This window comes from Passer domesticus, chromosome Z, assembly GCF_036417665.1.
Source record: "Passer domesticus isolate bPasDom1 chromosome Z, bPasDom1.hap1, whole genome shotgun sequence".
In the NCBI taxonomy this organism is placed as follows: Eukaryota; Metazoa; Chordata; class Aves; order Passeriformes; family Passeridae; genus Passer; species Passer domesticus.
Window position 1 is genome coordinate 6,287,842 of NC_087512.1, and position 72,089 is coordinate 6,359,930.

At 37.4% G+C, this 72,089-nt stretch overlaps 2 long non-coding RNA genes across 4 annotated transcripts; one reads left to right on the forward strand and one right to left on the reverse strand.

Annotated features, from left to right (window-relative positions):
• Positions 1-10,412: 10,412 nt before the first annotated feature.
• LOC135290467 (uncharacterized) lies at positions 10,413-31,027 on the reverse strand. Its single transcript, XR_010353243.1, has 2 exons — positions 30,780-31,027; positions 10,413-13,207 (listed from the first exon to the last, which is right to left on the reverse strand). It is a non-coding gene; the product is annotated as an uncharacterized LOC135290467 (long non-coding RNA).
• LOC135290466 (uncharacterized) lies at positions 30,771-59,784 on the forward strand. Of its 3 annotated transcripts, XR_010353242.1 has the most exons (7): positions 30,771-31,431; positions 34,239-34,436; positions 38,402-38,479; positions 39,360-39,451; positions 45,567-45,625; positions 51,894-54,897; positions 57,679-59,784. It is a non-coding gene; the product is annotated as an uncharacterized LOC135290466 (long non-coding RNA). The 3 variants fall into 3 exon arrangements; XR_010353240.1 differs by lacking the exon at positions 34,239-34,436; XR_010353241.1 differs by lacking the exon at positions 34,239-34,436 and having other exon boundaries at positions 30,775-31,431; positions 54,710-54,897.
• The last annotated feature ends 12,305 nt before the right edge of the window (positions 59,785-72,089 follow it).

Consider the following 72,089-nt stretch of genomic DNA (forward strand, 5'->3'; position numbering starts at 1 on the left):
AGTTCTCCATTATTTTCCCAGAAACTGGAGGGTTTATGACTTTAAAATCTGTATTGTTGGAGGCTGAGAACTCCTTGCCTTTTACAGTATCTCTACAAAACATCTGTAAGACCTAAGCAACAAGCAGGAGTTGGTTCAAGAGGGAAATATAGATGAATCACTTAGTAATACTGTCTACAGTTTGACTTCCCAGGGGAGTGAAGAAAGAAATAAAAAACACAACATACCAACCAAACTACTGAAAATAACATTGTAAGTTTAAACTATTGAATGGAAAGTTAGGAGAAAAAGGAAAGAATACAGAAATCAGGGTCATGCTAGCTCTAGAAACTAGGAAATTGAATGCAAGATTTTTGAAGTCTCTCAGTAAACACAGATGCATAATTAGGATATTGTGCCTGCCTCCCATTTGAACTTTTGAAAACACCTTCCTGAAATCCTTTATCCCCTTTTCATGTAGATGTGTCATATCCACAGCAGTCATGGAAGGCCTGCACACCCTTTAACACTGAAGGAAGGAGGGAGGCAAAATGCAGATCACTATGTAGAAAACCAAATAAAGCAATGCTTCTCAAATGGAAATCTAAAAGATGAAGAGTCATGGCAAGGAGTCTGAATGCTTAGAGAAAACCTTGAGTAATTTCATGTGTGGCAGAAAAAGAGCGAGGAGAAGAGGAGACTGAGGGGAGACCTCATCACAGTCTACAACTTCCTTGTGAGGGCAGAAGGAAGGGCAGGCAATGATCTCTTCCCTCTGGGAAGCCCTGAGAGGACTGAAAGGGAATGCAGTTGTGCCAGGGGAGGCTGGGATTGGATATCAGGAAGAGTTTCTTCTCCCCAAGGGTGGTTGGTCACTGGAACAGACTCCCCAGAGCAGCAGTGGTCACAGCACCAAACCTGAGAGAGCTCCAGAAGCTTGTGAGCAACACTTTCAGGGTCAGGTTGTGACTCTTGGGAAAAGTCCTTTGCAGAGTCAAGAGTTGGACTTGATCCTTGCGGGTCCCTTCCAACTCAGGTTGTTCTGTGATTCTGTGATTTTGCTTCTGGCTTTTCTCACTGCTCTGTTAATGTTCAGAACACAAAGCCTCCACCCTGTGCTGGCAGTCTTGCTGCTGCCAAAGCATCCTGCTTCAGGGGGTCTGAGAAGAGCTCCCCAAGGAACATCTCCTGAGGCATCCATGTCTTCTGTCATTATTACTGTGAGGTGACTGCCTGGAAACTGAACAAACTGCTGCTTGAACAGTGGTTGTTCAATGATCACTGAATAAATGTTTAATAAACTTTGTAAGACCACAGACTTTAAATATACTTTTCCATCTTATAGGTGTTATTTTTCCATCAGAGGAGCCACCCACCCCACCCATTTCCCCCAGGCTGTTTTCTGATATCATCTAATTGGGTGGTAATTTATTGAGAATTTCTATTCTGTCATGTGTATGGACCATGGATTCTTTTGAAATATGTTGATGACTAGTCCTAAAGCAAAAGAATAAATTTCTTCCTTTTGCAAATCTCATCGATGTACAGCAGAACTTACCCATTCTTTTCCTATAAGGCTGGATATTTTCTCAAATCCCAGTGGAGTACTGTTTATGAGTGTGGTTTTTAATTGCAATCATGTTACTAGATTGAACTGAGCTCTTGGTCATCCTTGACTGATCCTTCCTTCATCATCCAGAAAATCCTTTTTCATCTTCCACCATAATTATAATATGGCAACCCTATCTAACTTAGTACATTTTATAATTAGCTGCTAATTATTGAATTCTCTCTGACACCAATCTTTACTGCTGCTCCATGCCTATATGTAAATTGTTTTATTATTTGCAGACTGACTGTAAAGTGCAACAGGGTGTTTTTCTTTAGATTTTTGAATGGAAGATAATTTATAAAAATGTTTTCTTTATAAATACTTAGATTCACATAAAAGTGTATAGCTGTTGTTTACATGCATGCATAGGTACATGCACTCCCATACACATGTAGGACAAAATGCTTTGTTTGCAGATTGTTGTTTGGTGTTCTTTAATTTGTTTTGTTCTGTTGCTGTTACATTTTTGCATATCATAATACCTTGGAGGGATTGGAAGGTAGGTGTTTGTTTTTTCCTCTCAAAATATTAAAGTTTCCACATGAAACTTTAATATTTTAGCTTAAATGAATGCATGTGTTGCAAACAGTCATTAATATAATGGCAATTTTTGCTAAAGTTTCAAGACTGCAGTAAGGGAGAGAGGTTAGGGCAGCCAGTTTCTAGATGCTCACAATGATACTTGCCCTGCTCTGGAACAGTCAGACCAGACACAGGAAAAGACAATATCATATCAAACTGCTCTAGGGGACTTCATTGTGTGAGAACTGGTGGCTGCCACCTCTGCATCAGAGTCAGGCAACACTTCCCTGTCACCTCACATTTCCATCTCCCTGTGCAAGTAGAGCAATGCGGGTCATGCTCCAGGTTTTTGTCTCTGATTTCTGGACTAGATGCAGTGCTCAACATCCTAAGTGAGACACAGGACACTCAGCTGCAATTATCAGTGACTCACCTTCCTTTGGCTCTGGCGACAGAGACTTGTAATTTTGGGGCTGGACACTCTGAGCTCTGTTTCTGCTGAGATATTAATGGCTGAGGATAGTACAAAGTGTATTGGCAGCTGCAGCATCGCTGAAGATCATCAGCTAGTTAATCACAGTGTATGCAGTGTAACAACTCCATCCTATTAGCAGCATGTTGTGGGATTTTTTTGCAAGAAGATTTAGAGTTTCTAAATGACATTTGGTCCCGCATGCCAAGTGCTGTATTTTCCCAAACCAATAGGCAATCCCTGCCCCAAAAAGCTTAGACCCTGATCCACAGAGGTAATTCAGCTCTTACTTTCTAGTCCATCAAGATAAATTACCTTGATTTACCTTTGTGAATCTGGGCCCCAGAGTTGAAAGAAACAAAGCATAATAGGAGAGAAAGTGTGACTGTCCCCATGTTGCACAAAAGCACAGAGAAATGGAATTGCCCAAGGTCACGTAGGGCACAACAGGAACAGAATTCAGGTCTCTGAGTCCCAATCTAACATATTAACTACAGATTCTACTTTCTTCCCCTCTGTGCTTTTATACTTTCATGCATGGTACAGAAAAGACCAAGTGCCATATATTATTGAACCAATCTCTCCTATTTTAAGCTCCTGACTTTCTGTTGCAAAGGTGCTTAGCAGGAAATTAATCAAGGGGAAAAAAAAAAAGAAAGAAAGAAAGAAATTAAAGGAATCTATAAATGTATTTCCAGCAATTTGCAACCAGAAAGTTAGATCAATAAAATATGAATCAGAAAATACAATAGGAAAACAAACAAAAAAGGCCTCTACATTAAAGAATGTCATACTTACATTCCCACTGTGTTAAGCCCCTTAGAAAAATCTACCTCATCTGTATTATTTTCTCTCTCACTTTAAGGACAAATCTCATAATTTCCACTTTTGCATAGAGCAACACCCAGACCAATTTCAATAAGGTTTCTTCTGCCTGGACCATGCCCTTGTAAGCCCCCCCTCACCTTTCAAAGCTGCTCTGGAATTTGTTTCTCATATTTTTTAAAATTTTTTCTTTAATTATTTTTATTTAAGGATCATAAAGTGTAAGTCAGGTTGCAGCATTTTCAGAGACAGATGAAGCAAAGTGCTCCACTGGGAGTATTCAGCCCCAGTGCCTTGCTGTATTACGGCATATGGAGTTGCGTCTCCAGGCGCTGACATTAGCAGTCCTGCTTCAGGTAACTCATTTAGCTTTGGTGTCATTTTACAATAAATATACCATCCACCGACACAAATTAGACAGCTATTGAGATTAATTTTGAGGGACTATCGGCAACATCTTAAATCAAAAATCATTCTTTATTAGCATGCTTGGCTGTACAGTGCTCTCTTTTCCCCTTCCCCCCTCCCTTTCCTGCCACAAGAATAAATGAGCCCCCATGGTTGACACAGCGCATCAAGTGTTTTATAATAGTCTAATTGTAGCTAATGGTTTGTGCAGCTAATTAAGGCCCTATGAATTACAGTAATCAGTCAGCCTCATCTTCTAAACCAGATAGTTCTATTCAAGCGTCCCTTTAGGAAGAAACAAAAAAAAAAAAGAAAAAAGAAAAAAAAAAGAGAATCAGGAGAAAAAGTCTGAAAAGAAAGAGAGAGAAAGGAAAGAAAGAGAAAAGAGAACATAATGATGTGGTATGTTCATTACGGTGCAAATAAATTAATATGACTTTTCTTTCCTCTCTTGTTAGTTATTACAGAAGTGCTTATGTAAAGCATTTATTTTGAGTCCTGGCTTATATTTTAATCCTGGCTATATTATTATTTGCAATAGGAGAAGAGGGAATTATGATGTTCTTATTTCTGATGCAGGATTTAGATTGCAATGATGGTACTTCATGGGCCAAGAATATCTTCAATTGGGCAAAATGCTCTGGCTGAATTGCGACCCATCATCATTTAAGATAAAAGGTTAAATACAGGAAAGGTATACGTAAGCACTAATTGCACTGTAAGCAGATGTTGTGGGTGAAACTGGAGGCTGTAAATGCAGAGTATGTCATTAAGTTATGGAGAGAGCTTTTTTAGTGCAAGATGGTGGGTGGCTCCTTTGAGAGAATATCTGTACTGCCCAGGACATTTACTCACCAGCTCATCCATGCTGTTGTGTGTTAAGCAGCTAAGTATTCCATAAAAAGTCCTTCACTGCTCCCTTCTCTCCACAGCAGAATGGAGGAAGAGGAATGAAAAAGTAAAAAAGCAAGGAAACACGTGTCAGGATAAAAAAAAAATAAGTGTAGGAGTGGAAGAGAGAGAAAACACACAAAAAAAAAATTTATGCAAAGACAGTAACTGACCATGTCCCATCCTCAGACCAAAACACAGACAGTACCCAACCACAATATGAACTGCTCAATCCCAGCTCTACTTTATTTTTAAGCATGACAATGTGCAGCATGGAATCTCTCACTGACAAGATTGGGTCCTCTGCCTGGTTATGGCTTCTCCCAGCATCTGTGCAACTTAAATGCAATTATTGTGATGTTATAAACAGAAAAGGCCTTGATGCTGTGTAAATACTGTTCAGCAGTAGCTAAAATAGCCTGTTATCAGTGTAATTTTGGCCACTTTTCTCAAGCAGCACCAAACAAGCAGCTATGAATAACTTTAACTGCAACCCAGACAGACCCAATGCACAAATATTTTCCTGCCTGCAGGGTGGGTATCTGTCATTGAGATCCTGACCTTTATGTTTGCAAAGCACACTTGGCAGCAGACAATGCTGGGATTCATTTTGGAGAATTTTCCTGTTTGGGAGAAACTTCCAGAAGAATAAGAGAGATAAAGAGTTAAGCACACATCAAATTCCATTCACAAAACTTAATATTATGTATAAATTTACCACCTTAAGCCCTCACTTGAATTAGTAGTGAGTGGTGGTCAACTTTAGCACATAATACCTCTAGCTTGCTTTAGATGGCTAAACACCTACCTTTAGCCAGATGAAGTCAAGTGACAAAAATCTCCCAAGTAGTGTTCATACCCTGTCCACCTTGAGGACACACTGATATGCACTTGACTTGACAATAAAGGTGGTAAAGAATAGGTCTTCTTCTCCTAAAAGTCACTCCTCATTTTTCATGAGAGCTATGGCTCAACATGAGAAAAGTTTGGACTTTCATCATGAGGCATGTACTGAGATGGAGGACTGAAGCAACAAAGAACTAAAGCATTTTGTTTAAATTTTAACAATCCAGACCTCAAGGCTTCTATACACACTCACTTTGATTATATCTACACTAGTGAATTAAACTGATCCAGGGGATGTTCCCACATTTTTTAAAAATTTAATATTGTTTAAAAATACAAATTAAAAAAAAGGCTAATTCCATACCACTTATCTAGAAATAGAATAGATGATCCTTGATGGTGTAAAATCACTGCTGTTCTTGCCAAACTGTATAAGTTGTCTATGTTGTTCAGTTACAGGTTCATCATCAACAGCAGCACTGGTCAGAGGTAGCAGACATAGCTCCATATAACCCAGTGTGTTTAGACATCCCAGGTTTTCATTGCTCAGTTCTGTTACACAACTGTCCAACTCATGTCCATATTCATGGTCTGTATGCATTCAGAGCACAAGAGTTTCACTGTTTTTGTTACATGCAGAGCCTTGTCTTGCAGTAATTTTCAGAACCTACCTCCAGCCTGAGTTGGGGATGTCACTCTGCTCCTGTTTAGCAGGAGAAGGAGGCAAGCTGTGTCCTCATTGCAGAAGAGTACTTGTACAGTCAAGGTTCTCAGATGCCCATCCCAGCCATATAGAAGATGGTGTATTTCTTACTTTGGTGCCTAGAAAGAGATGGGAGATGATTCTCCCTGATTCATTCAGGGAGATGTATCTCCCTGATTCTTCAACTTGCATGAGCAGGGACCAGGTGCTCTGAACATGCTGCTGAGCCTGCTATCCCTGCAGTGTGGGCATAGGGACAGTTGTGAATGGTTTTGCCTTTGCAACTCAGTGTTCTCTACAGTCACTGAAAATGTAAGAAGCACAGATTCACTGATTATTTTGCATTAAAGTAGACAAAAACACCTCTCCTATGATGAAAGGCTGAGAGAACTGATATTATTCTCTGAAAAAAGAGGGCTTTGAGATGAACTTATTGGAACCTTCCAGTACCTGAAGGGACTCAACAAGAAATGCTTTTCAAGAGCGTGTAGTAACAGGACAAGGAGGAATGGCTTCAAACTCAAAGACAGTGTGTTTAAATTGGATATTTGGAAAAAAAAGCCTTGCTGTGCGGGTGCTCAGGTCCTGGCACAGGCTGTCCAGAGAAGCTCTGGCTGCTCCATCCCTGGAAGTGTTCAAGGTTAGGTTGGATGGGGCTCTGAGCAACCTGGCACAGTGCAGACTATACCTGCCCATGACAGTGGAGTTGGAATAGGATGATCTTTAAGGTGCCTTAAAGCCCAGGCTATTATATGATTCTATGTATAGTGTGTTGATCCCAAATTTAAACTGATAATACCTTTTACTGTTCCACCATTTGTTTGAGAACTTCTGAATGTCTTGATCTTGTGGTACTAGGCACCTAAACAAAATTATTTTTCTTATTGAATTTCCTTTCTAATTTCCTGAGTTGTTGTTTGGTTCTGTTGTTTTGGTTTTTTTTGTTTTAGTTTTCTGTCCTCCTACTTGTGTTATGGGAATTTCTTTGTTGTAGAATCATATTTTCTGAAAACTTCCAGTGCCAGACAGATTAGCAGACTGCACTGCCTGCCATGCTGCAATTTCCCCCCTTTTTACAAACATCCTATCACAGCCTCTCAATGTCAGCTGTTGCACATTTGCAGTCCACAGTCTGGCTTTGTACTTAAAAAGTTGCCGGTCCATTTTTGTGTAAGAACTAACCTCAGCTAATGTTTATGAATGGCTGATTCCCTGCTAGTAGGAGACTAGCATGAGAAGTCTGAACCATTTTAATGCATCTAAAGCTCTGCTTCAGGTAAGCACTGGCTGGGACTGGTCAAGTACTAAATGTTATGCACATGTTCAAGTGCTGAGCTGAATCAGGACATGATGGAGGTGCATTTTCATCAGTCCATTTAAATCAATCCTGATCTGTAACCCCTCTACTCACTGCTATGTTTGAATTATGTTTTTCATTTGCAGACTGTATTTGAGCACTGCTGTTACAATGGACAGAATAGGAAGAAGGTTGAAAGATTCATGAAATATGTTTGTGATCTATTCAATGTGAAACAGACCTTGCATCTCCAGAAGTGATAACCTAGTGCAATACCTAGGATTGCACTAAAATTTGGGTTGATAAAATTAGTCAAACTTCTCACCTTTTTTATAGGATCTTTCATTGGCTTTTCTAGATCTAGTCCCATAGACATGCTTTCTCTTTTTCTTTATATTTATTTTATATGTTAGGCTGCCATTTGCCTCAGTGCAAGGCAAATATGGCTTCAGATATGAAATATGCTATTCATGCTTAGGTCATGATTTTTATTCATTGTGGATACTTCCTTCTTGCATAAACACCCATAACAAAATGGGGATGAAGAATCACATCAAAAAAATGCCTGACATATAAAGCTAAAGGTGGGGTCATGCTGAAGCTTATGTTATATAGAACCAGAGCTGAAATTTAGAAGCATTTGAAATTCAGATACAGCTAAAACCCCTTAAGTGGTTGTGGCTCCTTCAGTAAACTGTATTCAAAGTGAAATTATCTCCTTTTCCCTGACCTGACTATTAAGCTATCATCTCAACACAGTCACTGTAGAATTTTCTAAAATTAATGGATTTATTAGTGATTCCTGAGTCTGTATGGTTGGTTTTAGCTGAAGGTACAATATTGTCTTTTATTCTCATTTTTCCTGCATTCCGACAGTTCTTTAACATTTACAGAAATGTTACATTAGCAAAAAAGAATAGCCCCCATCTCTGTCCCAGATTTATATAGTCTACACATGGTGTAATACCTCTCCAAAGTATTATTTCTTAACAATAATTAAAGTAATTAAGAAATTATCTAAATAAGCAGTGAGGAATATTGACAGGGAACAAGGCACTTGTGTTCTGGATGAACTATCAGATAAATATGAACTGGGAAACAGGATAACAAAAGGTGTTGTAATTTATTAGGGATTATGGAACAGGTTATAGTAGAGCCATAAATATAATCCAGATCTCCTAATTCCCATTCCAGTGTTCTGTCATTTACATCAAAAGTGTATCACACTGTAAACTGACTGCATGGGATTATTCTGCTCAAATAGTAATGGTGAGTATGGGTATTATTATTATTGTTATTGTTATTATTGTTATTGTTGTTGTTGTTGTTGTTAGAGTGTGTTGGAAAATTAAAAAAAATTACCCCTCTTTTCTAAGGAGGGGATCAGCTTTCAGTGAAGACTTGCAGACCTGTCTGCAAGTATACAGACCTGTCTGTATGTATCTGATCACTTTAAAATGCCTCATTCACAAAGGGTTCCATTCACAAAGGACTCAGTTTCCTTCTGGACAAGTATAGAGCTAAATGTCAGATGTCCTTGACCCATGTGGACAGTTGAATGAAGGCTTGTGTCTGTACACAGTGATATCAAGCATCACTAGAAAAGCAGAAACTCATAGTCAGTCATGTTGATGTGCTGCCCAAACTTCTTTGACTAAATCTGCAATAGGTATGGGGATCATTCAAACGCAAATGTCAAGAGGGTGAACAAACCATATCCTGTGAATTATCTTGGGACAGCTACATGGAGCTTTGGTTGTAGGGATCCTTTTGCTACCCACCTCTGACATGTAGCCAGTATTCCTGAGGGGTAAAAAACCCACCACAAGAAGTGAGACTTGTACTCTCACCTTTAATATTTTCTCATGTATGAGCAAATTCAAGATTTGCTAAAGACTGAGCAAGAGAGCATAGGAAAATGAGAATCGCTTTATCTTCTTTTCTATAAGTTCCTTATGTTTATGTTCCTTCATCCACAACTTAAAATTATTTTATCACTCCAAAGTGAAAATGAATCCTTAAAGAAACACAGGGCTATTTGTGGTATCCTGACTGTATATTCATGCTTTATGTTTATGCATATAGTAACATTTTTAAATTTCTACTCATATTCCCAACTTTACCAATGATATCGATACAGGTGAAATAGGAAGAAGTGGAAAAAAGTGTTGTCATAGTTATCTACAGTTCAAAAGTTGGATATTGTATGGATGCAAGAAAACTATCAGTTTGTACTTCTTCTAGGAGACTGCTTAATTCACAACAAATACTCCAATATTTGAGCTGTTGTATAAAACCTTTTTTGAATGAGTCCTTTCCAGAACCTTCTTCTAAAAGAGACTTCTAAGATACAGTCCTACATTAAGAAAGATGTGTAATGAGTAAGGTTCAAATCACAGTAAAAAATAAGATATGAGGAAGTCATTTAACAGGTTTCTTTTTTTGTGAATATCAAGCTGAGATGCACTTCTCTCAAGGCACTTCTTGGGAGCATAAACACCTGATTTATGATTGTGGATTCTATATCAGAAGTTATTAAAAAAAGTTCTGTACAGCTAGTCAGAACAGAGAGGTTACAAAGTCCTTTTCAGATCTCAATTTATAAATGTGTGAATAAAAGATGCCTTAGAAAATTAACTATTATTAATAGAAATTATTTTTAATTTTTATCTTATTTTTATCATATTTCATTTTATTTGTATGATTGTACTGTCTCCATTTCTTAGTCAAACTCTTGTGCTCAAACAATTATTCTGAAATTTATTTCCCCACTGTAACTTAGCTTACCTTTCAGCCTGTGTGATTTATGAGAGCCAAACTTAAGCTTTTAACTAAGATTTCCACTAAACTGAGACTCTTTACAGCAGGAAAAAAACCTTTTATTATCCATCCTACACTGTTCATAGATACAGGCACTTGTAAAGACTGATTTTACTAAAGTGCAATGAATATGTACATCCATTTTGTCTCTTAACAGTGGGAACAGAAAATGTTGACATTTACATGCAAAATCCTTCCCATAAAAGCAGTGGAATGCACTTTAAACTCTTCACTATTTCATCAAAGAAAAACACAGATTCATGGATTTTAAAGTCAAAAGAACTCACAGAAAAAATTAGGCTTGAAGCAATCTTTGAAGACCATCCAAATATATGCTGAACACAGAATGATGCAGATCTTAATCATTTTGCTCAGTTTGTTTTTTTTTTTTTTCAGCTAAGTTTTGAAGATGTCCAGACATTAAGACCTTTCTCATCTCTCTTAGCAACCTGTCTCAGCACTTAACAATTTTTATTGTTATGTTGTTTATTATTCCCTTTTGTGCAATGAAAATTTCTCTTGCCACATATTGAAACTATGACCTCCTGTCTCTCTGTGTGTATCCCTGAGAGCATTCAACTTCTATCAGCTCTAATATGGTGTAGATGGAAGCTGAAATAATATTTATCCTGGTCTTTTCCAGAATAATGTATATATGATATATTCCTGCATTCTTTCTTTGTCATCGCCTTCCAAACTCAATGTTTTTTCATTGCATGGTTTTTCATTGTGGGTTTTCTTGTACTTGAAGGCCAGAACTGAACACAAAACTATATGACCTCATATGACTCTGGCATATGAGTGTGCCAGATAGAGGGTCATTCTTAAAACATGCTGGTTACAGATTTGCTAATGAGGACCAGCGTTTGATTGTCCTGGGTTGGCAAGATGACACATGCCTGCCTTGTGTGAACAAGAGTCTTGCCCTTTTCTGCAGAGCTGCTACATTGCCACCCCCAGCCTGTACTGCTGCATGCAGTTATTTTGCTTTGGTGAGGGCTTGGTTCATCCTATAGTTCAGACTGCTGGCAAAGGTGTTAACTACTCGTACTGATCCCAAGGAAACTCCTCATTAACCATCTGTCTTTCTGACTTCACAGAATCATTACAATTGGAAGGGAGCTCTGCATATCTTGCTGTCCAACCACTATGCCGAGGCAGGGTCACCTGGAGCAGGTAACACAGGAACATATCCAGGTCATTTTGGATGTCTCCAGAGAGGAAGACTCCACACTCTCCATTGGGAACTGTTCCAGTGCTCTGCTACCTTCAACACAAAGTTCTTCCTCATGTTGAGGTGAATCTTCTTGTGCTTTAGTTTATGCTCCCTCTCCTGTCCCAGGGCACCACCAATAAGAGTCCAGCACCATCTTCTTGTCGTCCTCCATTAAGATATTTTTACATCTGGAACATATCCAGGTGGTTTTGGATGTCTCCAGAGAGGGAGATTCCCCACCCTGAATTGGAAACTGTTCCAGTGCTCTGCTACCTTCAACACAAAGTTGTTGTCACACATGTTGAGGTGAAACTTGTGTTTTAGTTTATAGTCAATGCTCCCTCTCCTGTCACATGGCACCACTGACAAGAGTCTGGCACCATCTTCTCCATTAAGATATGTTTACATATTAATGAGATTCCCTCTCAGATTTCTTCTATCAGAATAAATAGGCTAAACTTCCTGCAGTCTCTTGTAATAAAAGGGATGCCCAAGACCCCAAATCATCTTTGTGTCCTCCACTGGACCTATTCCAGGAACTCCATGTGTTTCTTGTTTTGAAGAACTCAGAACTGGACTCTGCACTCCACAGGTGCCTCACCAGGGTGGAGTAGAGGGAAGGATCACCTCCCTCAACCTGCTGGCCACACTCTTCCCGATGCACCCCAGGATACCACTGTCCCTCCTGGCTGCAAGGTCACATTGCAGGCTCATGGCCAGCTTGTCATCCAACAAAGCTCCCAGGCCCTTCTCTGCAGTGCTGCTCTCTGGTAGGTCAGCCCACATCCTCTGCTGGTGTTTGGGGTTCTCTCTCCCCAGGTGCAGGACCCTACAATTTCCCTTGTTAAACCTCATTAGGTTTCACTATGCCCAGCTCTCCAGCCTATGAAGTCATGGAAACCTGGAATTGCTCTTTGCCAATGGAAACTGAGGCAAACATTGAGCATCTGAACTTTTCCTAGAGTCTCTAGCACAACTCCTGTCCGTTCAGCAGCAATCCTGTGTTAACCTTGGTCTTCCTCTTGCTGAAAGTATTATTTTCTCTTACTAAGTGTTGCTCTTGACATTCCTTACCAGTTTTAACTCCAGCTGGGATATGGCCTTCTTACTTCAATCCTTGGATGCCTGGACAGTGTTTCAGTGCTATTACTCACAGTTCCATGTTGAGCTAACCTGGCCCCTGGCCATGCTGGCCTGTTTTGTGTAGATCAAGATGGATCATTCTGGTGCTTTGAGGAGGCTGCCCTTGAAGATTTTATCTTCCAGGGCAGACTTCAAGCTCCCACACATGCCAACTGCCAAAACCTGCTCTCCTGATACACAGAATCTTTATGCTGGTAATACCATCCTTTTCCCCCCTCAATAGTCAATGCTAACTGTGGCAAAGGGTCCAAGTCTCAGATTACTGTTCAGTTCTGCTTTATCTGAATAGTGAATCCCACACAACATCTCTTTTAGTTTGGACATTCACCTTCTTCAACAAAATATAATGACAGCAGTCCAGCTTAATCTTCTGTGTAATATGCAGTCACCGAATTTCTTGCTTGACTCCAGGGTTGAGCCTACTAACTTGTCTTTGGTTAGAACATTTTTCCAGAAAAGCAGTCAGTATTGATCTGAGGACAAAAAAGTGGTGAATAAGCCAGTTTTGTGCATAGTTTTCCTTCTTCATTAGAAATAGATACTTATTTTTATTTTAATTAATCTGATTTTACCTTTCAGATTTGGTTTGTTCAGCTTTTTCTGCTAAATGATCCTTTGGCCCTTTTTTGTCTTATGGACATACTAACATAGAAAAATCATGATAGTGTAGTAAAAATAGATGATCAAGTTTTCATACTGAGAGAACAGTTTTTAATATTTTCTGCTTTCTGGAACTTGGAAGTGTGAAAAGTTTCATTAAGGAGAAAGAGCAGTGACTTCTGATATATCTAAAACTTTGTCTAAAGGGTTGAGCTAGTCCATTCAGGCATTCACTGAGGCAATTCACTCATTCCTTGGTTCTATTGTATATGTAATAAGCATTACTGTGGGCCTCAGGTAAGTCTTGAGCTGGAAAGTAATAGTATAACCTTATCAGAAGCAAAGAGTGTAGCTTCTGAAACAATGACTTTTACATAGTGAGTATGATAAATGAAAGCATTTTCCTCTTGTTTAAGAAACTGGGTTTTTATGAGTTTATTGTAGGATATTTAAAAGGATGGAGAAATCCTTTATTTCAGTTTGTGAATTTTATTGGCACTAGTGTTTCCATCTTCCTTTTTATTTTTTTTTTATTTTTAATCCTGGGATTTATTGCTTTTTTTATTTCAAAGTAATAAGAACTTGGGGGAAAATTCTCAGCACAATGTGTCAGACTCTTCTGCTCAGGTATAGAAGGGTTTTTTAGTTTTCCACTTCTCCAGTTAGGCTGATATGTTAAAACTACCTCTTTATGTCTCTGTGCAAGTAGTCATTTAAACAAGGAATTTCAAACTTCAACATTTTGAAGGGGTTTTGGCAGGTTTGGTTGTGGTTGTTTTTTTTCATATAGAGATCTCTGTATATTCCTTTGATTTAGGGTTTATGAAATTAATTTAGCTACAGGCTTTTAAAAATTTCCATTCTTATTTCTTATTCAGTTTATTTTTCTGCAGTTCCATCCTGTATTTAAAAAGCCTCTTCAGTTTTTATGAACAAAAATGTTATTTTTTAAAGCAACATTCAGCTTTGGAGTTCAACATATTAAAACATTCTCAGAATGATGGATGGCAATTTTCTGAGTGCAATTAATCTGCAATTCCAACTGATTTCATGATGTTATTGTCACAATTTAAAGAGTCACAGAATAGTTCTAAAACTATCCATTTTTCTTTTACTTAATAATGGGAACATCAGCTATGAATTTCGAATGCTGGTTTTTTTCACTTATGCATATTAAAAGTAGAAAGGTCAGTTTAATTTCCTGAGCTTGTTTTCTTTAAATTTATCCATTAGTTTCTTGAGTGCAGAGCTTAGCATAGTAAAGTTTCCTGTGAAGGAAAAGCCAGATAAAACTGATGGAGCAGAATTGAAGAGTATGAGCTGATGCTGACCCTGAAGCCTGGTCTGGGGCTTTTTGCCATCAGTGGGCAGCTGTTTGGAAATCAATGGGTTGTCATTCAGTTAACGAAAGCAAGGATGGAATCCTCTACAAACAGCAGTGGGTGGGAGCATCACTTCTGGAGTGTGCTACCAGCATGCTTCTTAAGTGGAGACAGAGAAAAATTTTGCGTGCATTTCAGTTTCTGTCAGTAATTCATTTTGCTTTATTTTTTTTTTTTAATATAAAACAAAATTTTAGCTCAACTTTGATAAATTCACAGGACTAGGAGTCATTAATTACCTAAACCAAAACACATTCAATAACCATAAAAAGAACATAAGGGGGAAAGTGTTGTCATACAGGTGCATAAAATTAATTTACAAACTGAGGCTTTGTTCACAGGTACTAGCTTTCCAGGTAACTGTCCAGAATCTCTGTAGCATCATCAGTAAGAAAGTCATTCCTATAAGGTCACAAATTCATCTTCAAAGTGGCATGGCAAGTAGAGGGCAAAATTTTATATAAAAGCAATTTTCTTTTCTATATCTACAGATGGAAATAAAATTATGACATTCAAAGAGATGTAAAACAATTGTTATGTTATCCCCCATAACATTTTGTTTTGCTGTAATTTTTTAATGGACTGAAGGAATCCTTTTATTCCCATGGATCTAAAAAGATCATCAATTGTTGTGAGCAACAGAAAGCTTGAAAGAACTTTTCCCCATTTGACCCAGTCCACATCCCATGAAGCATTTATGAAAATACAGCTGTAACTTACTGAGATTTTTTTATCTTTGTCCTAGTGCATATCCTTTTATATAGCACCTGCAAATGGGTACTGATTATGTTGCATTGAAGGACAGGATATTCTCTCAAAAAGCAGCAATGAATTGGCCAACTGAATTTTCAACTGTCACAAACAAGTTTCTGCAGCTACCACAAAATAGTCCCTAGTTTTATTGCAGCTGTGAAAAGCATTATGTTGGCAAGACCTCTCTTCAAATGCTTAACTTTACTTTGTCACTAAAATTATCCATCAAAAGTCACATTTTCTAATGAGAGCCCTTTGCTGTCTTTTTCTTCTTAAACTTGAGTATTTCAGCATGTCAAGGTGACTTCAAGGAGGAAATGCACTTAAATTATTGTTCATTTGAAGGGCTTTTCTTGTGGACAGCATGATTATCTCATCTTGTCAGGGAGGTGGCCAGGGGTTAGCTTTTGTTCTATCTCTGTCCTTTTTTCTTCCATCTCCAGTTTCTTATTCTCTGCCAGAATAAAAATCAAGGCAACGATGTGTGTTGGATAAAATGTCCATCATCTTTCTGGTGTGCACCTCTATCAAGCTATAGTAAAGCAGAGCTGTTTGTAACATTGACACAAATGCAGTATTGGTGCAATCAACCTGTGGTAGTGAATAATGCAAGTGCATGAGTTTCTCAATTCCCACATTAAGGGTGTGAAAAAAATTGAACTGTTAGGTAACAGCTAAAAGCAAATGTTCCACAGTCCAGGCTTTCTAATCCAGTCACTGAGCTGCTTTATTTAGATACAGGTGTCAGTGGTAGAGTTAAGTGTCTTCGGATGCTCACCTAAGACCTCAAAAATGAGGATTTTACATTATTATTCATAGGTCTCTCATTTTATCTTGAGCAAGTCATTTAGGTCATCCTACTGACTTCAAGGAAATGTTACTCTCCCAGGAAATTCTGTATCTTACATATTTTTTATCTTATGACCCAGCTCTGTGAAACTGGTACTTCTACTCAACCACACATAAATTGATATTTGGACATTTTTTGATAAATACATAACAAAGGTAGGTAAGAAGACAAAACACTAAGCAAGTAAAATAAATTGCAATTCTGTATTCATTACCTTGAGGCAGGCACAGACTGAATTCCTGAATTCCGAAGCTACAGATCCCAATGTCAAGTCCCAAGCTAAGGATCCTTAATACCTTGCTGGCACCTCCAAGGTTTTACAAAATTGTATCCCTCTTAAATGGAAAGTGAACCAGTGGGCAATAGCTGAGTTTGTATGACTCTAGATTTGTTTTCCAAAGTCTGCTAGAGGTAAGGTTCTTTCCACCATTTTTATTACTACAGAATTAACAAAGAAAATACTCCTACTATAAAACACATTGAAACAAGAAAATAAAAGCCGTTCATAAGACAAAAGCAAGTTAGATAATTGAAGGAATATTCTGGAAAGCTATCATCTCAAGAAAAGGTCTGAAAGACTGAATTTCAGTTTGGGAAAGTTTACTGAGGCAATGAGTCTTCTTTTAGAAGAAAAGACTCTCTCATCCTACCACCCACCATTTTGATAGAAATTGTTTATCCACCTTTCAATTAAATGAGCAGATTCTGGTTGCAGGCTTGGAGTTAATATGATTGTCTGACTAAAAGAAACAAATTGACATCTGGAAAAGAAATAAGAAGAAAACTATCTTCTGAACTAAAAAAGCAATAAACTTTTTATTAAAAACTGAAACTTTATTTCAAATTCTAAGAGGATTGAGGGGCTTTATGTATATTTCTTTCTTTCTAACATGACTTTGAAGTTTAAAAAGTCATACTTATTTCACCTGCTCACTAATGGCTATGTGGCAGTAACTGTAATTGATTGTAAAGTTTTTTGTGTTTTTTTTTTTTTTTTAATTTTCTTTTGTTTTGTTTTTTTGAGGTTTTTTTGTTTTGGTTAGGTTTTTTTTTTGGTCATTCTTTATGGATTCAGATCCTGCAGATTAGAAGCTTCGGGGATTATCAGGCAGCCACAGTCGGAACTGAAGAATTATCAGAGGATAATCTTGTACTATTGCAAACTCCCTGCTATTAGGTATCATCCAATCATTCATTCAAGGAATGATTATATATTTGTTCAGCTGCTCTGCATTGTTAAAGTCTCCTTCATTCCCTTTCAAATTTACTCTCATGAACAGTATAAGCGTTATAGATGGTACCTAATGAGTCTCTGCTGTAAAGAAAGAGCTGATTCTTTTTAATTTGATTTTTATTTAAACCAAGGTCAAGGTTGAGGAATCGCACCCATGCAGAGAACTTAGGAAATAAAAATTTTATTTATAATTTTTCCTCTTAGTTTCCATGGACATGCTTCTCTTACTCTCTCTTTAACTTAACACTTTTGTAGAGAGAATCTCAGAGGCCTAATATAAGTGTATCAAGAGTTGTCCAAAATAAGGGCAAACAGATCTCAATCTCAGTAGCTGCTGCTTTTGCTATCTCAGGCTGACAACTTCTAGAAGAGGAGTACTGAGAAATCCTGAAAGAAGACATTTTACACCCTATAAACACAGAGGAAGAGGATACCAATCTCTCTATGTCATTGGCTACAACACCTCCTTATCTTTTTCTGTGATGCCACCGAAGAAACAGTAACAGAGAATTAGGCTCAAATGTCTTGGTGGCTGCACTGAGTTGTCCACTAAGAGATTGATGAATTTCCTTTCACATGGATGTCAGTGATGACACAAGTTGCAGGGCCAAGAGGAATAAGGCCTTGACATTCTAGAGATAACCCCAGGCAATGGTGGGAACAGGTTGAAAAATGACACTACTTGGGCTAATTTTTAGGTCATGAGTAAATGTGAAGGACTGGGCATTTTCTAAAAGGCTAGAAAGTAATGTCAGCAAGACCTGGTATTTCATGCATTCTCCTATGCGTGAAATTTCTCTTTCACAATGGAATAAGAAACTTCAGCCCTGCATGTTTTAAAAACTCATGAAAAAAGACAACTTCTCATCTCTCAAAAACAGCACCAATTAAGTATGTTAATATCTGGTAACTTCAGAAATTTTCTCCATTGACTCTGCCTCTCTAACTAACCATCTATGTTCTCAGAATGCTATTATTTCTAGGAAGAATATTTTGGCTAAAATAGGATTAAGCTCATATGTCATACAGGCCTAGAATACATATGTGGCCAGTTACAGAAGCTCCTTTAATGGGGTGGAATGATACTGACTCATTCATTCTGTGCACTCACTTGTGTGTATCCATCAAACCAAGGCTTTCTCATTTACTGAAAGCTGCTGTTGGACTCCTTTTGGAGTCTTGCCTGTACCAAGTGATATGCAAGAGTGATGTCTCCTTTACCCTGTTCATGATCTAATCCTCCTCCTTAAATATATTCAGGGGAGGAAATAGACAGCAGAAGCACTTTTTGGCTTGAAGAAATTTCATATCTACAAGTGAGACAAGATTCCAAGAAAAATATTTTCGTACCTGGATTTCTGGGCATCTAATAGGCTAGATGTGAGTTTGTCTGACTGTGAGTGCATGCTGCATCTCATGGTGTCATGGTTTTGGCTGGGATAGAGTTAATTTGTTTCTTAGGTGCTGGTACAGAGGTGCAATTTGCATTGAGTATGAGAATAATGTTCATAACAGAGTTATGGTTTAGTTGCTGCTCAGTAGAGCTCACCAAATCAAGGACTTCTCAGATTCCTGTGCTCTTACAATGAACAGATGCACAAGAAGCAAGGAGGCAGCATGACCAGGACAGCTATCCCAAACTGCCCAAAGGGATATTCCATACCACAGAACACCCCTGTGTACAAACTGGGCAGAGTTGGCTGGAAGTCACTGCTTGCTTCTGGAAAAGAGGCTGGGCATTGATCAGTGCCAAATCATGTGAGCAATCATGTTGTAAAACCTTTGTTTCTCTTCAGTTTTATTCCTCACCCTCCCTGTTTTTTGTTTGGATGATGATGTTGTTTGGGTTATTTCAGTTATTAAACTCTTTTTATTTCAAGCCAAAAGATATACCTTTTTTTGTCATTTTCCTCCCTGTTGGGTGCACAGTGGGGGCTGAGTGAGTGTCTGCATAGCCCAGAGCTGCCAGATAGGGTTAAACCATGGTACATGGGCATGTCAGCACATGCTTGCACAAGGAATTGGCGTAAACTACGAGTGTGTCTTATGAAAACACATTTTGTTTAATGATAACAAATGAGAAAAATATATGCTTCATACTGTCTCAATTTTCTCATAAACAGCGTTGCTCTGCGTGAGGGCTTCAATGCTGGAAAATCTAAGGGGAAAGAGAAAACTCCCACTATTTCTTTATCTATTTATTTAGTGGGCAACTCCCCGGTAATTAATTACATCAAATAAGCTGAACCCTTGAAACAAAGGAGACGGACAAAAGTGTGAGTCCTCTGAGGCCCTGAATATTTTTAGCTTGCCACATAACCCTCTTGATGAGATTTATAACTTTTCACATAAAAGTAGCAGTTTCCCTTCTGAAAGGAATTCTTGAATGGAAAATTGTTTACTTGAAACCAAGTCCACAGGGGGAGTTAGCTGTCTGGCCTCACTTGTGTGGCTGACAAGACTTAAATGCTAGCGATACTCCATGGGTCAGCTAGGAAATTCAGTTGTTCAGTGCTGACTGGTAGGACCCTGTATTGTACAGGTGATGCCAAAAAGAAGGGATGAGTCCCATATCACCCTGAAGAACTCTGGTCTTCCAAAAGCTTTAATCCCTTTAATGAATTTAGGCTTTTAGGCTATTCTTTTTTAAAGAGAGCACTACTTTTTCCAGAAGAGAGGTTCCTCCCACTGTAACAAACTGGCATCTGCAGGTCTTACCCGAAGTACAGAACTTACACAAGCAGGAAAATGCCTGAATGGACTGAAACTTCTTTTTTTTCTGGAAAATGACCAGCCACATGCTTGAGAATAAAGCTTGATAAATTAATGGCATGCACCTATTTCTAATCTGGGAAGAACAGTTTGTCTGTTTCCCACCGCTCTACATAGAATGCCAAGTAACTGTGTCTGCTTGCTCTCTGTTTATTTACCAAATAAAATAGCTTTAAACTGCTTTTTTATTTATCATGATAAGCCTACAAATATTATTATCCTGGATCCATCCCTCCTGTTCAATTTTTGTATTTCATATAAAATAAGCTCACATTAAGGGGGCTCACAGAAATGATCTGCAGCCCAATTTTTATGGTGTTCATATGGAAAGACATCCACAAGTTCTTTGGTTTTCAGAGGGATCATTTATCCATGGGAACCAGTGTACAGGTTTCTTTCCCTCTTGTCATAGAGCAGTTCAGAGCCATGTTGTACAGAAAAGAGTCCAATTGTCTGAAGGAGGGAGCAGAGTGCACCCTCAGCAAGTTTGCTGATGACATGAAAAAATGAGCTGGAACATCTCCCATAAGAGGAAAAGCTGGGAGAACTGGGTCTGTTAAGCCTCAAGTAGAGACAGCTCAGAAGGATCTTATCAATGGGTATAAATGCTTAAAGGAAAGGTGCAAAAAGGACAGATGCTTTTGTGGTCAGGACCAGAGGTAATGGGCAAAAGTGAAATGCGGGGTATTCATCCTGAATATCAGGAAATGCCATTTTGCTGTGAGGATGGCACAGGGCAACTGAGGTTGCCCAGGGATGTTGTGAGGAGCTCCATTTTTGGAGATACACAGAAGCCATCTTGACATCATTGGGCAGCTCACTATAGTTTTCCTTGCTTGAGCAGAGAAATTGGGTCAGATAACCTCCAGATACCCTTCTCACCTCAATCAATCCATTATTCTGTGATACTGTTTATCTGAATACACCTTTTTTAACTGCTGGTTTCCTACACCTTTGTGAAAAAATTTCGCCTCATTATAGTTTGTGCAGTAAGTCCAGGGAAAAGAGTCTTTTAAGTATGCAAACAATATTCAAAAAACTTTCTAGGCTCATATTCCTCCCCCCGCCCCCCCCCAGATAATGATTCTGGAGACCTAGACTCTACCCTGAATTTAGGTTCCCTTTCAAGATCAAACATTTGATGCATGTCTAGAGCAGAATTCTGCTCAGCATACAAGCCCAAAAGTTAGGCTGACAGGTAGACAGACGGACTGAGTGACTAGGTATTTAATTCTCTCTCATTCAGCTCCTGAGCTATCCAAACTCTCCCAGCTCTGCTTCAGCACATGCAAAATCCTGGCTCAGAAGCAAATGTTGCTTTTATTGTACACAGCTCAGAGATGGGTATCGCACAAATGCAAACAAATATGAATGATAGATACTGAATAATTGCTGTGTGTTCTTCTGACTCACACCTAATGTAAGAAAGATCACTTTGGTCCCTTGTTTCCTAGCTGTTGTTAGTTTTGGTTCATATTTATTTTGTTGCCTTAGCTGTTATTTTGTCAGCTTCAGGTGTTTCTTTTGATTAACACACAGCATGTTTTCCCCTAGTCTGTTTTATTTTTTTCCTACTAGCTCTGTCATAATCTGTCAGATACATTATCTTTTTATATGTAAGGGTTGTTACAGAAATATTTGATAAGCAGATTTTAAAGAGATCATATGTATATTTTTAATCTAAATACATGTTTTAGGGAAGGAATATGGATACATATGACACTCAGACAATTGTGATACACAGGGTTATGTATGCTCAATGCCTTTTATACTCATAGTAAATGGAAAGTGGTGTTCAAAGCACTGGAAACTCCTTCATCAATTGTTTAGTCACATTATGGAGAAGATTCTGCCTCATATCTTACTCCTTCTCTCTACTATCTCAAGTGTTGCCTATGTGCTGTTTTCTTGTTTTGTACCTGGAATGTTGGGCTCTCATTACAACAGGCAGAGTACAGAAGCAATGCCTCTGAACCATACAAAAAAAAACTGAGGTTTTTTTATATGGTTCATGGCAGGACAAGACCCTACCCTGAAAAAGAGATTTTACCAGCCTGATTCTGTGTCTTCAAAAACTCAGGTTTTTTAATAGTGCTATAGCAATCTCCATACTTGGAAGTTTGTGCAAGTCTGTCCAGTGGGAGATCTCTGCATGGTCTATGCAAGGTCTCTAGGACAAATTGCAGTTTGTGGCAGACTTTTCACATGGACACAGCTAGTTTCTTAATTTTCATTTGGGGGAAAGAAAAAAGGAAATAGAAATAGAGAAAAATAATTATTTGTGGAGAAAATACTGTTAATTTCCACAAATTTGATCACTAATATTAAAACTTTTGTTCTGTGGTGTAAATTACTTAGTCTTACAGCCTTTGAGTGGCCCTGGACACATTTAGAATGTTATCCCAATGAAAGAAAAGGTTGAACAATGAGTAAGCCCATAGCAGCTAGAACCAATAAACCTGACTTCCAGCTTTGAATTTACAACTGGCCTGGAGCAAGGAGGTGTGGTGTGTGCTAATGTTATTTATTTCATTTTTGTTTTTCTGATGAAGAAAAGTTTTCTTCTTTTCCCATTCAGGATGTGCCTTGAAATATCTGAATGCTGATAGAGATTAAGATCAGAGTGAAGCTCCACGGGTGGGTGAGCAGACACCTACATGCACACAGATCACTGCAGAAGTCAGAGAAAATTTTCTTAATCTCCTACGTCCACAAAAGTCTGGAGCCCTATTGAGAGTCTTGGAGAGAGCAGCAGAAACTCTTGTTTTGAAAAACCCAAGGAAAGAGTTAACAGAAATCTTGCCGCCGCTCTTCAGCAGCCTTGAGCAGTTGGTGCCTTTGCCATTAAATATTTTCACATGTAGGTTTTCTATTTGCCTTGAATTACTGAAATACACTAAGCACATCTCTCCAAGGACCCAAAGTGATGGTGTAATAGGTTCTTGCTAATAGCTTGAAACTATACAGCAATCTAGTTTTAAAATACAACACAAATCTTTATCTAAAAGCACTAACACCTCACTCCTGTGTTCGCTGAGTATGTTTTCACATTTCTTTTTGCAATGCCTAGCAGGGAGGGGGTGGGTGGTGGGGAAACAGCTACAAGAGAAATGATGCATTCCAGGCAAAGAGCCAATTTAAAAAGTCTGTTCCCTCCAGTTTGCTGTCACTTGTCACGGTTAAACAAAACATGGAATAGAAAAAGAGAAATTGGCTTCAGTGTAAATGTCAACATTCTGATTAAAGCAAACATGAAGCATTCACAACTCTTGACAAAAAAAAAATTAAATTAAATTATGAAGGGTATGCAAATGAGGCCCTTCGTCTGTAGGATTAAGGGTATGTATGAATTTGCATTTTCTGTTTATAGTATTAAAACTAACGTAACAGAGCTGGGAGCTTGAGAGCATGCAGGCATCCTTTTTCAGGGGGTGAAGCTTCCCAGCATATTTGTTAAACTGTGTGAATGAGAACGTCAGTGCCTCCCCAGGAGTGGGTTGCATGCGTTGGCTCACATTAGGCATCTGTGGGTTGGTAAAGGCTGCACACACCTGTCTTTTGTCCACACCTGTTTACATGTAGGAAAAACAAGATGGTTCTTGACTTCAGGAAGATATTCCACTTTCAATATAGAAATATGTGAATAATGTACTCAGTTAATGTCAGCAGCGGCAACAAAAAAAGAAAAAATTCTGAAATGAGGAAAAAGTAAGACTTGGAAATAAAAGCAGAATCTGGAAAGCAAAAGACCACAAAACCAAAAACAAGAAACTTTGATCACTTGAGAATACTTGAATTGTGCTGTTTTCCAGGAAGGATAATGGAGAATTATGAAAATATATTAATAATTTAAACCTGGGTAGGATATGGTCCCAGTTCCTCTGTATCTTGTTAGACACAGATCTTGGAAATTGAATTGTTTGAAACGTGCTTTTGCAAAGCTCTCAGCATGCATTCATAACATAAAATTTTAAAGCAAGTGTAATACATTTGAATTCCATAATTAAAATTAATGGGAAAATGAAAAATAAATGGCCTGCACTGGTCCAGTTTCCCCTTCTGTGGAATATGTTTCACTGGTATGCCTTACTGTGTATGTGGTGTGTTTGTGTTTGGTTTGTTTTCTTTTTTCCTTTCCATCTTGGTTTCTCTGTGTGAATCTGTTTGTAGCTATGTTTTCAACTATTCCCTCATCAGTAAATATGCAAATACATTAAAATACTACATAAGCCACTAGACAATATTCCTTACCCAGAATTAGAAAACAATTCTACTTAGGCAAAGCAGAGTCTGTGCACTCAAAACATGTTATTCATTACTTCAGGACACTACCTACTATCTCCTCCATACTCCCTTGCCTTATAAAATGTGTGTACAGAAAAGAAATCTGAGGAGATTACCACAGATTTATTTTTAATAACTGCATTTAGAAACATAAATTCTGTTTTAAAACCTGTATAGCAAATTTAAAGGCTGGTATGAAATAAGCTTGGCATGTTCAAGGTGCATGAGGATTTATCTGGGTTGCTAAAAGCAATGTCTGCCCACATTTTATTTGTCTGTTTGCTACAAGAAGACTACAGCACAGCACTTAACAAAATCATCTGTCTTTCCCCTGTGTGCAACTTTAAGGGGTTAGCTTTCTCCTGTTTTCTCCCTTCCTTCTTCTGTTCCTTGCAGAAAATGTTATTTCAACGTGTTTAACTATCTGCTTATCTATCCAATCTAGTTATCAACATAAAGGATAGATAAATAAGTATTTTACATTTCTAATGCTTTTTGCCAATAAGATTGCACTTTTATAGTGGTATATAAAAGTCCCTGTTACTGAGTATATCAGTCCTTTTCATTTTTCTGACATAGAGGCATGAAGTCTTAGGACTTATAATAATTAGCATAAGACTGAATGCTGCAACACATTTCACATTCTATGCATTGGATTTCTGAGATCCCCATAAGCATTAAACAATTTTCTTGTTTATAAGAAGACACTGTGTTGATTTCAAAGACTTTTCAAAATGAAATTAGACCCAGCTGCTCTATATTCCTTCTCCAGAACTCTTGTTTAACCAGCACATTGGCCCCTTTAAGCAAAGCACACTTCCTTCCCCTGTAGCACGGAGGGAGAAATGCACTTGAGCAGGGAAGTGAATAAGACCAAGTCACAGCCTGACTGGACTCAGCCCCGATTGCTACAGATGGGTTCTTGCAAACTTGCCCAGCTACGAACACCAAGAGCTCATGGGGCAGCTCTGGACATGGGCACACAAAGCTGATGGACTGACAAAAATTTAGGCTTTAACTATAGATTTTAAATGGACTTCTACCTTGCAGACAGAGAATAAGAAAATAAAGATTTGCCTTCCACCACACCACCCCCCCCCCCCCCCCCCGAAAATATTGCCTACGGCTACTCTATCCTGGCTTAGCAAAGGAATGAAAACTCAGGATCATAACTTGCAGTGAGCTTATTCATGGGCCTAAATTAAGTCTGATTTAGAGACAACATAGGTTTAACCAGTGACTGAGTAGTGACTACAATGGGATTGTCAAGTGAGAACAGGCATAAATGTAAATTGCTTAAATTAGGCATGTATATCCTTACATTGACTTCTATAAATGAAAGGTTGGACAAACAGCAAGAGGAAAAGCTCAAAGAATTGTCAGGCCATCTGCCTGAAACCAAACGAAATACAGGGTTCTTATCAATGGAAAAATAAATTATAGGACTCACTGAGATTAACAATGGTAGAAATCATTATCTCTCCTTCCCCCACCACCATAAACAAGATCACATAAACTCCTGAAAGCAGAATTCCATCAGTACAAATTAATTATGGTAATTAGAAAAAAATCTTAATCACAGACAGGTGATAAACTACTTATTTACAGATTAAATGAGGGTGTATGCTTCTATATATTGTTTTTAGTATTTTTTTAATATATATGACTGACCAGTTATTCTGGGAGAGATTATACAGGTTTATCTCCCATTTTGGCTTTACACACTATGACTATTTTGATGTACTCATTTTATTCAGTTCTAAAATAATGAATTCTGAGGCTGAGCTGATATTTGTCACTTTAAATTTATAAAAAATGAAAGAATGACATGTATGCCTCACATTTCATTAGTAGTAACTATGCCTGTATAACTATAAGTGACTCAATTGTAAAGAAAAGGTCTCATAATGATTTTGCTGTTTTTAAAAGCATGTTTGAGTATCTAACTCATTACCTTTCATACACACAAATACTGAAAAGGAATCCATTTTCTGCAGTCTGAATGCATACGCAGATATTATCAGCATTTGCCACATACAGAGCCCAAAACACAAGGCATCACCACAATGTCATGGCTGAAATTCACAATGTCTCTATGCTTGAGCATTGCAAAGTGCCTCAAGCTTAACATGAGCAGAGCCCTAAATTCCATGGCCACAGATCAAACCCTTCCACTGATGTAGTCACTCCACTGTAGAAATCCAACACATCAGGCAGGCAGGCAATAAATTCTTAAATAGTTCACTTAAGAAGGGTTGGATGAGACCTTGAGAAGCCTGATCTAATAGAAGGTGTGTCTGCCCATGACAGAATGGATGGAACTAGGTGACCTCTGAAGATACCTTCTAGTCCAAATCATTCTAGGATTCTATGTCTCTATTGCAAAGAATGAGAGAAAACAGAAAAAGTACTTAGATATCAAGATATGTGCACTCCCTCAACAAAAGTATCTTGGTATGAGCTCAACCCTGACAGGTAAGTACAAAAAAACCCTGGTCTCTAGAGGGACAGGCATCACAGAGAAGAACATTGAATTAACTGGCTAAATAACCAGAGACTAAGAGGTGAGGAAGATTTTCTCTCAGTATAAGGTATTTAATGCAGAGACAAGAAAAACAAAGGCTGCTACAGCAGCTGCACCTGCAATTGCATCTAAGAATAAGTTAGAAAAGATCCTTTTCTGTCTCTCCAGATCCCAGTAATCCATCTACATGTGTCTGTAGTCCAAACCATGTAAAATATGTGCAAACAACTCTTAGCAAAACAAAAGCACATTCTCGGGGTAAAATTTTTCCTCCGAAAAAACCCAAGCCCACTTCATCATTAATTGTGAATATATGTAGGCAACCCAGTAAATACACCTTTGATCCACAGATTAAAATCATATGCTTAAAGACACGCAGATAGCATTCAAACAGTAGAAGAAAAGAAGTATTAAGAGAAAAAGAAGCATCAGGATGAAAATACAGAGTGACGACAAAGAAAGGAATTTAACAGTGTTTTTCCCTCATATTTAGATTATATTAAATTAGGGTGTGGAGTTTAGATTATATTTGATTAGGGTGTGTGCTTTTAGAGGGGGAAAAAACCCCAAGCAGCTAACAATATCAGGGAGTATAAGGCTTATGCCTCTATCCTAAAATAGGGATTAATTTACTACTGATCTAAACAGGTGTTTATTTAACTTCTTTAAAGGCTGGTTGAGACCTCACAATGTCATCTGAAAATCTGCTTCCAAGTTTAACTTTTCTTATTGTGTCAAAAGCTGTTTTTCTTTTTGTATAGGTAGTCTTAGGGGAACAAAAAGGAAAAGCAGAACACCAAACAGCTATTTATAAACAAACTGAAAGTAGGAACAGCAAAGGTAGAGTGTTGTTCATATTGATGCAGAGATTGAAAATAACAGTACATGAAGAAATAAATGAACCTTAAAAATGTGCTACATCCTTCATCACAGAGTAATGGGCTGAAATTCTGTAATTTATAGAGTCTGAATTCTATCTTTGGTTTTCATCTAGATTCTAGGATTAGCCTTTAGTCGTGCATTTACTGCTTTTCTGGATGTAGAAGCATGATTTGGCAGAGTTTTCAAAGCAAGACAAACAGCAATTAAGCTATATCTAAAATTTCTGTACATAAAGACTAGAATAGATCATATTGAGAGATTATCTGTGTACATATAGATGAGATATTAGAAAATGTGACTGACACAGAAAAACATTAAATCCAATATTAAAAGTAATGCTTCTCCTGCCAAATGAAGTCAAAATAATTTTAACTTGCTAATATGGCAATCAAATTTATTTTAATTCTATTACTGCTGCTGAAGTCACGAAGCCTAGAGCCCATGTATTAATATCAGAATTTTCCACAAGTTTGTTTACAAAATAATTGTCTGTCACCAAATACTCCTATTATTATGGAATTTTAATTTTTTGCTGTGCTTTTTTTGTGTGCATTTTGGGGTTTTTTTCCCTTTTTATGTTCTTTGAGGGTTTTTTGGTTTGGTTTATTTTATGAAATAGATACTTTGAAGTTATGAGATGCACTGCAGGAAGAAAATCCTTTTAACCCTGCCAAGTACTTATCTATAGTGAAGTATTTTCTTACTAGTGACAGATTTATGCAGAATTCTGAGTATTAAAAGTCTACTTAAAGCAATGAAAGCTTTATTATTTTCTTATGCTTATGGAAATATTGGATGAACATGTGAAACCCACAGATTTCAAGAAATAATGATTTCATCCAAAAAGACCCCTAAACCCAGTATGACCATCAGTTCTTGAACTGATAATGTCTCAACCATTTTCAATGGGACATGGTTTTAAATTTTCACACGTTGACTAGAGGGACTGACTCTGCATTTTTGAGTTCCTGCATTCAGGTGTACACCTTGTCTGCATCATCATTCCACCCAGAGAGGCACACAGGAGGACAGCAGCTCCTTCACACACTGTGGCTTCCAAACAAAGGCCAAGCAAGATGAAAATCCAACAATTTTCTGATCTCTATAATGATATAAGAACCCCAGGGTAAGCATTAGCACACTCTTCTGGGTCTCTCTAGGCCTGAAGACAATATTGCCCAGATCAACAACAGACTCTGCTTGCTCTTCTTACCCTTTTCTAAACCATATATATTTGCCAGTTTTAAGTACATGTGAAATTATTGTGCATCCCCTCTTTTCTTTCAGAATATTGCATAAGTTTGGTCCTTGTTGGTCACACTGTGGATTTCATTTTCCAATCTGTTAGCTGTTTTTAATTTGTATATGCAGTTCTGAACTATTTTTGTTAATTCAACATCCTGAATCATGAACACTAAAAGTAGACATCATATTCTAATGTCAAATCTTTAAATATCTTATACAGAAGACAGGCTACTGTCTAGACTATACTTTATTTGTGTCAAAAGAAAGAATTTTAATCTAACAGCTGATTTACTGTTGCATACATCTGATTTTATCACAAGACTTTATTCTAAATTGATTTGATTGAACTGATTATCTTCCAAGACCCTAAAACTTTCTTCTTGGTCGGTTCTGTGTTATGTAGGATAAGTCTTTGCTTCTTGTTTTTAAGCTCTACATATGTGATTTCTTAATATAGCATTTTTCATTGATATTTATTAAATCACAAAAATTGCATAGTAAACATTTAAAGAGAAAATTTCTGAAGATTAACATCTTCCATACCAGTTGGCTAGCGTAGCTAAAACAATATATGGTATTTAATAATGTATGGATGCACTTTTGAGAAAATAATAAATAAAAATAAAATTTAAAAAATTAAAATTCCTGGATTTTAAATATTTTGATGCTGCCTTTTAAAAATGCTGTTACATTTCCATATTAAATTCTTAAAAACTAAAGATACAAAACAGGTGTTTGTCTGTCATATACATTCCCTGGACATCTCATATATTGCAAACTTCGGAGAAACAACTAAATAATAAGAAATAAAACACTTTGGAGAGGTCAGCTATGTTCTATGAAAATAGCTGTTGCCTTTGATACCACTGAATACCTACAGGAAAAATTATATTTCTAAAAACATATCTTTGATAGTGCCCATTACAACTGCAATTTTTGTATATAAGATATAAACCTAATATGAACACATGTACAATCTATTACTTCATTTTATAAGAACAAAGGATGAAAAAGTCATTCACTTTCCTTGTTGGTGCTGTCCATGTTCTTAGAAAAGGGGAAAGTGGCATATTAAAATTAGACACACATTTCTTCAACTGGTACAAGCAGGTCTCTTTGAGACGTCAATATTTTATGAACTGGTTTGCCTTGTAATTGGGAAAGCTAGTGATTTAAAAGTAAAATGACAATCAAGCAGCCAATGTGAGAAATTAGGCAATGTCCATTATATCAGAGATGTGCATAATTTATGAACTCTGAATTTCAGCAAAGAAAATAAAAAGTCTGATTGTCTTAGGGTGTGATTGAACCTAGCTGAAGTGTTTTCCCAGATATATCGGTAGCTTGCAGATCAGATCCGTTCTGCTCAAATCAGGAATTATCCAGACCTCTTGTTTCTGAACAGTGAAAGAATTGTGGGTGACATGCTGGTTGGATATTGCCATGGGCATAACAATCACAAAATTACACAGCTTTTCATTCTTGAAGAACTAAGGAGGGGAGTCAGCAGAACTGTTACCTTGGAGTTTTCGAGGGCAGAGTTCAGCCTGTTTAGGAGCCTCTTGACAGAACCCCTTGGGAAGAGGTCCTGAGGGGCAAAGGATGATGCCAAGGTGTGAGTGCTGAGCTGCTGGAGGGCAGGGGCTCTGCAGAGGGATCTGCACAGGCTGGATCCATGGGCCAGGGCCGGTTGTGTGAGGCTCAGCCAGGCCCAGTGCTGGGCCCTGCCCTTGGGTCACAGCAGCCCCTGCAGCTCCAGGCTGGGACAGCGTGGCTGGAACGCTGCTGAGTGGGAAAGGAGCTGCAGGGGCTGGTTTCCAGGGGCTGGACACGAGCTGGAGTGTGCCCAGGGGCCAAGAAGGCCCATGGCACCGGGCTTGTGTCAGCAACAGCGTGGGCAGCAGGAGCAGGGCAGGGCCTATCCCCCTGGGCTGGGGCACTGGTGATGGGTCACACCCTAAATCCTGGGTTCTGTTTTGGAGCCCTCAATAGAAGGAAGACATTGGGGTACTGTAGCGTGTCCAGAGTAGAGAATCCAGCTGGTGGAAGGTCTAGAGCACAAGTCTGATTTGGAGTGGCTGAGGGATCTGGGTGGTCTCAGCCTGGAGGAAAGGAAACACAGGGGAGATTTTATTGCTCTCTACAATGACCTGAAAGGAGGTTGCAGCCAGGTGAGGTACAGCCTCAGCTTTCAAGTAAGGGGTGAAAAAATTACAAAAGAAAGCTTCAAGGTGTGCCAGGAGAGGTTTAGATAGATATTGGGAAAAAAAAATATTCTCTGAAAGGGTGGTTAGGCATTTGAGCAAGCTGCCCAGGGTAATGGTGTAGTCATTATCCCTGGAGACAGGGACTTAAAAGACACACAGCTGTGGTGCTTAGGGACATGGTTTAGTGGTAGAGGTGGCAGAACTGGTTCAGTGACTGGATTTGATGATCTTAGAGGTCTTTTTGAACCAAAATTGGAAAGAAACTCACCATAACAAAGAAAACAACTCCTACCTCCCTTATATCTACATAAACAAAGCTTTTGAGAGTTTCAGTTGTTTGTTTGTTTTTCAGTTCATTTAATTGCTGAAATGTCTTAATTGAATCTTGTCTTTGGGAATTCCTAGTCCCCATGGAAAAGAAAGGAAAAATAGCTACAAAATCATAGAGCCATTGCCAGTGGGTTTAAACAGAGAGAAGTTACTTAAAATAATATTTAGTTGATCTATAACTGAGGATAATTATACAGTGTCATCAAAAGCTAATAACAAATACTTAAGATATTTCTTATCAGGACCCTATTTAGACATGAGATTAGTTTTGACCACATGCCGACATACAGTCATGTTTAACACTCTTCTCCTGTGTCAAGGACAGTGGAGAATGGCAAACACAGATTCAATTTCAGGAGAATTATCATGTCTTCCTGTATTGATGAAATCTCTGTGGGATAAGAAAGTTTTCTTCTACAGAAAAAATCACTTCAAAGCAGAGCTAAATTTTGGTACAAACTAAAGACAAAGTAGAAAATAGGAAAAAGGAAAAAAAAAAGGGGAAAAAAAAAGGAACTTGCAAACCAGCATCAAAAATACTGTTATTCTCATTCAGGCAAAGAATGTAATCTATTTCCCAGAACCATGTATTAATATACATTTAGATCTATCTGTCCTGCTAGCTATGGCTATATCTAACCACAATAAAACAGTTGAGCACTCTCAAGTGTTATGCCTTTAAGTTAAACTTTATTGAAATAAAATAAGGAAAGAACAATACATTTTGCATTCTTCAGAAGCCAGTGTTCAATAAATACTAAGTTTTGATCGATTGATACAGTGTCATATTTGACTAAAGAGGTGGGAAAGTTGCTACTGTTGCTTTGTGCTGGCTAGAAGAAGAATGCACTATTGATTTTATATGTTGGATGGGCTGTCAGCGTACAGTGCATTGTTGATTTTGACTTTTATAGCCAACATGTTTCCTTTAATTGGATCATTTGTAAAAGAGAGGAGGGTACCTGTTCCCTTCTGACAGTGACTGATTACAATCATTTCATGTTTGTCAATATTTGATAAACCCACGGTTACCCAACAACATGGCTGAAAGCAGCATCTTTATGCATTTGCTTGTTTCCCTTCTTTCCTCTTTCTGATTTCAGACTCAGTGTAACCAGAAAGTTGTGCCAGCAATTCTGTCTTCTTCATCTTTTCTTTTCTTTTCTTTCTTTTTTTTCCCTGAAATATTTTTGGTAAGTTCTCACTTCTTGTGGAGGAAGAGAAAGTGAGTAAGGAAGAGAGGAAGAAAATTTTGCTTAGAGTGAACATTGCTGCCAACATCTCTTGATAACAGAAAAATTCTAGGGCACCCATTACTGCCCTTGACCTTGTTGATCTCATTGCTATTTTTGTGTAGTTCTGTAACCTTGAGACTGAGCTTTCTACTCTCTAATGGTGAAATAAAAACCAAGATACCTATAACGTACCTAAAATTTGTGTCTTCCTTTTTTTATTTTTTTATTTTTCACCTTCTTCCCATTATTATTATTAATTTTTTCCCCCAATATTCTGGATGCAAATTAAAATATCACTACAGAGAGGCCTGGAGCTCAGGGAAGAACAGAGATGTGTGCACAAAGCATTGCTATAAATTATTTGAAGAGAATTCATGTTGGTATTTTAATTGTGTCTTTGATGCTCAGTTCACAGATGGCTGATAATTTCATCTGATGCACTGAACAGTTCTGTGTTTTACTCTTGAAAGAGAAGATGCATTCAGAAGTCAGGCTCAATCTTTGTTCTCTCCTGCTTAGCGAGGCAAAACCTCTTTCATTTTCACCTATGTTAATTAGGACTAGTAATGTAGATGTAATGCCATCAGGGCAGGAGTACCTTCAAGGCACACAGGGCTGTGAGGTGGAGCAAACACTCTTGGCCATGAACCTCACACCATGATCAGAGCCGTAAGAGATCTTCTCTAGGGCATGATGGAAGTATCTTGTTTGGGACAAAACACCCTCATTTGGGAGGATTCAAAAGAGGCAGGAAGAACCTGTCTTTGCATGTCTGAAAATCTGGTTTGCAAACAGAGTAGATGCTGAGCCTCGTGTGGCCAGCTGCCCTGTTAGCAAAAGGTGAGGGACATCCTTCCTGCAGTCAACACAGGGGCACTACCTGTAGGATTATTTTCCATATAGTCAGATGTGAGAAAGCTACTCAGAAACATGCTTATTTTTTTGTACTTCATTTGCCTGGGAAAGAACAGTTACTAAGATGTGGTCTGACTGAGAGGGACAGGCTCCCTGTCTCTACTTGTTTTCCTCAGATGTTATACAAGCAATGCTGTCCATTGGTGTTCCTAGGAGATGAACACAGAGCACAGAAAATTCCTTCTAATTCTATGTCCAGTCCTCCTAAGGGTCCTGGAAGCCTCCAAAAAAAAAATAAAATAGAATGGAGTCAGAGGCAGATGCATCTACTTGAGGTTTACTTTAACATAGGTAGAGGAGGAAGAAGAGGGACCAACTTCAGGGATTAAGGGAACAGATGAATTCCAGCTGCTGACCTCAGTGTCAGAACAAAACAATGTGCTCTTGAAAACAAGACAGCTCATCTTTTTCCAAAGGAACATAAAATATAGCTTTAACGTCACAGTATATGTAAACAAAGAGGTCACCAAGCAGGAGCTGACAAAAGAGGTGAGTGCAAAAGAAGAATTCAACAAACTAAATTGTGCTGTTGACACGCACTTTCTCACTGTCCCTTAATTTCCCTTAAAATTAGAATATATTTATCCACTAAAAAACACAGTGGATTTAAGGCAATCAGAATCTTGTGGGCTTTAAGTCCTGGGGACTCCTTCTAGAAGCCAGGCAGCAGCTGCCTGAGTGCCTGGCTGGTAGCAGAGGTTCACATGTGTCCCAACAAACACTGACGTGCACTTCACACAGAGCAGCAAAGACAGGGACAGCTTATCTGCTCTAGTTTTCTTCCCACTTCTATCTTGATCCCTGCATTATTCTGTTCCTATCCCCTCCCAAATCAACTTTCTTCTAATTACATTTTCCCCACTGGATCCAGGTTTGAGACCTTCACACCTAAATTTGGTGTTTCTGCTCTTCATGCTTTTTTCAGCTTCTCACTCTGATTTTTTTTACATGCAGCAATTACTATTGTTATGCTGAGTAACTTCTCATCTTTTGGTCAAAGAAATCAAACCTTGTGCCAAGGAGCAGTCATCTGCTAACATAACTTGATAGATAAAACAGCCTTGATGGATTAAAAAAACCTTCTTTCTTTCACAATAATGACATTTTCTTGTTCATATATATTTCCATATATAGATGGATATATATAAGCACACATTTATATGAGCATACATATATAAATATATATATATATATATATATATATATATATATGTATATGGTATATTTATGACTTTTTTTGTCAAAATATATTATTATCATATTATCCATGCTGCTCAGTCAAAACATTCTCTTCACTTAAAAAAGAGGATTTTAGTCTGCTTTAGAGTTGAAAGATTTAAACAATTTCCTGATATAGATGGAGACAGAATTAGTGTATAAGTTTATGGCTATTTGGATTGCAAATTTGACACCAAATCTAAAATGAAAAGTAGCAGCTCCATGTATTTAAGTAACTCTTGAGACACAACTCTCTCCTACTAAAGAAAAGTTTCCTAGTAAGGAAAACTACTCCTTAATCAGGGCTGTTTTCTAAAACTGGGTGCTTATGTTATTGTTTTTTAAGAGGAATAGAGACCACTTTTTTAAGGTAGAAATTATTGTAATTGTTAAATTCTTTTTTAAATAGTTGCTCAAAGATCTTATGACCTAGCTCCAGACATCAAGAGTGTAGACCCACTGCACATAATTAATCATTTTTAATGATCAGTGAAAAGAAACAAACACTTCTTTCATGAAGATGTGTAGCAAATTCACTTCTACTTATTTGCATCCCAATTCATATGATGGCTTTAGAAATCTACATTAAATAAGACAGTTAAATAAGCAATTAGAGAATCACAGGATCATAGAACAATTTGGACGGTAAAGGGCCTCTAAAGCCACCTAATCCAACCCCCTGCCCTGGACAGGGACATCCTTAATCAGACAAGGTAGTATAGATCAGGTACTATTAGACTAGTATTGATACAAGAGTAGCAGATCTCATTTCAATTTTCTCCTGGGACTGTATCTTCGGGTGCTTATGCTTATGCTAAAATTTTGTAACTTTGGGAAAAAAATAAGAGTTCAGAGAAGAGAATGACTTTGTAACATGTTTTGTTAGGCCAGCTAGTGTGTCAGAGTGTTGGTTCTAGTCCCTTTTCCCCAGTTTGTGTTTGTGTTTAATAGAAGCAGCCTTCAGACCAAATGTATCATGTAGTCAAAAATAATTTTTTTTCTTCTTTCTCAAAAGTAGACCTTGTCAAAAATAAACACAGAAATGGAGTTTTAAGCTCCAAAACAACAAACTAAGCATCTAAAATATTTTATCTCTTTTTCAAAAATGTAACATTTTTCTACTGAAATCATACAAACCATACTGCACTTTGAAATGTAGACCACAGTATTTTACTTAAAGAGTGCTTCATTATTTCCTTGTTGATAATTCTGGAGTTGATACCCAGACCTGCTTGTCACATATACCTTGTGTCTTATATATAACATGCTAAGTGAGGGTTGCTTTTGGACTTAACAGTCCAACCAAAAAAAACTACCTTTAAACCACCTTGGAATCACAAAGTTTTCAATACCCCAGCTTCTGTGAGGCATGTGCACCTCAAAAATTCAAATCCATTTATACTTTTCTCTTATATACTGACATCTTATTTGCCCTTTTTTTTCCTTATTTTTAGTGGGAAATGTTGAAAAATATAGCTGTGCATTTCTTTTTTCCCATTAAGAGGAAAAATAAACACCATAGGCACATTTCCTATCTTTTTTTTTCTTTTTCTTTTTTTTTTTTTTTGACAGAGGGGTTGGTGATAAAATATTGATTTCTGAGATTTTATTTAGGGTCTACATGTAAGTGGAATCCAAATAAGTGCTCATCACATTCTGTGCAGCTCAATAAGATGCTCAGTCAGTCTAGTAGGTCTCACGTCCTGCACTGCATTACCATCTCTATTAAACATACCATTTTGTTAAAGATATGTATCCAAAAGAATGATTCCAATTAGGTAGTGATCATTATGAACGAGTGCCTGCTATTTTTTCCAGCAGTATGCATTTGTGTCACCTGAAGAGAGAGTTCCATCTCCTATTAATTTTTATCCCTGATCTTATCCCTGCCACTGCATTCAGGTTCCCTCATCCATTTTAGGTCCTTCTTATTCACACCAATACCTCTAACCAAAGTATGCATGGCTGCTAATATCACACCTTAATTGGGGATATTAGCAAGATAGCCCAGCTTTAGTCTTTTAAGCACCCTGGGTGAAATTTCTATGGGAACAGATTTGCAAATCACCACATGCTTGCCAGAATATTCTTTCTGAAAAGCACAAGCGAGCCTGAGCATACACACTTTCACACACAGCCCCACACAAACTCCTCCTCAAAGCCTTTCTTTTAAGGGACTAGTCATTTTTATTCATTTCAATAGCAAGTGTGAAATACAAGCTTGTCATCTCCCTTTTGCAGTACTGCAACCCAAAATTATAAATGGGCTGACATTTATGTGAGACCAAAATTTAGTGTCACATTGGTAGTGGGTATTGAAAATGTTTTGATATGACAGATGAAATACCTGCTGCAGAAACCTTTGTTAGACTTCAGCTAACTACATCTGGCTAGAGGAAAAAAAGACAGGGCTTCAGGCAACTAAATTTAATGGTATTTCATTAGCTCCCTCCCCAGTCCCACCTCAAAATACTGTAGGATTCATGCCTTCAGATCAAGGTTTTAAAAACTGTATCCACTTGACAAGTATGTGTGAAGTCACCCCCTCAGCCTCCTGATAATTTCTGGTGACCTGTGCAGAATATTCAGTGTTGACTGAACAAGACAAGACAGGACCACGTGTGGCAGATTGGATCTTGAGACTTCATTATCTGTATTTCAGAACAGTCATGGTACTTGCTCAAAATCTATGTCTCTTCACATTGAAATTGCATGAGAAAGATGCTGCATGTAGTGAGCATCAGTCAGAATATATTTGTGCGAAAACAGTCTTAAACAAAATTTAGATACAAAGTTCCTGTTTAGTGTCTGCTAAATTTGGACTGAAGTGCAATTTTGTCAGTCAGTAGCCCTTAGGCCAAGTTTCCTTACAGTCAGAAACAGAATGCAAGTACTCTCAAAACTTTTCCAGGGCTATTTTTTCAGTTCCCTCCAGAGAATCAATGCAGCAGTTATTTTCTGGTGATGGTCATTTATTCAGGTTCTTACCTGAGCTGCCTCTATACTAGGAATAAGACTAAAAGTCTCATGGGACCAGTCAGAACCAAGTAAGGAAGTAAACTAAAATAAATTATAGTACACAGGTAAGCTTTGCTTTACATTTGAGACTAGCTCAAATTTACTTTGAATATATTGACTAAGACCTCTGAATTTTATTTATTTTATTTTTTTTTTTAATCTGAAGTCTTCTGCCACTACATAATCTCATAAACATAATTCAAAACTCTTCATTCCAGGAAAGAAGAGAGAGTGATGTACAGATATAAAGGCTGAACTTCATTAAAGTTATCAAGTTAATTTTCCTTGGAATCAAGGCAAGTTCGACTTCTTTTGAAGATTAAGTTTGATGGAAGTCCAAATTTGTAATTATTAGGATGTCAGCAAAACTATCCTCCCCTTTTCTTTGTAAACCTTAGTTCTTTCATATAAGTCCTTTCTAACAAAGAGTTTTTTTGGAGACGTAGAACTATGCTAATTATGCAATCAACTCAAGTCCTGCTATTAGACAAACCTAATCTGTCGATCATAGAGACATGGGGAATAATGAAGTAAAATAAGTTAATTCTATCTAAATAGATTGCATGTCCTAGATAAGATAACTATGAACACAAACTTTCAGCTGTCTTTTTCTGTCAAATTTTGCTTCTCAGAGGATTTGAGGTTTGGCTTTCTTTTTACACTGCGCTGTATTTCTCTGTCATAAATTGCGGCTTGGGAAAATGCTACATGCATAAGTGAGTCCCATCTCAAGCCAGAATATTTACTAAGTGAATGCTTAATTTTTGGAAAATGAAGATTTCTCCATACTTGGAAAATGAATTAATGCTGCAATGTAAAAGGATTAACAGAAGTTTAATAGTAGTAGTAGTGATAGAACATAGAGGCAGTGATAGTAGCAGTACTACTACTACCACTACTACTGATACTACTACTACTTGCTAAACTAGTAACACAGGAAAAGGGTTGGAATATATTTGAGAAATCTAGCTAGCCCCCCCCCCTCCCCAGAGTAGTCCTAACTATATGTTATCATATATAATATCTTTTTTAAATGAAAAATGCCACAATGTCATGTTTCTGACTACATGGACTTGCTCTTTCATCAAAATATCTCAAAGTCAAATCTTAATACAAACACTAATTAGGCAGATGTTTTTTATATGTTCAATCATTGTACTTTCCTTTCATTACCAGACTGCAGCTATCAAAGACACATGGTATTGTAGTTGTGGCAAGGTTTTGGAATCTAACTTCACATATTTGCTACAATGAAACCTGCAATCCAGGTCAGTCCTCATAAAAAAAAAAAATCTCATACACTTAATTAACAATTATTTGGGGTAGGATAATTCATACATTAGAAAGTCTGATTTCTCAGGAAAAGAGGAATATTTTGGATGCTCAGAATAAGAGCTATGAACAATTGGATGATAGTCTAAATTCAAGCAGTCACAACTTAGATCCCAGCATGGCTGCACATCTTCCCTTGTGAGTCCTGGATCTGTTCATTTAGAGTGTTGCTTTTTTACCAGCTTTGTGAAGCTGACAAGCTGTGGTGCAAAGCAAAGGCCTGATTCAGCATCTCAGTCTTTATGTTTAAACAATTCCCTCTTTGGTGCCCAACCATAGGATGGTAGCACAATTAAGCCTGGATCTCCCCTAGTCATGGACAGATTCATTCTTCAAACATCCCACGCAGTATCCAATAAGAACCAGGAGACTGAGCAAGTACAGACTTATTTATCAGAGGGAGAATTTGCACATTTCAACTCTTCCCAGCATTCTGTATTTCAGCCTCACAACTGCAGACACCCATTAGTTTTCTTTCTATCATTTTAAACTTAATTGAACAATTTCCTTACACATGCCCACACAAACTCAAAAAAAATGCATACAAAGAAACAAGTTTATGTAAAAGTGTCACTTCCCACAGACCCAGAAATGTCCCATTAGTATAAAAACATGGATCTTAAAAACCAATTTCTTTCAATAGATCTGTGCACTTCAGCTTGTGTACAAATTACGCATCACTGGTTAAAAAGAAGATGCACATAATGTAGGGAATGAACTGTTTCAACTTTTTTTCCCTTTCCTTGCTGCTATAATTTTTATATCTCATTTTACCTCTGTAATTAAGACAGGTCTGGTAGGTATTTAAATTAGCCTGGCTTTCATCTCTATCACACATTCATTTCAAAACTTTTATGAATATTTAATAGAGGTTTTATAATTCATGGTGATGTGATGAACAGCCTTTTGGCCGTTAAGTCAATTGACAGAAGGAAAAAAAAAAAAGGAAAAAAAAAGAACCCCTCTCTTCAGGCAGAAATAATAACGATTCTATTTCTGTTCCTAGATTGGTGATTACACAGTCACCTGTTTTCACATTAAACTTTGATGATAAATTACTCAGCAACCATGATAATATCAGAAGTTTTACTGGCCAGAACAAATTGCCAGTAATTGCTTGTATGATAAAGGGAAAGAGCTGTTTCGTAGTCCTTCTGTCCTTCCCCTTAGGGAATATCTGAAACCCCACAATCAAACTGGTTCTCTCCATATATATTTCTTTTTCTCTCTCTTTCTTTCCCCTCTCTGTTTCTTTTCATTCCAGCCTACCCTCTCTTTTTTTTTCTTTTTTTTTTTCTTTTTAATTTCAAATCACTTCAAAGGCAACTCTTTCAGCATTTTAAGAATATATTAACATTCCATTAACACTGTCATGGTTTTTGCATGCCTATCAAGAACACAGGCCGAGGAGGCCAGTTAAATTTCATAAAAGTCTGAGTTCAACCATGTTCATTTATTTATTTATTCACTTTTATTCGGTGCAGTCAATATATACTGTAAAACCATATTTGGGTGAGGTACTGGCAGTAGATTTTCAAGCCTAACAAAAGATGCAGTCATGAAGCATGCATTTTGTACAGAATTTTTCACAGAGAACTAGCTCTTATTATTATTACCCTCATCATCAGAGATAAATCACCACAGTAAATCACCACTGCTGTTCTTATTGCTGTTATTGTTATCATTACTGTAATTTTGCAATTATTATGATTATAATTTTTCTTATCAGTGTCAAAACTAGGAACTTTGTCAAGTTCAGAGCTCTCTTTATGATAGATCTCTTAAAAGCAGAGGGCAGTAACATTTCCCCACTGTGAATCACAATAACAGCATTCACTGCACTGGGAGAATTTATCTCAGTGCTCTGGGCGATAGCATGACATGGTTCTGTCTTTTTGGGAAGCCATAGGAATAAACTCCAACCCTGGCAGAAAGAGACCTTCACTAGTGCAATGGTGGTCTTCCAGACCTATCTAAGATTTCCAGAACCTGTGGGTCTCCATCATATATCAGCAGATACCTGGGTCCCTGACCCTTTATGCGCCTAGGCTGCAAAGCAAACTACACAAACAACAAAATTGAATGTGTGTGTGTTGCTGTATGTATTTGTACTACAGGGGATTTTTCAGAGGAAGTGCAGGCTGTGGGGCAGAAACCCATCTGTTAATTTGTTGAGGGGAGATTGTGTTTTGTGTTTGGGTTTCTTTCCATTAAAGATTTTTTAAAAATGACTGGAAACAGGAATCTTGATCACATGCACAAAAAAAAAAATAAAAAAAATTAAAGGCATTGGTACTCATTACTGTGTTACAGCTATTCACATTTAAAACCACACACATGCAATGCTGAGCCAGTATGCATAAAACCAGAGTGAGAACTGGAGTGGTAAACATCAGTATATTGGGCAGGTTTGTGGAAGACACAGAGAGGACAGACAGGCTGATAAATAAATCAATAGCAAAATCACTTTCCCGTTATCCTAGAACACAAATTTACTGAGTAAAAAAACATGATGGAAATATATGTTCATTATTATTATTCAAAACCTTTTTCAGAGGAAGCCTGGGTTGTGCCAGTACAACATACATGAGAACAAAGGTCTCATTGGATAGCTGGGGTTTGTACCCCTTTTCTTCATAGGTTCTGTCAAGATAAATGTATCTCAAAATTCAGTAGAGGGTGACCTAGAGAAGACTACTTTTAGCTTAAGGGGTTAAATTAATCATCAATATTTTTATCTTAAGAATCCTTTCTTCCTTTCTCTTCAAAGAATCTTCAGAGCTTCAGCTCTAAATAAAAAGGAGGGGGGGGGTGGGGGGAAGGCCTTGTCATGCAAACATGAGCACCTAAACATGAAGCTTTATTTCTATTGCTTTTGATGTGTGAACACAATGCCATTCTCTAGCTGGCAAGTACCCAGATTCTTTCTTCTTTATTGCTGGCTGGAGCGCCTAATAGGCATAAACTAACTGCAAACAGGACCCACATGGATTTTAGCACATTTAGATCTTGAATAATTTAAATAATTTGATTTCAGTGATGTGAGATTGATTCAAACAAGCAAATGTTTACAGGATTGGTCATGTGGAAGACTATCAATCTAAGATTTCAGATTATTTCTCCTCTGATATTCCCTAGTTCTTTTGATATTATAATCTTGATCATGAGAAATTTCACACCTATTCCTATCTTTAAGGACATGTGTTTTCACATGTAATACAATCTTAGAATGTTATTAAACTGGGGCTGATACCATCTAACTCATCTGTCTGTCCTATGGTCAAATCAGATCTGCCTTTGTCATTTCTAACAGGAGGCTGTTAAAAATAATTCTTAAAGAATCCAGTGGTGGTGTCTTCACATCTTTCCCAGCAGCTGATTTCAATACTTCACTTCCCTTTCCATTGGAAGGCTTTTGTGATTTCTAGAGGGAATCTTCTTGCTGAGCTTTTAAACCCAATCCTTATCTTTTACAGTGAACAAATTATCCTCTTCCTTATTCCATTTTTAACTTGAATCCATTTCCATTGCCCCTCTCTATCATCTGCACAGAGACAAAGCATTTATTTCAACTCATTCATTTAACAAAAAAAGTAAAATTGAAAACAATGGATACCATAACATAGCAACACTAAATTGTAAGGTTGAGGGATGAGTTTATATGTCTTCTTTGCAAAATTCTGTTCCATATTTAATGCCCATAACTGACTGTTCCCTTTCTTGTGATAGAGAAAATCACATATTTCATTGTTCCCTATGCAATATTTATGTAGCATACTGTGCTTACTTCAATGCACATATCCTTCTTGGCTGAGCATTTCTCTCTACACCTGGGAAGGAATAACCCCAAGTAACAGTACAATCTGGGGAGTAACCAGCAGAGAAAGCCCTGATGGTCATGATGGCAGCCAGGTAAGCATTAGCCAGCAGCACACCTTGGAGCAAAGGCCAGCAGCCCCCTGAACTGTGTTGAACAGAGCCTTGCAAGCAGGGAAGGGAGATAACCCTTCCCTTCTGTCGGTGTGTGTCACTGGTGTGATATTCCTGTTGTGATATTTCTAGATTTTGGTACCCAGAACTGGGCTACTCAGTAAGTAGAGATATGGAATTAATATAGAGAGTCCAGTGAAGGGCCACAGACACAAAGAGAGGACTGGAACATCTGTCATGTCAAGAGAGGCTGAGACAGCTGGGACTGTTCATCCTGGAGAAGTGTCATGGGTGATCTTACCTGTAGGTATAAATATCTGATCTGATCTGAAGGACTGAGCAAAGCAGACTCTTCCCAGCAGTACACAGGGACAAGACAAGAGGCATCACACAATGAACACAAGTAGTGATGTCTGAACTGTACTTGTACTTGTCAACTATTCATTCTTTCCTGGTATTCCTCTTAAAGAACTGATTGAACTAGTACTAGTGGGAAGTAAATGAACTGTTCCTGGCAAATCCACTCAGGTTGAGTAACACTTCCATGAATGCCAGGCTTTTACAAATTGCTAAATATTGTATGATTTCTCTTTTTCTTGGAACTGAATATAGCCTGACTAGGTTATCAGTTTCTTCCTTCTCACTCAGATTTGTTCCTCTACCCCAGTTTCTAGAAGTTATTTTGAATCAATGGCAGTGATTACTGAGAAATGATTTGTGGAAGTGGATTTTTTTGTGGCAGGTTCAAATATCTTGATTTTCAAAAGATGCACAGAACATACCAAAAAGCATGTTGTCTTTTTCAAAAGAAAAACCCCTTCAGAATCTTTCTGGTTTTGAACACCTTCTCATGTTGTACAAGGATTTGAAATATTTTTTTCCCCATAGTAAAATCTTTTTTCCAATTTAAGATAAAAGATTTTTGCAAATATATAGAGAGAAAGCATTTGACCTTAAGACAGTCTATACAGCATGAATTGAAGAATATAGTCTTTAAAATTATTTTTTAAAAAGGGATATAAATCCAATAGATCACATACTATGAATTATATCTTACTTTATAGAAAAAAGGAAATATATTTTCTTAATGTGAATGGGCATAGACTGTTCTACAGAAACAAATAAATATCTTGTTCAGGAAGAAGTCAAGTCTATATTGTAAGGATTACTTTCTTATTTGCAGTGTTATAAAGAAAGGTATCTGGACATGTGGGTGCATTAACCCACTTCTGAGCTCTTCAATGACATGTTTTATTACTCTAGGGAAAACTTTTAAGGTCTCCTTTCCATTACTTTTCCATGGTGATATATTTTGACTCTGTGGTGTTATTATGTTTTTACTAAGGTACTGTATGGATGTGTAAAATAATTTTCACAAAATGTGCAGGCTGTATTGCTCATGCACAGTACCAGACTTCTCCCTGAAACATAGTATGGTCTCTTTGTCTGCCTATTTCTGGTTTTCTGCATTTCTGCATTCAGATTTTTCTCACATATATATATATATATATATATATATACACATTAAAAAAAAAACAACAAGGAAACAAACAAACAAACAAAATAAAATAAAACCCCCTTTCTATTATTTTCTCTCTCTCTCTCCCTCTTTTTTTTTTTTTTTAACAGACTTGTACTGAGAAGAACTTGTACTGAGAAGTCCTAGTTATAGGACTTTATACTGAAAGGGTTTTTCGTTTCTTATTCCTCCTCCTTTTGTGCGTTTTCCCCTGAATCTACACATCGACTCTATCACTTTTAGTTGTGGTGTTCAGTTCTTTCCACTGACTGAGAACCTGAGGCTCTGGGATTGTTTCACCAACTCTAACAGTGAATGGAAATTCTTTTGAAAATCCAGAGTCTCTACTAAGCTCCCGAATAAAGGGGTTACAGTGTGGTCCATGGTAAATACTGCAGTAACAGCTGAGAGAACAAAGCATTCAATGAGCCAGGCAGAGAGATAAAAGCACCCCTGGTAAAGATGGCAGTAGGTCTCCAGAGGTTGCTGTTCTCACTCTTCCTCTGCTCCAAGTATTGTACAAGTGGTGGCACCTCACTACTTCGAGGGACCCTATTTATTAAACACTTTTTTCACACGCTTACCGTTTTTTCATCATGCAGGGACTCTTTCATCCTCAGCCCAACCCGTTCTGGATTGATTTTCCAAAGATTGATACAAGGTGAGGAAGACATTGCCCTACAATGTTTGTGTTATTTTACAGTAGTTGTCTTGAGACAATGTATACTGAGGCTTGGGCACCATTAACAAATATGTTAACTTTATGTGACAACTGATTAATTTTAGTTTAAGGTTATGAATACAAAAGAAAGCATGCTGGTATATAACGTGAATTTTAATGATGTCACTACACTAGTAAAAGATGAGAAAGATAATTTAATTTGCTTTCTCTGAAAGGTCAGTTCTCTTGAGATGATATTTTCCCTGAGGGTGTCAATGCCCCTCACTCTTCTTTCTTGCTTTTTCTCTTTCTTTAGAAAGTCAGCATTTATATTTTAACAGAGGAGTATCTGAGCTTTTTCTTCTCAGGGTTTTTTTTTTTCTTTTTCTTTTTGAAAAGTAGTGTCAAAGAGAAAAGAAAAACAACAAAAAAAAAAAACCCAAAGAATCCCAGATGTTTCATTTTGAAACTCAAGCCCATAAATATTTAGACAATGTGCTTCTTGCTATTTTAGCTCCTTGTGTCTGCACATGTTGCACCTAAGTAGTTAAGCGTGGCACAGAATCTGGAAGCGTAAATGCAGTAAGTTCCTGGAGTCATTTTACATTTGCACTTTGGAATGTGGCAGCAGGGAACGAAGGATAACAGAGAATGGAATCATTCAATTTTTGTATTAGATAGGAAGTATTTCATTTGGGAAGCTACAACCACATCTGGCAAGTGCTGAGCTCTTTGTGTTGCCAGGTAGGTTGACCCTACAATTCACTGTTTTGCAGCAAACTCTGGACACTTCAAACTCTAGGAATCAAAATTGCAATTTTTTTTTTTGAGCCAATCAGCAACACAGTAAATTAATTTCTAGTTAGCTTTTTTCATCACCCTTTGCATTTTGAAACAATTTTTAAGTTATAAAAAATAATTTACCAACATTTGGGAGAAAATGGCACTGGGGATTAGGTTGACCACAAGTAGCTCTTTTTGAGAAATGCTTTCTCCTAATGATTTGTGTTCATGTCATCAGGATAATGTAATTTACCTTTGCTCTTGGAGACAGCATATACAGACTGTCCTGAGAGTTTTCCTTTTTCATCTCTCTGGAAAAATTGTAAAGATATTTAATTTAAATAAAATAAGAGTGTTATAAATGTGATGGTGAAAAAATAAATAAAATCTGAATCACCATAATGCAAGCTGATTCAACTGAAGTTAAATCAGAACCTAAATAAAGCTGGGTTTATTTGAATTTCTACAGGATAGTTTCTGACAAATGAAGGGAAGCTAGCTGCACTCAAGAGATCAGGATCTTGAAAGAACAACTCTTGAATTTTTTCAAGCTATGTGGTCTGAAAAAAATTAAAAATCTATCTCCCTAGTATAGGGGTAAGGGTGTGAGAAAAATAATAACAATAGGTAGAGTTGGATTGAAAAAATGAGGATGTGAATAAGCCTTTCAAAAGCTGCAAGATTAATTAGAGAATGTAAAAGAGAGCACTTATAAAGGAAAATGAACTGAAGTTGGCCCAAGAATAGGTCTGTTAGGGTGATGAAAACGATGGAAAACCTGTCAATGCAGACGACCTGAGAAAACAAGCTCTGTTTACTCAAGAAAAATGAAGCTTTAGAAGGATATGATGGTTGTCTATAAATAAATGAAAGGAAAACTCACCAAGGAGAGACATGAGCTATTTAGCCTAACACTAGTGTTGGCATAAGAATAAATAGAGTGGGTTGACTAGGAACAAATTTAAGCTAAAAAGAAAATGAAGAAGATTGTAAGTTGATAGAGCAGTGAAATTTCAGAGGTGTCTTCTAGTGAGGAGGATGGTGGAAAGCAATGAAGACATCAGTAAATTTATGCATATAATTATAAATCATTCTATACAGTCTCTATAGGCACAGAAGTCTGGCTTTCTATACTTTTAGAGAAGGCTGATGCCTGCCTGCTCATATGTTGCTAAAGTAGAAAGTAATGATAACTGAATAAGAAAAGACTGTGTGTAAATTAAATAACACTGGTCATATAAAATAACAAAATTTGTATTAATTAACCATTCAATAATGGCATCCTCAGTTGAGGAAATTTTTTTCACTTATATCTGCTTGACTTACACCTTTCACAACCTCATTTTTTTCTGGGTTTCTTCTTATATTTGATGTTTGAATTATAAAACATTAAAAAAAAATGTTTAAAACAAGAAAACAAAGCTCACTACCATCAACTTGTCTTCAGTTCTAACTTCAAAAACATCTTGTGCATTACATATTGACCAGTACTTTGTAATCTGTTGTATGTACATGTTTGTAATCTGTTCTATGTACATGTTTGTTGTAGATTTTGAGTCGTATAAACCCAAGCATGCAAAGTCATCTCCTGAACTCCTTGACAGCATTGCCTGTCCAAGGTCTTAGTGAGACTGACAGAGTAGCATGTAAAGCATATTTAAGATTTCAGGTTACTTCACTCTGGGAATTTAATATAGATGCCACTTTTTATTCTTCATGTAATTTTATGATATCAACCACTCTTATCAAAGATATCCCTGCCCATGGTCAGATATTTGGACAAGATGATACTTAGGATACCTTCCAAACCAAATAATTTTATAATTCTATGAAAAGGCTTTGAGAGTTATGCAATAGAATAGGGGAAAAGCCTCTAAGTCTTGATCAAAATGTAATATGAAAATTCCACTAAAATGCTTGCAACAATTTATCAGAAATATAATCTTTGAGACTTTGATGCGGGTTTTGTAGTGGGGGGTGTGTGTGTGTGTGTGTGTGGGTGTGTGTGTGAGTATGTGTGTTTAGGTTAATCAGTTTGGTTGAGTTTATTTTAAATTTTATTTTTAGTGTACTTAGATTTTATCATAGAGGATATTTTCTTAAGTTCCTTTGGGTATTTTCTTTTAACATGTGACAAGCAACTTCTCCATATGAGAGATCTATTCTTAGTTTCACAATGTCATCACTGTTTTAAGGGCATAAATTAAATATTAGTGGCAGTCTGAGAAGTGTACAACAAATGTCTTATATGCTGCCAGTGAAATTCCTCACAGACACAGAATATCTATCCAAGTTTTATAAAGCTGACAGAAAATAGAAATAAAATAGAAAAAAAATCTGCTTCTGACCATTCCCAGTATTCAGGAGCTTAAACTAAACATAACATTAAATCACACACCTTTAGTTATACATATTCAACTCAGCTTTTACATGCCATGGAGAGTGGGTAACAAACTGTCTGGATGGCTGGGCCCAGAGTGTGTCAGTAAATGAAATTATGTCCAGCTGGTGGACAAACACCAGTGGTGTTCCCCAGGGCTCAGTACTGGGGCCAGTTTGTCTTTATTGAGGATCTGGAAAAGGGGATTGAGTGCACCCTCAGTCTGTTTGCAAGGCACCAAGCTGGGTGCGAGTGTTGATCTACTGGAAGGCAAGAAGGCTCTGCAGAGGGACCTGGATCCAGGGGCTGAGGCAAATTATGTGAGATTCAACAAGGCCAAGAACTGGGTTTCTGCCCTTGGGTTGCAACGATGTCAGACAGAGTTTCAGGCTTGAGACAGTGTCTGGTAAGCTGCTCAGCAGAAAAACACATCTGCATGTTGGTCAGCAGCAGCTGGACGTGAGAATGGTGTGCCAAAGTGACAGTGCTATCCTGGCTTGTGCCAGCAGTAGTGTGACCACCAGTGACTGTCCCCCTGTTCTGAGGGCACTGGTGAGACCACACATTCTGGTCCTCACATGACAAGGAGGACAGTGAGGGGCTGGAGCATGTCCAAAGAAGGAAACTGAGCTGGGCAGGGGGCTGGAATCTGTTCAGGAGCAGCTGAGGGAGCTACTTGGGCTCAGCCTGGACAAAAGGAGGATCAGGAGAGACCCCTGACAAGGAGTTGTAGCCAGGTGGGGATTGGTCTCTTCTCCCAAGAAACAAATGTTAGAGTGAGAGGAAATGGCATCAATTTGTGCCAGGGATGTTTAGATTGGATGTTAGCAAAAACATCTTCATTGAAAGCATGGTCAGGCATTGGAACAGGCTGTCCAGGGCTGTGGTAGAATCACCATCTTTGGAAGTGTTTAAAAGACACGTAGATGTGGCACTTAAGGACATAGATGGCCTAGTGGTAGACTTGGCAATGCTGGACTTGATGATCTCAGAGGTCTTTTCCAGCCTTAATGACTCTATCAAGAGGGCAGAAAAAATAAAGAAGCAATGTCTGATAATGCTCAGGCTTCAGCCTTTCCAAAACTCAACTTCCTCCCTCTGCTAAGCTGAAGAGGGTTAGCAGTGAAAGAAGACTCAGACTTGACTTTCAGTTTTGGGGTGTAATTCTTTTAACAAATAAAAGAGGCAAAGAAGGGGGTAGAGTTGATCAGAGGAAAGGTGACATACTGCAGAAAATTTGACTTTTATAATTTTTCTGTACATTAACTGCTCCACAGACTTTTAAGTGTATATTTTAAGTGTTTATTCTTCCAAACTCATTTCAGAAATCCAGCCTCTCTAGTCTCCCTCATGGGACATGGGAAACACTGAGCTGCTGTATTTAGTTTGGTGAGAAAAAAGTTCAGATTGAATACTTAATGTTTAATATCTACAGAAAGCTTTAATAATGATGTGTCTTACAATCCTATACTTCTAAAATAATAATTACAGACTTACTCTGTCATTCACCATATGGTGTATTTTATGATATTTCACTTCCATTTCTCTGCCTCCTCCCTCCTCATGTTGTTTGCCATGTGCCTATATATTTTAATTTGGCCTTGCAACAGTTTTGCATGTGTCAGTCTCAGGTTCCAGGCATCTGCAGACATGAGAAGTCTGAATAGCAGGAGGTAATTATCCTTAATTTACAAACGAAGGTTATCCAAGATACATTCAGTCTTGAAAATAACAGGTCTACAGGGGTTTGTGAGACCTGAGATTGTTAAAGTCAGGATTTAAAACACTGCTGATTTTTCTCCTCAATAACCAAGGGTTTGGACAATGAATAAGATCTTGAATTTAGAATTTTCTCTTAGAAGGTCTGCACACCAACATAGTAAAATAAATAGCTTGCATATTCTCTGGAGCAGTTAATTATTTATTTTCTTCTGAAGAAATAGAAGTTTTTCAATAGAAACTGAAAAACTGTGTTTTTCAGTTACGGTATCACTTTGCTTTGCAGTGGAACAGGTAGAAAGATATATTAGTAGTTTTTCATTCAAAGCATGGAAGAGCTCTAAACAATCAACTGACACTATGTTTATGCTAGCAGAATGTGCCAAAAATCCATATTCTGGCACCAAAGCAAACTGGCATAAACCCTCATTGTCCCTACTATTTAATATTTTAGTATGCCAAAAAAAACAGAGTTGGAAGCAACCAGTCCTTTCCTTATCCACTCTGCCTTTTAAATTGGAAGACTAAGATGGTGAATTAGTTGTTTTCATCTCCTGTAGGTTCTGGATTTTTTTTTAAATTATCATAATTGTATTTTGCAGCATGAAAACAGGAAGGAAGCATGTCCTTGTGGCTCAAATCCCAATTAAATTCCTGTCTTTAATTCAAACTCTACATAAATGTCAGTACAAGCTAGTTTATTTTCCACAGTTTTCAAATACTATGATAAAATGCTGACATAGGAATCAGAGTTCTCTTAGGTCCCTGAAATTGTCAGAAGAAAGAGACAAGTATTTTGGGGGGTTGATTTAGACTGCAGGCTTCCAAGCAAAGCAGCTATAATGAATCCAGACCTAAAGTTCATTATTACCTCAGCTTCCTGTATGGAAAAGTGTGGAAGTTTGCTTTTTATCATAATTTTTAAAAGCAGGGTAGAATCTATAAAATGCAGAAGAGATATTTTGGGCCTACAACTGGTTTCCAATTTAGAGTAGTATTCCTATTGTGGGCATGAAGCAAAGCTGCCAGAGAATCACTACATGTCAAAGACTAAAGGATTTCAAAATACCAGCATCCTGATCATGGCTTTGTCTTTCAGTTTATGAAATTGATGAAAGCCATCTAAACAAGACAAAGCTTGTCGCAAGTTCTTAAATACAATTTTTCTTCTTTATATAACTTAACCGTTCTTATTCTTTTTATAAATTATTTTATATGTGCTCTATATGTAAATAAATTCTGTTTACAACTGTAACTTATATCTATATATACTTTAACAATGTATGAATAGTCCATCACAAAAAATATCTCCATGAAGAATATTTAGAGTCATTGGAGGAGGAAGAATATGTACTTTTTTGTTGCTCTGTTTCTCTTCCCTATTAGAGCACTTGCTCAAAAAAAAAAAAAAAGTATGAAGAAAGAAAAGTTGAATGTGTGGATTGAAGGCAGCCTATTCCTGACTGAGGTGAAGAGAAGCTGCATCATCATTTCAACCTCCATCCTTACCACCCACAGAGTAAAAAATGAAATGTTATCACGCATGACAAGGATAAATTCACGCTTACCTTTGTCCATGAAAGGGAGGCAAGAAAAGTAAGGCTGGGAGGGAGGGATGGGGGAAAGAAATAAAGGAAAGAAACCTTCAACTAAATTTCAATTCCAGACATTACACGCATCCATAAAAGAAATGCTACCTCCCAGCAAGACACAGAGAGTAAGAGTGAGCAGCTAAACTTCTTGGCCCCAAAAAGAAATAGAGGTAAACAAACCTCTTCTTCCTAGGGCTGAGACTAAACTTTTGAGCAAAGAGAGGAAAGACAAACCCTATCCCAAGTGGCATAAAGGTCAGGAGACTTCAAATTAAATATAAAAAATATAAGCATAGATGTTTGAGTTGGTTATCTTTTGTTCCCATGAAAGGCAATGAAGGGAAATAAACACTCATACCCATGGTAAAGAAGTTTATATAGTTCTGATCAACAGAAAACTAGAAGGCTCAATCTCTTTTCTGTCTGCTAACCATTAAGCTAAATTACATTATTAATCTGCCTTGCAGATATGAAAAAATGAGTTAGTAACTCCAGTCTAGGATGTCTTTGTAGAAGAGCAGACCTGGATATAGGCATATCACATGGGTCTTGGCTTAGTCCCTGCTCACCAGAACACCAGACAGACCACCAGGCATGTCTGTGCCCTGCCACCACTGGGGTGATAGCTCACATCTGGTCTGTGCCTAGGCATATGTCCAGGCAGTGACAATATTAGGAATAAATAAGTCTGAAGACTTATGCTTGTTCTTAATTGAACTTGAAGCAAGAGATTAATCTTGATAACTCAAATCTGTTGTTAGACTTGATGACGAAAAGTTTTTAAAGTCCAGTCCTTGTGACCTAAATTAAGACTGCTATAAAGGTTCCCAGCCTCTACACCTTAGTTAAAGGGATTAGCAAGTATTCATGGAGTAAGTTAATTGCTCTGCAACACAGTTCTGTAAACAGCACATAAAATTTCTATCTTCTGTTTGGATTTAACTGTGCCATTTCACATTTTAGACCTGTAAGATCAGTATGTCAGGACTGTGGCTTTTCTACAATATTGTAATATTTTCACAATAACTGCATTAATTGGTTCCCCAGTTCATTTATAGATGTAATATAGCTGAAACCTTTGAGATTTCTGGATACATTGTTAATAACCCTTGAAATATAAATTTTTTATGGAGGTTAGGAAAATATCTTGGAAATATTTCTGCACATTGAGTGGCTCTGTAACGTGCAAGTCAGAAGCACATTTTAATGACTTTGTCTAATCTACTTTGAAGACTATAGTCTGCTATTGTTTCCTCTTAGCAGAGTTAACCCAAGTTGTGGCATCAAAGATTCTGTGTTGTAGGTATGAGATTCAGCAAGGCTGATGCCCTGTGATTGCAAACATTGCCTTCAGCACTGTAGAAGGATGAGGTTTCTGTCTAGTTGCATAACAGGAACCCTGTTTCTCTTTTTTTAATGACACCTTCACAGCTGGACTAATGTATGTACTTTTAGGGTGCGTGTGTGGGTCATCTCTTTTTTCTTAATATAGCTCAGACTGCTGATATCTTCATTATTTGTATCTAATAACTCAATTATTATCACCATTATTTGTATTGTTTGGGGTTTGTCTTCATTCACTACTGTAGCCACAATTTCCATTTCAATAATAAATCCAACAGAAACAATAACACTTATTTTCAAAATCCTGAAAATTATGAATGAAAATTAGTTGGGGAAGTACAATAAAATGGGAATAGAAATTCCAGGAAGTTCTGGGAAGGGAAGGGAAGACTAAATCTAGGATTTATGATTTTTTTGGTTCAAAAAATTAGCACATGTTCATTATAACAGAGAAGTAGGGCTTTTGGCAGTTTTTTTAACGTCTAAATAATTTCTTACTATATAGGAGTGCTTTGTTGGTTTTTGTTTGTTTGTTCATTTTTGTTTTTGTTTTGGTTTGATTTTTTGTTTTTATTTCTCTTTATTTCTTTCGATTCCTCTCCCTTACCATGTACTTACCCATTTTGCTTCATGCCTCATTAGGGTGCCGAGACTAAACAGCCAGCTGGATGTGCCTGGCCTGTGTATGAGCATCCCTGCACCATTGTTCTGTTTGCTAACACTGCTCCCTCTCTCCCCTTTGAAGCTGCTCCAAAGGAACTTTATCCCTCTGTTCCAGCTGCCATTTCATTAAGCCCTTGCTTCACAGGATTTTCCACAACCGTTGACACATCAGAGCAAGGATGTAGCCATTAAAATAATGAAGGGGGGGGAAAAAGAGAGAGGGGAAAAAGAGACAAGAACAGTTCTGAAGTGAAAATTGAAAAGGAGTACAAGGTTGCTTAAAAAAAAGGCCAGGTAAAATCTATCTTTCTTTCTTTCTTTCTTTCTTTCTTTCTTTCTTTCTTTCTTTCTTTCTTTCTTTCTTTCTTTCTTTCTTTCTTTCTTTCTTTCTTTCTTTCTTTCTTTCTTTCTTTCTTTCTTTCTTTCTTTCTTTCTTTCTTTCTTTTCTTTCTTTCTTCTTTTTCTTTTCTTCCAACACTTCCGACACTTCCTTCCTTCCAAACACTTCTTTCCCTTTCTCTCATTCTTTCTCTCTTCTCCCTCTCTTTCTTTTTAACTTTGTTTATCAGTCCTTTATTTCCTCATTATTTAACTCTTTTGCAGACTTTTGTTCTTGTAGAAACTTCATACACACCTGTGTGTGTAAACAGAGACAATCACAACTTCATCTTGTCTAGCAGTTGTCTCCAGACCTCCTTCCTAACCCTTTCTTCACATCAGAGAGGTCCAGAAGCAGAACTTTTTTTCTTCCTATGAGGCTCAAACTTGCCAAGAGAAAGGTCACAGTCCAGGTGAGGGTTTGTTTGTTTGTTTTTTCCTCAAGGATGGTAACAGCAAAAGCTGTTGTCTGTGCTTCTCTCAATTTCTTTTATGTCCTTGGAGGAAAACAACACACTATGTAATCCATTTTTTGAAAAGGACTAGAACTCTATATGGGATTTCCTCAGTGGTGAAATATATTTTTCAGAGGTGCACCATGACAGTCAGCATTTGCAAAGGTTTGTACTGCATATTGAGGAAAATCAGTTTTTAACCCTGAGTTCAAATCACCTCATCACTATTACTACTTTAAATAAAAGAAGTTAGGTGAGACGCAACTCACACTGAAAAACATCAGACTGCTTTCCAGCTCCTCCAAATTATCTTATTTTGTTTAATAAAGTCTAATTAAGCCTGAATGATTTTCTCATGATTGCACCCAAAAATCAGAAATTTTTTTGCCAATTTCAGTATGTATCACCTTTAGAATTCTTCCTCCTTAATCATTACAAAATATAGGCAGCTCTGAAAGTACAACTTAGTCCATATTAAATTTGAATTAATTATGGAAGATATCTCTTTCCACCCAATGTCTGGAAAGAAAGCCACCTCTGCTTAGTTCTCAACTTAGGCACCTCAGTTAATTGCCTAAATTTAGCTAGGAAAAATCTAGGCCAGAGCAGATCCTGCAAGGTCACACAGCATGATTATGACAGAGCTGGGATTCAGATCACAGGGGTCCTAGTCCCAGGCAATGCTTTTACACGACAGTCTTTCCTCCAAGTAATTAATTCTCATTTTGAAGGTTTCAGCTGAGGTAGTGGTACAGAGCCACTATTTGTCTTGTGTAATTATTCATGTTGCTATCCATAAAAACCTTAGAAATAAGTTATGAATATGTTTATGAACCTTTTTATTCTTAAATGTTTTGAACTTCAGCTTCTTTACATTTTTATTCACATACATATATATACATATGTATGAATATACATCTGTGTGCTTCCTCATAGATGTGTCAGAGTATTTCTATTGAACCAAAAGTATTACGTTTATTGTTTATTTTTTATTATTTTGATTTTATAAGACTTAGTTTGTTACAATGATGACAAAAACTTTTCAAAATATTTTTTCCTCTTTTTTCCCCATATCACTCTCTTTTTCTTTTCTTTTTTTTTCTTTACAGCAGGCACATCTGCCCTATGGATGAATTTATTTCCTCAATCTCATGGTACAATATTGCATTTCAGTTGTCACTTTTGATTTATCGTTACTTTAAACATTAAATCTTCCTTTGCATTTTTATTGGTTTCATTAAAAACATTCTGCTCAGCTTTTCATTTATATCCTATATCAAGGGGAAAAAAAAAAAGAAGAACAAAAAAACACCCCAGCTTCTGCCTGCTCTCCTTTCCCCTCCTGTGTCTCATTCAGGATGCTGCCTTTCAATTCCACCCATTTTTCCAGGTGATAAAGTCAAAGCAATCCACTGGCCACATGTGAAAAAAAAAAATATTTTAAACTTAGATTTTTTTGTTGCAAACAGAGTTTGTGAAAACATTTATTAAACTTAATAACTTTTGTGTTTAATGAAGCACAGAGCATATGTCAGAAGTATGGTGTCCAAAAGGCAGAAGCACTGAATAGTTTATCTAGCAAATGTGTTACACAAGGTTTGACCCTTAAATTGAGCACTGGGAGAGATAAATAGGGTAATCAAAAGCACTCCCTTACAGTCACATGAACTTGGAGCCATCTGGTCAAAGCAAAAATAAATCAGTAATGCAACTGGAAATTATCTGTAAAGACCTTTGGGGATTGGTTGAAGCATTACTACAGTCTTTTTCATATCAGAGAATTAAGAAGAAAAGCAAAAGACACAAAAAAAATTCAACAAAAAGCCCAAAACAAGAAAACTGCATGTAAAGATGATGAAAGTGACCCTAATTAACACAAAGGCCAAGAAACCAACAATGTACTCCTTTGTTTTTTTTTGTTTTGTTTTGGTGGGGTTTTTTTCTCTCATTTTGTTTCTTAGGGGTTTTTTTTAGCCTGGAATGAAAGGTTTTGACCCGACAAGATGATTCACAATTCTAACCAAAAATAAAATTATTTGTATTCTTATGTTTTAACATTTGTTTTTGCTTAGCAAAGTTATAGAAAAAACATTTCTTAGCTTAAGATACACCCAAAAATAAAAAGTTAGATTTTTTTTTCTTTTTTTTTTTTACTAAAAATGGTAAATGGTGAGTTTGTAAGGAAATAATTATTTGGTTCTTGCTAGTAAATAGATAAATAAATATCTTAGGTATAAGACTTCATCTTTTCTATGCTCAAATACATGAAGAGCTATGTAAACCCAGCCACTGAGATTTGATAAAAAATAAAATGTTGTCTTTTTGATTTCTTTCTTGTCCATATTTGTTTTTCCCTTTCCACATCTGTATTTCAAAATAAACCCTGTCCTGTCTAAGGAACAACAACCAGACATTTTACTCATTTGATTAGAGTGTATATGTAAGGCGCAAGAAACTTCCTTGTTTTTCCCCTGAAAGGAAAACTGAAGAAAAGGCAACAAAAGCCTTGAGTTAATGAGAAATGTTTGCAGGAATTAAGTGAAGGTGTTGTGACTGTCCTTGAAGTCATTACCTGCATTAACTTGCAAATAGCAAGATTTAATCAAATGACTGATTATTTCCTTTCCATCACTGTGAATGTTTGGAAGCATCAGCAATTACAAACTTGAAGTCAGATTCTAAGTTAGTAGGATTTTGTACAGTTCATCTTTTCAGTGGTGTTTTGCTGTTTCCTTACAGGAAATGTCCTGTAAAGCTGATGGACTAAACCAGCCCTTCAGACTGAAGAGAAGTTAATTCTAAAACAGTGTAACTGGGAAATCCTCAGCTCAGCTGGCTCAGTATGGATAGCAGCACAGGCACAGCAGCCTGCAGCTCACAACAATCTTTCTGGGATATGGACTCCACCCCAGAAGAGTTTTGTGGTTCACTCTGGCCACAGAACTGCACCACCTCAGCAAATATGCTTAAAGGTGATGTGTCTATACAGTCTGAAGGGCAGATGTCTTCTGAAAGACAGAACATGTCTCAGCTTCCACAGTGGATGTCCCATCCTTCTCCGTAGTGGTTTAGTGCCAGTAACCTCTTAGGGCACCATTTGTCCATGTAAACTGCAGTTCCTTGGATGGCGAATGTCTCAGACTGTTTCTGTACAGGTTCTAGGAAAGTCACACCTTTGACTCCTTTCTGAGATATTAAAATTGTGGCATTAAAAGTATGGAATAGAAAGTAGAAGGTAGGACCATTAAAAAAAAAAATTAAATATATCCTTCCTTCATGTATAATGAACAACAGCTTCTGTTGGGGATTTTCTTTCCATTACTCTGCAATACTTTATTCTTCTGAATAAGCTTATTATGTGAAGATTGAAACATTAGGATTAATTACACCAAATGCTGGTGTAAACCCTAATGAAAAACATACATCTCTTGCACAGCCTGAATTCCCTGGAGAAATCTTGAAAATATTGACTTTGACAGTTTTTGCTGTGTGACTGATTGCATCAGTTGTAAAAAGCATTTACTAAGCATCATTTTGTATATATGTCTAAGTGTGCATATGAGTGTGTGTATGCATGGATGTATGCCTTCCCAGATAAGACAAAAGGATTTGTTGAGGCTAAATTAGAGCTCATGTTTCCAAAGAGCTTGCCTCTTTCATCATGATGCTTTTGTCTCGATTATCTCTGGATTCTCTCCCTCCCTTCTGCCACCCCCTTTCTCTTTTTGCAATAATGCCTGTGTTTGATCTCTATGTAAATAAACCAAGCATCAGGAAGAAACTAATGGATCCATCATGGGAGCTTGAAAATAAAGTTGAAAAGATTGCTTACACAGTTCATTCACCCAGAGGGTCTGTGCATTTCATTGCTGAAGGTTATGGAAATTTAGCTGGTGATAGAGAAAACTTCATAGATTACAGCAGAAAATTTTCAAAGACACAAAGGGGAGAGAGGTGCCCTGTTCTCCTAGACTCTCAATGGGGGTTGAATGCTTCATTTACATTTGTGACTTTGAAACTTGCCCCGTGGATTCAAGGCCTGTAGGAACCATTATGTTCAGCTTGCCTGATCTGATGCATGAAAAAGGCCTGAGGATTTTATCTAAAAAAGCCTGCAAGGAGGAGAAAAGTTGTGGTGGAACAGGACAACCTGGAGTGCTGCTTACATTTCATACACAATCTTGTTAATTAGTAAACAGACATGGTAACTGTACCTTCCTTCTCTATCCCACTCCCTGGCTGAAATAATCATGATAATAATAGGTGTGTCCTCTTTCTTTGACCAGGTCACAATGTCCAGTGGCAAAATTTCTCAATATGCGTTCATCTCACATTACTTTGCAACAGCTACTTAGAGGTAAAAGCATCTATGTAATTTTAAAAGTTGGATGAATAATTCCATTTGTATCATAAGTGTCATAAGTATTTGTTGCCTTATTTACATTAATATCATATTCTGAATTGGTGAAGCAGCAAGAAACACTGAAAAATTTAACTCTGAATATATACAATGAAGAACTGTAAGATAAGATATTTTCTGTCTTGATATTCAGAGGCTCTAAGAGAACAGAGAGGATAAAAGAAATGTTTTGAAAAGTTCAGTTCATTTTGGGTGAACAGTATGCAAAACAACTCTCTGTTTACAATTTCCTATCTGCTATCATCACAGCATTGAAGTGCCCGTATGCTTAGAATATTTTCTTTTCTGAATGATCAGCTGATTTATGTATCCACCTATCTATCTATGTAGTATGACACTGATTGGTGTCACTGTATATACACTGGGTTTGGGGTTTTTTTGGTTTTTATTTTAAAATATATTTCTGTGTTCCAGTATGTCTCTCTTTTATTTGGGTTTATTCAAAGGCATTTTTCTCCTGCCTCATTAGAGAATAATTTTTGGAAAGGTACCATTTTTAAGACAAAGAGTAATACCCTGGAGTCTAAAAATGGGGAAGAGGAGAAGAAGCTGATTTATGTTAAGGCATACAAGACTTGAAAATATACCCCAGGGTGAAATAAATATTACAATACACAATAATATCCTTGCTTTGCCTTGATGCACATTACAGTAATATTATGAATCTCTCTGTATGTTTCTGTGCTCATTGGAGAGTTGTGCCAGGGACGGGTTACCAGAGGCCTTGACACACTCAAAATGGGACAATCACTGCCCTGGGGATGGGTGGGAAAGAAAGTAGAATATCACTAACAGTTTAAGATCATTCTAGAAAAAACAGTATTGTCCTTCTAAGCGGATAGTGCAGATCTTCTAAACCCCAATCATATGTTATGATATTTTACCCATGAGGCTGTCATTCAGACCACCAGGCTTATTCAAAAGACTCATGAAATAAGCATTCAACCCCAGAAATGTGGCCAAACATCAGGGTAGCTGTTGACACAGTTATCTTGTCTAATAACAGCTAATGAATGCTGCAAGCAAACTTGTGGGGCTGGGGGATGGTGAAGGAAGGGAAAAGAGGGAGTTACTTTATGAGAAGGAAGGACTTTCATGGGAGCAATATGTCTTACAATCTAATTGCTCTGTGTTTTATAGAACTTGATCATTAGGGTATCCTGCTTATGATACCGCAGAGATGTAATGGTGAAATAAAGCAAGAGGCTATTAAACAGAAAGTTTAAATATAGCTACAGGGACAGATACTTCATGACAACTTGACAGATGTCTTGGAGTGATCACTGGTTCCTTCATCACTAATTACAAAATCATTTGTCTTAAGGAAAGGACAAAAGAGAAGTAATTATGAAAAACATGATTCTTAAGGGATAAAAAAGATAACATCAGTTTAAAACATTGAAGCGATCATAACCATTTAGAATCATTATTAGTTTGCTTGAGCCAATGACAGCTTGGATTTTGAAGCCAGTGGGAACAGAGCTTCCTATGCCAAGGAGAAGAAAACATTCAATTTCTTGTTATGCTAAACTTATCCTCAGACTCCAGAGATTTCTTTGATGAACAGTTCATTAAAATTTCCTACCACAGATGAATTTGAGCTAAAATACACAAATGTTTTAATTATACATTCCTTTTTAATTACACTAATGACTTGTAATGTGTTTATGTTGGTTTAGAGTTTAATTTCTTCTCTTAGATTAGGTGGTTGACTTAAGGATTGTACTTTTCAGTAAAATACCATGATTCATCAATGTTTGATCATGAGTTAATCCAGAAATATTAAAGCGTTGCAATCCTTGGAGGAATAGTAATGCACACACATACACAAGCAAAATTGTGTTTTTCTTTCATGTGCTTAGGGGCAGTTAAACCTTTCCAACAGTACACAGCAAGGTACAAGTGTCAGGAGACAGAAGCAACACTGAGATGCCTGCTGCTGTTAAGACTGAATTTGGGAAAAGCATGGGGAAGTAAAAAACTTCCTGTGTCAGCCAGGGTTGGTTGGATGATTGGTACTCTGGAAGGAACAACATCGAGAAGGACAAAATTTGCTTTTCACACTGTTTTGTGCAATTGTTTTTCTTAACCACAGCCAATCTATGCAGTGTTGTGGTGTTACATTTTATTTAAATGGTATGCTACACAGTGTGTTTAGAGTATGAGAATGATCTATGGGGAATTGCTAGGATTTATGATGTTTAAATTTAGGAATCTAAGCTAACTCTTCCTGTGGGCTTCTTCTAGTCCCTGGAAGTTCCTGGCACCCCCAGAGGGTGGTACCCATCTGTTTCAGGAACCCATATGAATAGTAGTTAATCTGCAATGGATATGAATTTTATGTCATGGCTATAGAAGATGACAAAGTTATTGGTTTAGAGATCATGCCCCATATGCGGATGACTAAATTTAGGTAATACAATCTTAATCTCTGGTGGACTTAATGAATGACTAATAAGAAATTACCCAAAATCTGTAACTATTTTAAAGCATTACCAAAAAAGAATGTTTCAGAAACAGATAACTTAGTTCACAGCTCTAATTTGTTCCATATATAACTGAAGTATGGAGTGGCATGACTGGATCCTTATACATTCCCTTTGACTTTTAGTGTGCCTAAGCACCAGTCCTGTGCTGGGGTGTAGTGGTTTGCACTTTTAAAGACAGTGACTTTCCAACATCCACAGCCTGCTTCTCATTCCTGCCTCCTCCCTTACCTTTTCACTGAACAATTTTCCCATGTCCTATCCACCCCTAGTCATTGTCTGTCTATGGCTTACCTGTTTGTGAAACCTCATGAGGTCTTGCAATTCTGAGAAATGCATCATGAGTTTCAGGAAAGAAATGAAGAAGTGGTAGATTCTAAGAAGGGATTAGGGCAGGAAAGGTAGGGAAGTTACTACTTGCTCTTATGACCATGTAGCTGAATCAGAAAGGATGTTTAGTTAGGATGAGGATAAAATATAGTGATCATGAGCAGGATCATAAGCAAGCCTACTGGAATATATGGATGGTCCCTTGATCAATGGAAAATGCACAAATCTCTGCACTGTTGATTTCATCCATTTATTGCTTTAGATCCACCAGTACCTGCTTTCTCTTCACTGACACATTGCATTCACTCCTGATGTTTCAGAGAAGGATCATTGTGAGAAATATCTTAGTCCTGGGGTGTTTATACTGGCTGAGTGTCCATGTCAAAAAATAGGTTGCCACTTTTAAGTGAGAGTTGGGCCCACTGCCTCAGCCAGCATTCACTATCTCAGATATTACAATCTCATAAAAAATGCTCACAGCTACTGGGACTTTCTTTGAAACAAGTCTGTCTCCTTATCCTCTTTTGAATCCTCCTTTATTTTTCTTCCTTGGCTTCAAGGCCAATAAATAAATAGGGAAGCATGACAATAGTCTCATTGCCCAAGGGCTGCAAGTACCAGTATATTGCCAATTATGGAAATTGCTATTCTCTCATAATTTTCTTACAGTTTACTTGCCTGTCTGCTGTCTGTAATGTCTTACAAACTCTTTGAGACAGAGTGACTTGTTAATTTTTTTAATTTTTTTTTTTAATTATAAAGTCTTAAGGGTGGTGGGAATCTTGCCCTTGGCTATTGATCATAATTATTTTTTTAAAATTATAAAGACAAATGGTCAAATCTGAGATGGATGGATTTCTAATTTTATGAGGATCCTTCAAAATCAAGCAGTATTTCTGAGCAACAGCAAAAGCTGCTGTCTCCCAGGCTTCGTATCTGTCACACATTTTAAGCAGAAGGAAATATAAAAGTGCCTGAGAAGTCACTGTGGCAGAGGGAGGAAGAAGGAGAAAATGTTCTGCTCTAAGCAGAGACTGTCTTCATATAGAAGGAATATGTTAGCGTTCTGCTTTATAATTCTTCATACTTTTTGTAATACAACCATACTGGGGTCTCTTCTGCCCAAAAAAACCACGCCTTTCACCATAAACTAAGAGTTGCTACTGTGTTGATGTGTTTATGTGCTTGCATAAGATCTGCCTGGCATTTGGAGATGCAGCAGCATAGATCCCACTGGAGAGTACCACAGTCCCCTTAATCATAGAATGAGACCTATTAATTACAGAAAAATCTCACAGCTGAATTAGTGACATGATCAGATGCTCACACTGAGACAATTGAGGAAGATGAAATTGTCTACCTGCCTTGTTTTGGTGGATTGGATTCGGTTCTATAAATGTGGACATTGCAAAAGTACCTATGAAAACTCCATCTGTGCTGTTTGTCATTAGAAAAATTAGACAGTGCTAGGATTAAATTAATTTATATCAGAATATATCTTTAATATGGGTCAAAGAAATTATCCCTGAGAAAAAAAATCTTTTTATCTTTGGAATATAGCTATGTATATAATGTTACTCACAGAAGTTAGATGAGATGAAAGCCATCCAAAATGTTATGCTGTTGTCAGATAATAAAAGCAAAATATGTATTTGCTTGTGTTATAATTAACAATGATAAATATGGTGATTTCAGAGGTTTCTGTCTGCCTGTGCTAGTGCTGTGATGGATGGACAGACAGATTGTTCTGCTGATCCTTCAGATTGGCCAAACTCATCTCAGTGAGTGCTCAGCTGTTGAGTTCTCCTAACTTAATCTCAGCACTAAGCTATCATAGCTAATTACATTAAAGACTTCCACATTAAAGACAAAGAGTGTATAAAAAAAAGCCACCCTACATCTTAAAATAAACAAACAAAAAGTCTTTTAAAATACCTCAAGTCCTCCTGTGTCCTGCCATGTATAAAGTGCTCCCCTTTCTTTTCCTGCTTTGGATTTCTTGTGGGGTCTTTACACACCAATTCATACCTACATATCCTATCAGTCAGTGCTTCTTCACAGCCACGCTGTGAAGAGAAACACATGCAAGACTTAGAGTTTGCTGCAGGATCCAGAAATGAAACCGCTATGGGCTGGCTAGAAATGCTCACTAAAGGACAGGTCTTTTATACCTTCGTGTTTTACACCATGCCTAACCAGGGTAAAAGGAACAACACCCATTGAATTCAGTTGACTTTAAATTCACTAGTCAGTGATTAGTTGGTTTACACCATTTGATAGGACTGACATATTTTTTTCACTTGTTTTTACCTCCCTTTTTCCTCTCTTTTAGGTATGTTATTGGGTTGCTCCATGTGAAAGAATGTAAAGTGTGCTTCAGCATGTATATGAAGCATAGCATTCTAATACCCACTGTCACCTTTCCACGAAGCTACAGTAAGATAAATAGAGCAATATCCATATTTTACACTCTATAAAACCCAGATCCTCTTTAAGAAATGCCTTATGTGCAATGCATAGGCTTGCTAGCTTATTTATCAACATACACTTATGCAAAATGTATACAGATAGGACATTTTGGTTAAGTGATAAACCAATATTTACTTGTGGAAAGCACTCAAGTGTATGTCTGAAGAATATAGGAGAGCCTGAAAAGAACTTTAGGAAACGGTGAGGTATAAAACCACAACACAACAAGCTTGTAATTAACCCTGCATCTCCCTGAAGAGAATATGGATTAGAGTCTGGTTTGCAATGCCCACTTGCAGAAGGGCATCTCCTGAAATTCTGTGTTCTAAGCCAAAGCTGACCATTCATGAAATATATTTCACAACAATCTTTCCTTTCTTTTATTGTGATTTTTTTTTTTTTTTTTTTTTTTTTTTTTTTTTTTTTTTTTTTTTTTGTGACAGTTAATCCATTTTGGGGCTGTAATTGAGAAGGAGTAAACCAATATTTATTTTACATTGAAAACAATCAGTCTTTGGAATAATCTCCCCAGGGAAATGAGGGATTCTTCAATGCTGGATACTTTTAAGGTTCAGTTGGACAGGGTGCTGGGCCATCCTGTCTAGACTCTGCTTTTTCCAAGATGGGCTGGATCAGATGATGTTTTAGTTCCCTTCAAACCACAGAATATTCTGTGATTCAATATAGTCCTGTATCTTTATTCAGATTGAGAACTAGGTTTGTACTAGAACTGTATTATTTTTGAAATACTTTAAATACATGAAGATTCCTTAGAAACCACTATAACTTTAAACTCTCCTAAAGGCCTAAAGTAGATCTCAACTCCCTCACACACAAGAACTGCAAAGACAAAGGTTCTATTTGCTTCTATCTGCTTCTCTTTTCTGTCTCCATTTTCAGACAATGTAGATTGTATATATAATGTAGGAACTGAGAAAAGGGAACAGGTAATGAAGCCTGAACCTGAATTTATGAAGATATGGGTCATTAGGCAGGGCTTCAAAGTTTGTATGGTGAATTAGTATTTCACTAGAATTTTTGAGAACACAACTTGACTTTGAATTTGACTTAAAAAGGTAAAAATAAAAAAATTGGTGAGGCAAAAAAAAAATTTAAAAGTATATAAGATAAGAAGAAGCTTATAAATCTATTTCCCCGCCACCCCCCTTTTTTTTTTAATATTTTTTCTGGCACTGATTGCAGCACATACAAGACCTGTGAGTGCAGATAAAATGCACAAGTCCAAATTAATTTTGGTTCTTCCCAGTGTTGGTATGGTGTACTTACACTACTAACTTTTACATTGCTAAGATCATTTTATGTGACTCATCTCCAGTCGCTTTATAAAAGCTGTGGAGAAGTGCTTTAGAGTTCTTGGAAGAGCTACAATGTCTTCTATTTTGGGGTGAGTTTTGCAGTACAAAAAACTTTTCCAGTCATTCTCAAGACTTTTGTTATATCATGGGAGATGAAAAATCCATTTTTCTGAGTGATTTATTGAAATTGGTGTCTTGTTTTTTGTCTCTTCTGGGAATTTCACCAATTTGTTCTGGGTCCTGTCAATGTAACAAAACAAAAACAAAAACCCCAAAGCAAACAAAAATAATCCACCAGAACCACCCCCCACCCCAAAAAAACCCAAAAAAACCCCACCAAAATAACAAAAAACCAAAAAAACCATATTTTCTCAAATGGTAGTGAAATATTTCCCTTACTTTCTATGCATTTTCCTCTCCTCAGCATCTCTTCTTTCTTTATTCCTGTATGTGGCCTCAACTGCCTGAGATAACAGAGTGAGACACTGAGCTGAAAGTTGCCTATAGTACCAGAAGACATTGTGACACTGCAGATACATGGATTTAAAGATCTTTGTGAATTGGCAATGGCATGCATGTAATTTTCAAGGATTCTGGAAGTAGGTAGTATATGTAAGTGATTTATAAATTGGAACCTTAATCTCTCAGTTGATTGTACTAAACACCAGATTAGGCTGATTGTTATTTTGAATTATTCTTGTTATGTGATTATAGCTGGGCTTAAGGATTCACATTAAAAAAGCTTCAGCTTAGAAAGGAATCTCTATCACACCAAGAGCAATAGAACCTCTTGACTTGCTCAAATTTAGGTTTATTTTGCAACACTGTGTTCTCATCATCAGCACTCCAATTTTGTCTTTGAGACTGCATATTCTGTTTTGCCACTAATTTGGACTTTCAGCTGCACTGAACACTACTGCAGACTGTTCCTATCATTCATATCCCACTGCATTATGCAAACTGCTGAGTCCCAGGTGTAGTGGGTTGACCCTGGCTGGATACCAGGCACCTCCCAAAGCTGCTCTGCCACTCCCCTGCTCAGCTGGAGAGGGGAGAAAAAAATATAACAAAGGGTTCATGAGTTGAGATAAGGACCCAGAGAGAAAAATCACCAAATATTGTCATGGGCAGAACAGGCTCAAACTACAGATATTCATTACATTTATTACTAAAAAAAAAAAAAAAAAAGAAGAAAAAAAAAAACCAAAAATACAGCACAATAATGAGAAGTAAAATAAGATCTTATAAACACCTTCCCCTCACCCCTCCCTCCTTCCAAGTTTTACCTTCTCTGCCGGGGGTGCAGGGAGGGAGAAATGGAGGATATGGTAAGTTCATCACAGTTGTTCCTGCTGCTGTTCCTGAGAGGAATCCTTCACCTGCTCCCTCTCACAGAGGCAGTTCTCCATAATCTGCTCTGACATGAGTCCATCCCATGGGAAACAGATCTTCACCAACTGCTCCAATGTGGCTCACTATTCCATGGCTGCAGTCCTTCAAGGACAGGCTGTTCTAGTGGATCACAAATCCTACCAGAAAACCTGCTCCAGCCCGGGCTCCCCCAGGGGCTGCAGGTGGATCTCTGCTCCCCCTGCCCTCCCTGGGCTGCAGGGGCACAGCTGCCTCAGCCTGGGCTGCTGCAGGGGCTGCAGGGGAACCTGAGCTCCAGAGCCTGGAGCAGCTCCTGCCCCTCCTGCACTGCCCTGCCTGGCTGCAGGGCTGCTCCTCTCACATGGTCTCACTTTGCTTTTCCCTGGCAGCAATCAGATTTGTGTGATAAAATTTCATTATCTATATGTGTTATATATATGTTAGATATATTCCGTTATATATATGTGTTATAAATTTTTCGTTACTCTGAAATACTTTGTGACAGAGGCCTTACTACCATTTCTAATGAGCCCAGCTTTGACCATTGCAGGATCCATCCTGGAGCTGCCTGGATATGGGGGAAGCTTCCAGCAGCTTCTTGTAGAAACCACCCCTATAGACCCCCCTGCTACCAAAATCTGGTCATATAAACCCAACACACCAGGATGTTCTGCTTTCATCATCATGACATACAAGACAAAGAGACAAGTTATAAAAAACTTTAAGTCAACTTCCAAACTCTACTTTGGAATTAAAGGGTAAAGTGGAAAAGGAGAAACCTACAAATTTGGGAATTTTATCTAAATTCAGGATATTCCCTTATAATTTGTTAGTTTAAAATAACCTGTAGACACTGGCAAACCAAACAAACAAACAAACAAACAAACAAACAAAACTGCAGCAAAAACCTGTCTTGCTAATTAAAACACCCCTGAAGCATAGCCAGTAGGTGAGATATTTAACAAACATTAAAGAAATTGTAAAGGATTTATTTCCCAGATAAACTCTCCCAGTTTAAGCTCTGAGGTTTTAAAATTGTTTTCTGGAAATCAGACATCAGGCACAATGCAGGAGTTTCCAGGAAGTCTCTGGGCAATTATTTGCACTTATACTAAATATGCTGCCTCACAGATCACTGTGCTCAGTGATCCCAGTGCCCTGAGAGTGATCTCCTCCCCTTTTAGTTTGGATACCCACACTTAAGCACAGCTCTCTGATATAACTCAGGTGTCTAATTTTGGTTGAGTCTGCTGTGATAAATATTTGGGTGAAGCACCTTCAGGGACTCCATGTTATTTAAATTTGCTTTATTTTAGCTTATCTGACCTGGAGGAGCTCCGTTGCACTGTGTGGCAGCCAAGCCCATGCCTGGTTGTTCTTCCTATTAGTACAGACCCTTTCCTAAATGCTGACTTACAAACCTGACTCCCCAGCTTGATGTCAGGCATGTCCCATTGTTTGGACATTCTGGCTGTCATGGGACATGACTTTGGCCCAGATTAATGTCTCCAGCTGTCTTCCTGATCTGGGGTTGCTTATTTTCCTTGGATTTGTCTCAGCATTTGGAACCTCTTTGGTGACCACTGGATGATGATCTCAGCCTGGCTACTCTCCCTAGACCTTCTCCCTGGCTGGGCATTGTGGGACTGTCCCCTCTGCAGCTGAGGCCACTGCCCTGTCTGACTTGCTGAGAGGAAATAACCCCACACACCAGCTGGGTGCTGACTGGGTAAAAATCAGAACCTGAACCAGGTTCTGCAGAACCTGAGAGCTCCTAAGGGGCAAAAGGTGAACACAAGCTGCAAATATGCCTTTGCACAGATGAAACTAACTGCATTCTGGGCTTCATCAGAAAAAAAAAAAGGCAGTCCTGGGGAAGTAATCATTCCCCACATTTAGCACAGGAGACGATTTTCTTGGGATGTTGCTTCCCCATAGGATGGACATGAACATAGAGTGGAGTCAGTCCAGCAGCCCAGCTTCAGGATGGACAGGACACTGCAGCTTAGAAGCTGGACTAGATGACCTCTGGAGGTCTCTTCCAAACAAATTTATAATTTGTAATTTTCAGATGAGAGAATTTTCTCTCTAGCTAACTTCCCATACCTATAAGATCACTTTCTAAGAATTCTGTGGTGATTGATGAAGTTACAGTTAGGTTTTCTAAAGAAGCACATAAACTGCTTCTGCTTAAAAAAATTCCTCCAAGAGGTTTCAGGTGAGTTAATCTGGTTTCTTTTTCAAGTATAGATATGGAGCACCACCTAAAATTTAAGCTAGAGCATTCACAAAGGTATTTAAACCATTCTTTCCAAGTTGATGTTTCAGTTAATTCTGATTAAAAATTACAATCATCCCTTGATTAACTAAACGTCTCTCCTGCAATGGGAAACAGGAGAGATGGACTCTGGAACCCTGAACTTTTGCTTCTTGAGAGTGTTGAAATTATTGGCCTCTTCTGCTCAGGGCCCAGAATGTGAATACTTTTGGTTGTTGTGCCCAAAGTTAAAATCACACTGACGTAGAACATGCAAACTTGGCTGTATGGGATTTCAGGACTTCTTTCTCTTTTGTAGGATGGTGATTTGTCTCAGTGTTTAGGGAGGTGCCATTGAAATCAGGTATTTTGTACCTTACGTTCTGAGAGTTCAACTAACTTAATTTGGGAGCACCTTCTGGTTTAGGTAGCAGAAGTAATCTAAAAGAAAAGTTGGTAGCTACAACTCCATATTTTGACACAAATATAAGCTTCTAAAATATCAGACTTTAGTTCTTATCAAAAGTAGGGACAAACTCCCAAATATTTATTTTTAAATGAAGTAGCTTGAGTTTTAATTTTCAGAAAAAAAATAATATATTATCTAAGATTTCTAAAAGTCTGTTTCTCCCATTCCTCATGTTAAAGACCACGGACTTCAGCTGTTTTTGTGCTGGGTGTAAATTAAGTGCCAGCTGGATTCAGGGAAAGCATCTTCCTTACTGCAATATTGCCCAATTAGATGACATACTGCAATAGCAATTAAAAAGTCAACACTTGCCACAGCACAATATGAAAGACATGGCATAGAAAAATAAAGTAATACATCAGATACTATGGTTTAGTGACTGTAACTGATGGCATTTTAATGACACTTATATTGTTATTTTAAGTCTTTATTGGTAATATCTAGTAGAACCAGATTAAAGTAGCAGTCACAGTTATTCTCTGTATTATAATATTCTGACTTATTCATTTAGCTGTGTAATTATTGCTCAGTTTTGGGTATGAAGCCAACCCATAAGATTTCAAAAAGTGTTCTGCAGGATGATGTTTTTTGGGACAAAAACAAAGCCATTTAGAAAAAATTAAACTGCACTCTCTGTGTTGATATATCCAGGTGTTTTATTTTGCTTCTGATCCCATGTACATAAATTATTTTTAATAAAGAAATAAAATCTGAAGAAAAAAAATAATGTAAACCTCTTATTTGTGTGGAGATAAATATTTTCCCTACAAAGCCAAAGCCTCATCATAATATTGTCCCATGGGACATATTTACTCTTGATAAAGGAAAATGTTTAGCTAATTCTGAAGACTTAAATTTAATTCTAATTACTTTATGAGAGACAGAGGTGTAACAGCTTTTTAAAATTATTTTTATTATATAATTGTTATGATACTTCTTGTGGCTTACTTTTAAGTCATTATGTGACAAGGAAAATTCTGCGAAGACTCTTTCACTCTATCATAAATAAGCCTTTTTAAAGTAGATGTATCTAATCTTGCAAGTTTCAGGATAGCTTCCATTGTCTCTTTTTGCAAAGCTACAATTCATTACAAATATGGCAACTACCATGACTCATTTTTCATTATTTATTATGTCCAAACCCAGTGGTGGATTCTACATGCATTTTCAGGCATCCAGCCACAGAGATTTATGAGTCAGTGCAGCCCTATTTATGGGTGGAGTTTGGCTCAGAAGATATTCAGGATAATGAATGAGTTGCTATGTTTGGTATCAACCAGGTATTGGGACAATGCTGCACAAACAGAAGAAGAAAGGAAAAAGAAAAAGAAAAATCAACACTTGCTCAGTGATAAAATATAGGACTAAATGCTAAAAACCTTCCTACTTTTATTTTTCTGATTATTTCACTTATCCTCAGGTACAAGCTTCTGGGAATACTGAGGTTTTCCACTTATTTTGTTTTTTTGTTTTTGTTTGGTTATTTTTTTCAGGATGAATGAAAATTGAATAACAACTTAAGTTTATCTTATTATGCTATGATTTTTTTACCACAAAAAGAGGTGCCATGCTCCTAGAAAGACCTAGGAGTTAAATCTCCTAGGATTTCTGCATTTGTGCACAAATGACTGTTGAATGCTTGGGTGCCTCAATTTTCCTTGACTTAAAGCAGACTCTTACCATAAAACTGTTCATTGTGTTTGACTAATTATCACTTGAAAATAGCAACAAGCAATTTAGATTAAAATAATTCCCCGATGATTCTTGGGGAATTCAGGTCCTGGCCCTGCACAGGACACCCCAATAATCATAACTTTTTTTTTCCTGAGAACATTGTCCAAATGCTTCTTGAACTCTTTCAGACTTAGAGATGTGAACACTTCTCTGGGGAGCCTGTTCCAGTGCCCAGCCAGACTTGGTGAAGAACCTTTTTCTGATATCCAACATAACCCTTCCCTGACACAAAATCAGGCCATTCCCTCAGGTCACCAGAGAGAAAAGGTCAGTGCCTGCCCTTCCTCTTCCCCAAACT